The 72,089-nt window shown below is 38.8% G+C and overlaps 1 long non-coding RNA gene across 2 annotated transcripts; it reads left to right on the forward strand.

Annotated features, from left to right (window-relative positions):
- Positions 1 to 399: 399 nt before the first annotated feature.
- On the forward strand, positions 400 to 32,188 carry LOC147654230 (uncharacterized). 2 transcript variants are annotated; one of them, XR_015284739.1, is made up of 4 exons: positions 400 to 655; positions 12,518 to 12,623; positions 22,925 to 26,396; positions 27,660 to 32,188. It is a non-coding gene; the product is annotated as an uncharacterized LOC147654230 (long non-coding RNA). The 2 variants fall into 2 exon arrangements; XR_015284740.1 differs by having other exon boundaries at positions 26,241 to 26,396.
- The last annotated feature ends 39,901 nt before the right edge of the window (positions 32,189 to 72,089 follow it).

Below are 72,089 nucleotides of genomic sequence, written 5' to 3' on the forward strand. Positions count from 1 at the left end.
ACTGTATCACAATTACTCTACTTTTTGCTCAAAATCCACACTTTGAACACTCCATTCCTCCCTATATACTCTGTCATGAATTAAAGGAGTTTTTTTTCAAAATAGTATTGTCCATTTCCATAGCTTTAACAGAAAAATATTTCAGCTTATAAAGCATCGCATTATTCTCTCTTCCCCATCTAAAACTTCACTCTTTTCTTCACTGTCTTCTTCATGTTGATTGTCTCTCTCTCTCTCTGTCTCTCTGGGAGAAAAAGGAGTAATCTGTATATTTTATCCAGGCAGTAAAAGAATTAAAGTCATGGAAAGCTGCAAGTGTTCATGGTGTCAGGTTTCAGTCCAGCAGCAGAAACTACAAACCAAGCCAGGCTGGTCGGTTCCATTTCTCCCCCCCCTCACCCTCTGCGGCCTTGTCCTGCCTGGAGTTGGGGAGGAGGCCAAGACAGAGCCTTGTTACCTTGTCAGAGGCCGGAAACCAAAGAGAACAAGAGAGCCCTGGCTTTACTTCTTAAGTTAGTGTTCACAAGTTGATCTCACTTTTCAATGGTCAAAACTGCTGTCAATTGTTGGAAATGACCGATAATTGGTCAGGAGAAAAGACTTCCATCAGCCACCAGCAGCTTCAACTTCCTTAGCTCCCAAAGCTATCTTAAAGGTAAAGTCACCCCATGACATGTATGTATATTATTATGTAGCAGCTGAGGAATTGACCCCCTGATTCTCACTCCCCTGACTTTTCATGCTGTAGTTCCTGTGTTCACAAGATACTGAATGCACATAAGAGTCCTTTAAGCTATAGTTTATACAACTCATCTGATTAAAAATATTTCTTTTTATACCATTTAAGTCTTAAGCATTACTCCACATCATTTCTTTGGAAGTGCTCTGAAGAGCGGCAGCAAGAAAACAATTGATACATCTTTTTGTTCTGCTGACCCAAATGGAAATTGATTTATGACTCAGATGTACAGCTGAGACACCTCAAAGCTCCCCTGATGTCTACAGTGGACTAAAATCCTGAGCTGCTCATATTCAGCTGGAGGGTTAGGCTGCAGAGCTCATTCAGATCCTCACACTGGAATCCCTCCAAACCCAGTTGACCTCTCTTTTTAGGGCTGGGCTGCAGCTGCAAACAGAATGTGCAAAGTCCTCTCTGAAAATAGTTGTCTTTGTTGTGACTAAGATATTTAGATCTTTTTTCAGTAGCACCCTTATTTGATTGACTGATGGGCCTGAAAATTATTTCTGAATCTGGGTTATTTCTATTTCTGATGTAAGATTCTAGATGCTGTGTAATTGTTAAGATCACTCTTTTATTTGAAAATATATATTTTTAATTAAAAATTGGGACCAAACTGTTCAGCTTTGTAAAGTCCGTATTTGTGTCAGAAATATTGATGGCCACCACCAGACTTAGGGTTTCTTCCTCGTGTATTAAATTACATTGCTTAGAAGCATAACAAGTCAACACCATGCCCTCCTGCACTGCTACTTAGAGATTTTTAGGTCCCTTCTTCTTTTCCTGTTAGAAAAACACATGACTGTTCAGTAACTCCATCTTGGCTCACAAAATGAAGATCTGAATTTGCCTATTCTTACGCATTGATGACTTGATCAGTTTTGCTAAAGTTGGTCAAATATTTTTCATTCTCCTTAGAAATTTCTGACATGTTGGATTCAAGAACAAAATATAAAATTGGCCACAAAGACTTGTAAAAATCATTGTGTGTCACTAATTACATGAAATTTCAACAATAATTCATGGAGATTCCTGAGAAATCCTGAGAAATTTCATAATTAGAGATTAACAGTGTGGGAAAATCAGTGATATTTGCTATCAAAGAGCTCCTGAAGCCACAGAGGACTGTGTATGGACCTGGGTTCATGTGCGTGTGTGCACCCATTCATGAAACTCTGAAATAGCTATAAAGGCAGTTTAAATGAGTCTGCTTTAATTGGAAAAGAAAAGCTGGTAAGATCAAACTCAAAAATTACCCGCAACCACATGAGCTGACTAATCAAAATAATGTGCAGCATGAGCCTGAAAGTTTGAAGAAAAAAACTACACTTCTGGGTTTATATGCACCTTTTTTTGGGCACTCAAAACACATCTCAGAGAAGCTACCTTTCACTCAGATGCAGACACAGGTGCCATGTTAATAATTACTGTGCTTTCATAAAGATCATTTGGAACCAAGAGCAAATCAATTGTTAAAGAGTAGGTGGTGTTCTCCATGTCAGAGCTCATAGTACATGATGGTTTTTATATTCTCTCTATATTCTCACAAGGATTAGCAAACATCCTTCTAAAGTAAAGATAAACACTGGTTTGTGTACACTGGGTTTATATTGGAGTTGTGCTTTTAGCTGTTGCTACAGAAACAGATGCTAAGATGTGGTAAATTTATGCTTTGAAAAATGAGTCTGCCTTCACACACATACAAAGACAGGCTAGAAGAGAGAATTCCATTATCTACAGAAATTAGAAAGATCAGTGTAAGTAGTTTTTTATATCAAATAGACCATTACCTTTCTTGATACCTTTTTTCCCAATAATTTTATGAGGGTAATTCTGGAAGATGTATTAAAGCAAATTTTGAACAGCAGTAGTTATTCCTTTTTATTTTAACTAATGACAGTGCATGAACATTCTTTGTATTAGACTTGCAGTAATGCCCAGCTGTTCCCTTGAGAAGCAGTGTCTTTGTGAGGTGCACTGTTGAAGTTTACTTTAATTTCCTGCTCCAAATATCTTGCAGTACAACAATATTAAAAAAGGACCAGAATATGGAAAGCCATTAGAGCAACAGTAGGCATGTATATAGTTAGTTCCTCTTCTTACCCTCAACAATCAAGCAGAAAACAGCACAAGAGAAAAAATACTTGAATATGCAGAATTTTTTTTGCGTGTTGCAAACAAATAGAAAGCTCTCAGGAATCTTAGACGAGATACTATGTCTTTGCTTAATTTGTGTCTGTTTCTCAAAACCTAGAGTTATATCCACTCTGCCCAGCAAGGTCTCAAACAAAATATGAGTTGACTTATTTCTTTGGGGCAAGGCAGGGAGGTATGAAGCATGCAGTAAATGACTATACAAGGTTTCATTCATGAAACAGCAGCTAACTTTTTAAGCCTAAGGTACTTCTCTTCAATTAAGGAAAGCTAGATTTCTTAATATGAGCTACAAGCTCCGCCACAGTGCATAATAGATCAACATGGCACACAGTAATTAGAACCTTGTCTAAATAATGACAAGAGGTTATAGGATCTATTTCAGTCTCCAGTCCCATATAGGAAATAATTATAAGATATTCTTCTACTCTTATTTTTCTGAAGGCATTTTTTTTTTCCAACAGGATCAGATGTTTATGTTACCATTTTTTTTTTTTCTGGTCTTGCTTCACCAATTTTCATGCCATTTAATGATCAAACAGAAAACTCACTTTTATCAACTTATAAATTTAAACATATCCCAAATAAAATGCAGACAAGCAACACCAGCATCGTAATTATCTTAAAAAAAATAAATTCCTTGCACCCTGCTAGGAACAAAAATAGCTTTCATACAAATCTGTGAGTTAAGTAATAAAATCTGATGGGGTGGGGGTGGGGAGCTTGTTCTGCAGTGAGACAGGCTACTGAATTGGAACATGGTGAAAAACATGCTCATCAAGAGCAGAGAAGATTAGAAGCATCTTTCATATTGACCATGCCTGCCTACATCCAGCCGTAATAAATGTTTCAGTAGCAGAAACTGACCATAATAGTATTTTTGGAGGCTTAATGCCAAACCTGAAACAGGGTTCTGTAGGACTTTGTCCAATTTCTTAATTTAAAAAATTCAGCATTCATTTAAAAATATATTTTTAGCTGTAGCAGAACAGCTTTGTTGCACTGAAGCATTTTTTTTCTAACTTTCCTAAATGCTTGATAAACTTCCAGGTTTATTAAAGTAATTTTACAGAAGCATGAATCAACTGTAAATCTCCCTCCAGCTCCTTGGTAGAGGTTGCTTTAATGTAGGTCTTCTACTTTGTGAAGTTTTACTTCAAGAAGATGTTTGTTGGTTAAAAATGTAATTTTTGCCATGCCATTAATCTTTAAGCACAGCTAACTCTTCTGCTTCAGGGCAAAACAAGGAGAGACCCCAACAGCACAATGGCCCCATAGTATGGATCAACCATTTCCTCCCCACTCCCTCTCCTTGCTTCCACCCTGAGCTTCTTGAGGAGAGGAGAGAATAGGGGAGCTGGGCTTTTTGAGCCTAGAGCAGAGATGGCTTCAGCAGAGCAGAATCTTCCCAGTGTCTACAGAGAGGTTACCAGGGTGATGGAGACAGGTTCTTCCAAATAGTGCATGGTGGGAAGAAGAGACACCATGGATGTGAATTGAAACATGAGAGTTTCAGCTGGAACTTAAGGAGAAAAGTTTTCATCATGAGGAAAGTCAGGCAGAGGCACAGGTTTCCCAGAGAAGTGGTGAAGTGTCCATCCTTACTAGCTGCTACATGAACACTGAAAATTTATCTACCCTTACATAAGGGCTGCTTAAACTGAGTGCTGTGCAAAAGACAGCAAACACTTCTGGACAAGGTGATTTTGGGGAAAAATGCATTCAACACTATGACATCTCCTGAAAGTTATCTCAGGGAGAAAAAAGACAAACATGAAAATAAGAAACACTTATGAGAGAATAAATAAATACCACTATAAAGTGGACTTCCTAGATTTCCCATTACAGGTGAATTTGCATGTGATACTGAACTAGAGAAGCTGTCTCGATGGCACTTCCAATGCCTATCTCTGGCTTGCAAAGCACCAGGCACAGGTACAAAACAGTTTTTCTTCAATCATGCTGTGACAAAAAGAGGAGTAGGCCCATGGCAAGCAGAATACTGTGTACTTCCCTGGTTCTCCATTCTAGAGGGAAATTGGAAAGAACCTGACTGAGAGGCATTCTGTCACCATCTGTATTATATTCACTCTCTTGGTTATTATTTCAGTCTCTGCTTTATACCACAGTACTTGAAAATCCTCACAAACAGGAGATATTTCATGAGCATTGACTTTGAGAGATTTATGATCTTTTCAAGTACTTTCAGCCTATTCAGCTAAGGGAACTTAAAGAAGTCATATTTTTTTTGTTGAGCTTTTTAATGTTGATAATCTGTAGGCTTGTAACAAGCTGAGATATTGTCTTTCATAGGCATTAGATAGGCATCAGATTTACTTTTTTTCTGAATGATTTTTCCTTACAGGTGAAAGAGATGTTACTCAACAGTAAAACATATGTTTTACAATGAGTACACATTTTTCAGTCTTTTAATGTGGCAATATTACATTTTAAAGTGGAAATACATATTTCAAAGGACTCTAAGGACAATTTTTATCCAAGAATAACTAGAGTGGGAGTGGGCATTTTTGACTCATTATGTGGGGTCTTCAGGAAATTCTGAAAAATCTCCATTAGAGAAGGGCTCTGAGAGTTTTACTTGTGGAGCTATTTCCTGTGGCAGCTGCCTTAGGCACTGAGCACACTCTTTTGGCCACATGGAGCATTCAGACTTGTAGTGAGTGCTTCAGCAGGGATCTAAAACTTAAGGACTAGAAAAGTAGTAAACTTTCATTCCTGCAGTGGTTACTGTGATGTCATTATGTACTTTAGAGCATCTGTCTGCTTTGCATCACTGCTAGAATGAATATGAGGATGAGGTTAAGCTTCCTCAGCCAAATCTGGTCAGGAACTGCTAAATACCATGACGTTGAGAAGCCATGACCTGGTCCATACTGACAGAGATGCCACCATGTGAGCAGCCTCTGACACCTGGAATCCATGACAGCACCATTATTAGGAATTTAAGCTGCCATGCAATCATCATTTGCAACCATGGCCCTCAGGCAAAGCAACTGGGACACACAGGTGAACATGGAGACACTGCCATAAGTAGGGAATATACTCTCTTAAGCTGCATTTTCCATGTCTGTTCCTCTCCATAGAAGTCATTCATGCTGAGGCAAATGTTTCACCCATCAACTCCAAAATTCATATGAAAACCTATTAGATCAATAGCTCATACCATCACAGCTTATGGAACTGCTCTGTCCAGGGAAGAAGACACTGGTGACACCCACCAACACCCATACATAGACCCCTGACTTTTCTGAGGATTCCCTGTTCTGGTGGTTTCTGTGACACCATCATTTACAATTCTACGCTGCAAATTGCTTTAAAAAGAACAACTGTTAAGCAGCACCATAACGGAACTGTGACTAGGAATGACCGAACACAATGCCTTTCAAAGAATAAAAAAAATGCCAGTGCTTGCTTTTCCAAGGCACTGAGCCTGTTTATAAGAAACCTGAGGTGGATTTGGAGTAATAAAACCAAGACATAACATGATTCTTAGCCAAGTAATGATGTATGAATAGCTTCCATGGGGGCTTAATGTAAGCTATTTATGAAAGTGCACAGCAAACCCAGTAAGTGGCAGGAGCAGATGAACACTTAGGAAACAAAGATTTCACTCACATCTTGATGTCCCTAACCATGAATGTCCAAAAGAAAACAAAAATACTTCATGTAGGACAATGTCTGAGACCATGAGAGTTTTTTTCACATTTTCTTTAAGGAGTCAGGTTGCCTTCTTCAGTTTTTGCTGTAATAAAAGGTGACCTTTTACATAATTCTGCAGTAGCATCTAAAACTAATTTATTCCATTACCTCAATGTTTGCATGTCCTTACATTTATAAGGAGCTAAAATATTTTTTTAAACCCAGTGAAAAACTATTAAAATGGTACAATTCTCATGACAGAAAAACTGACCCTTTCATGCTTTCCAGCCTCACTGGTGACATGAATCTTACCTTTACATTTAGGTGACTATTGTGCCTATGATCTCTAAATAAAGGACCCTACTTTTATAACCTTCACAAGTTAAGGGTGACCTGCTTTTGCCCATAGTTTTCAGTTCCTTGAGAGTGAACTGAAATGCCTCAAGGGAAGAGCATTTTACCTGAGACAAGTTGAAGTAGGCCAGCAACAGTCAGGAAAACATCAGTAGTCAAGAAACATTAAGTACTGCAGTAGAGTGGAATATGAAGAATAAGAAGAATAAGAATAATTTCTGAGGACTGTTTTATCACCCATCTGTCTGAGCCGAATCTCAGAGATACTCCCCTAAGAGTCTTTTGCAGTACCAGACTCTCCTTTGAGACCAACATTGTCACCTGCTGTCCTGGAGCTTCCACTCTGCATATTACTGTGAGAGCAAAAGTCATGCTGGGTAAAGATTAGGATTAGCTTCAACACTTAAATCATACTTGTGCTCTGGGCTCCCAGTCCTACCCATGCAAAGAAAGACACAGGCCCTTGGAAGCCCACAGAGGGCAAAACTGATTGCAGAATCAAGTGATTAAAGTTAAGTTCATCAGGTAACTGAAATACATATGCTTATGAAACAGTGACATTAGTTGGCCTAAAGACCACCCTGTGTTTCCTACTCAATATTCTGGAAGTGCATTTCACACACTCAATCAGGGTAGAGAGTGGCTTTTTGCACCCTCCTAAATGAGTTTGTGAGTTCATTAACTTTACCAATTGCAATAGGATGAGATTTCCAATGCAGAGAGTATTTCATGGCTCTAGAAAATTGAAATTGCAACAAAATGATGAATAAAACTATATCTTGTGACGAGACAAATATTAGCTGGTATCGTATCTGCACATTAGCATCTAAATGTATTGTTGTTTTCATAAATGTTTCTCAGGTCTCTTGAGAGTTAAAATACTACTTGATATATCAGCATGGAGCTATTAGAGTATGTTTATTTTATGTTTCACACAAATATTATTTTATCTTTAAAAATACTGGAAGGATGCTGTATGTAAACACCAAAATAAAAACCTCTTTATTTTTACTCCAAAATGGATATATTTGCCTTTCCTGAAGGTCTGTGAGAAAAAGGTGACAGAATACATGGCCTTAGTTACTGAAACCAATGATCAGTTATTATTCCTACTGTCATGCTCAGGCTTTTCTCTACGGTGGAGCAAAGCTGAAATGCATCTGACTGAAGACACAAACACAGCCCAAGTGCCTTGCGTACTGGTTCTGTAATTTAGCTTCCTCTCCTGCAAATCCCTTTCCATATATAGGGCTACTTGCAGTGCAGGGATCCAGATGTCCCTGCTCCCTTCAGTGACACTCAGTGTGCAGCTCCCCAGGGAATGGCTATTCATAGCTCTCCATGCTGCTCACTCCAGAGCCCTGGCCATGGTGCATTGATTGCCATGAGGAAAACCGACAGTTTAAAGCACACAGAGACAGACGCTTAGACACATGTGGGTGGCAGTGACATGGACAGAAACAGACTTCTCAGGATTCAAAGTTGGTGACAGACTTCAAAGTCTCTCACTGAATCATCAACACTGCACATACTGAAGCCTTTATTTAGCTGTTTTGGTGAAAGAATTAGCTCTTGCTTGATAACGATCTAAAATGCTAAACCTGTTCTGTGTAGCATTTTTCTATTCTAAAGAAATTTAAGTGTGTTTGTTTGCATGAGTTTCTCTCCAATGTATGTCTTTGGCTGCTGAAGGCTGTCTACAAGTTATTAACTGTGATCTGGAAAGTGTAGCTAGGCGCAGTCCTGAGCAGGCAGCATTGATGAATTGTTCCCACTAAAAGACTATTTCCAAAGGTGGAAATAGTTCTCAGGGATGTTCCCAGAAATGTAGGAAGCATGTGTGTCTCCATCTGCCCAGGGGACCCATTGTAAATTCCCAGATATCGCTGGCAAGGGGAAATCCAGATCTCTCTGGCATGCAGGGAGCAGCTAGGTCCATTTCATGCCCCCTTCTGTGGCTTGGATTACCTCAAAGAACAAGGACAGGATATGTAGCTACGTCCTGCTGCTGCTTGCAAGGCCTTCCTTGGTACTCATATACACTGCAGACAACAGCAACCCTACCAAGCTCTCAAATATGTGCAAATACTTCATTTTTGTCACTGTCACTTCCCATGCAACTATCTTTTTTCTGTATGTGAAACCTTAATGATTTAGAGAGGTTATCTTTATTTGCATGTTTCCTTTGAGAGGTTTTTATCTTCTCTCATTGACCAAGTTAAATGCCGTGCTTCTATTGTGGAAACCTCTCTCTCTCTCTTTCCAGAACCAGCATCCCAGTTTTTACAGCTTCCAAAAACTGCAACCCCCACCACCAATACTTCTTTTCCTCTTGTAATTAAGATGAGTTTTATATTGAACTTGGAATTTAAAGAGGCAAAATATTTTCTTAGGACTTTCTTAGAATAAACGTACTGTGTTCATTTGCTGCTTTATGGCCAATGCCAGCGTGACACATGGTTGTGGAGAGCAGCAGGTGTTGTCTGCACCCATCCCTGCCCTCTCTCAGCCTCAGGGTTTGATAAGCAGGACCTAGATATTGTGTCCTGGTGTGTAGTATTGTGGTGTCACCAGACCAGAGTGAATGTTCACAGCACTGCTGCTTATCACTGACCAAAGTCATAAACCATTGTTGTATCATGACTTAGGAAGCTAAAACGTGAAATCAGAAGTTTGAAAGAGTGTGAATTTCATTATAAATAGATCCTAGTTTTCTTAAAGTTAATTTTCAGCTATGGATATGTAAAAAGTTCTCAGTGTGAATTGTCTGCTGGCTTTTCTGATTGTTCAGAGCAATGAGTCCTATTAACAGCTGAATTTAGAGTAGACAACCCTGAGGAAATTAGATAATTGATAAATAATATAGATAATTGGATAAATAATCTTGAGGTGGAACAACTGAAAATAAATTATAGCATAATCCAGGATCTACAAGATGTATCATATCTTCCTCTTCATTAATTTAAGAGAAGTCAGAATTACAATACATGCCCTTTTGCCAAAATTTTTAGCCCAGGGCTTACAGTCTGAAAATATCCCATGAACTTGCAAAAATTCTTGTTTGGGCAATTTCATTCCATTCTTACACATTCTTTCCCTAACACCACTGCAGAGTTTGGCTACAGTGAAAGAGCACAATCCCATTTGTGCTACAGTGGTTTGCCCATTACTTCCTTTGCCTTTGCACATTCCCATGCAGAATAGCAATCTTCAAAGCATCTGAGTAGGTCCTCTCATCTCATTCCTTCTGACTGCTATGGTTTAGCACTCCCCTTCAGAAGCAGAAGTCAATTAAATGCAGTTTACAACCTTCATTCATAATTTCTAACATTTGGGGGTTTTTTTTAATGCTTTGTTCTTTTCAGTGTTCTTGCTTCTACTTTTCCATTTTGTGTTCATGTATAATCTCACCCACCACTCTGACGACTTCAACCATCTATTCATTACCAATGGGGTCTCAGTTATACACCCTCACATGCCGTATTTTCTACTCTTTCTTTGTTTACCAAGAAAATCTGTGACTCAATCCCTGTTCATGGCTCTTCTACTCAGTCTGGCTTCCATGCTCTTCATGCCTAGCTTCTTGGTGTCACTTTTGACTTGTTAGTTTTCTTCAGAAACACCTATTGCTATCTCTAAATTTACCCCAGTTCTGCTACAAACCTCATTCATGACTATCCTCTAGTCTGTTCTCAGTGTCTTCCAGAAATGCTCTTCTGGATCATTGTCTTTCCTCTTGCTATTGCAGTCAGGGCTTCCTCTACTGACTATCCATCCTTCAAAAACTGCCTTCTCTACCTGCCTAATAGTGTATTTCAAGCTAAACGTGTTTATACGTGTTTATCCTGGGTGGGTTCTCCTGCCTCTAATATAGAGAACTGAATGGCCAGATATTCATTTCATTTTGATCAAAATGTTTCCTGAATCTTGACACAAAAGCAATCTAACACAATTTTGTGCCATTACTTCCTTCTCTCAACAGCCCTTGAGGAGCAGTTTTCCAGTTACAAGAAGAAAACATGCAAAGCATGGTTTATATATACACCCAGGTATACCTAATGCACAGCCTTTGGAAGAGGCAGTCCAAAACTAAATCAGACCACCTCGACAGTTCTTCCCTAGATCTATTGCACAATTAAATTTTTAGGGCTATGACAGATTTTTTATTAAATGCAGTATCAGACACTATAAACAAGAGATGGAAACTGAAGATAAAAAGCTCAGCTTGGAGAACTTGTGCAATCAACTCAGTGGGGAAAAAAAAAAAAAAAGGAGATTTTACATAAGTTCACAAAGTATAAGGAAGAACATTTCCTCAAATTATCAGAAATGTTGAAAGACTTTTCATCAGCAAAGGATGAGAAAAAATAGTGCTTAGTAGTACCTTGAGAGACCACACAGGTAGCTCTGTGTACTAACATACCTCCTCATTAGAAACAATCAGCAATGAAAAAGGAAGCCAATGGCTGTATGCTGAAAATTTTGAATAAATCCCCTACATCAGTGAGAGCAAATGGGAATTTTTGTCTGTGGAGCTATTGTCAAAATATGTAGTCAGAGTAATCATACACTGAGGAAATTCTAACTTTTTCTGGCTATGCACTGTTCTAGCTCTTATCCACTCTTTGACCAAAATTGCTATGCTAATGAAGTGTGACAAATGTTCATGTTTCATGCAGGAAAATGAAAGAAAGTCTTGATCTTTATAGAGGAACATCCCTTGAAGAACTTTTACAAACATTTGGATGGGATTCTGAGCAACCTGTTCTGGTTGAAGATGTCCTTGCTCATTGCAGGCGTTTTGGATTAGATGACCTTAGAAGGTCACTTCCAACCCAGACCATTCTATGATTCTATGAATATTTTCCTGGAAGTGCTAGAAGCACTGAGTAAGTTAGGTTTAATTTTCTGAGTCAAAATTCAGACAGTAAATATTTCACTCTAAATAGTAATTCCATTCTTACACTACTTGTAAAACCGTTGTGGTCCACTGTAACAAACAATAATGTCAAAAGCTGCAAAGTCTCCATGCTTGTTTCCCTCCTCCCCATATTTCCTGATAACCTTTGATCCCATCAGTGTGACCATTGTGAGTCAGATAGATTTTCACATACCTGTACAAAAAGTATACAAGACTTTTGCTAAGTGCTGCTCAATCCAAAGGAGATCTAATAATTATATATGTAATTATATATAAGGTAATTTTTAAAATGCATTCATATTGTATATCTGAAGTTTATGTCCCATTAAATTTAGAGTGTAATATAGACATGAAAAATGCCCACAGTTGGTATATGTCAACTGGTGTTACTACAGAGAAGTATTGATTTCAGTCTTTATTTTAAAAAAATAGGTGATTATTTGAACAATAACACTAAAAATTATGAGTTTTGGTTATCATTATAAAGACACTGTGTCTTTTAACAGTGCTGTGTGAGGTCCACTGTTTGCTGAATGTGCTTTTTATGTGGGTCCACCAGATCAGGTAAAACCAAAAAATTCATTGACAACTTTGTTGTTAGTCAAAAAGACAATGCTGTTGAAGGAATAATTTTGTATATATTTTCTTATATGTGTTTTTCTTATTGTGCATATTTTTTGTATTCATAGGAGGAAGAGAAAGAAAAACCAAAACAAAATTGAAAAATAAATAAGTCTCATATTGCCACAAACAACACTTTGGGAGGCAAAGAGATGTCAACATTTCCAGAGAAAGGTAGGACTAATTCAGCCCACATCTTAGAAGAGTTCAAGAGTTGAGTTGCTGAGAGCTGAAATTAAAGGAAAGGTCAGATATCATTTCTCCTATTGACTTGAGATGGCTGAATTGTGCATCCCCGTATCTGGGAAGGAGGAGCAGATGGGGAGCTTGAGACCAAGGAGAGTAGCAAGACGTCAAGGGAATAAAGAACCCAGTTGTTCACTGAGACAAAAATCTTAAAGACCACAGAGGCTCAGTCTATTGGGATTAACTGTTTCAGGAGGGTAGGCATTTAGCAAGAAAGAGCTTCTCTAGACATGTGGTGGTATGGCTTTAAATTTCAGTCAACATAACTGAAGTATGTGCCTAACTACTTTCCCAAACAGGATTTAAAAAATTATTTTCAAAATAAATGGTAATTTTACTAAATGTACCCACTCCTCTGGAAAACACACTTTACATTTCAATATTTTATCTTGACAAGAAAAATATTTGAGGGGTTTAAAGAAAAGATTGGTCAACATCTGTGTATGTTCACATTGTGTATTAATATGCATCAGTCAGATCAATGTTGCAGTGCTGTGCTAATGTCTGGAATTCACATTAAAGTGGTGTCAGGAAGCCTGGAGTTGGAGCAGTATTGATGGTAAATGGATATAGGTCATTTGGACCAGAAGACTCAGATTTGACACGCTAGAAAAGCTAAAGGAAATCAATAAAGGAACAAACATAAAAAGAACCAAAAACTATCCAACCACCACTAGAAAAATGAAGAGTGTAAACTGAAGTACATATGCTAAAAGTGAACTTCATTTTTCTTACCCCCATTCTGAATTTTTTTCAAGGTTTCACAGAAAGGAAATTATTTACAAACATCTGTTTGGTCTCAGTCTAGCATTTACTACAATGCAATTCAGTCTTGCTAGAAAACAAGTTGCAGAATAAAATTCCCATTCTATCTCAGCACTCATTCCCTTCATCCTCCTGATCATTTCATTCCTTTAGAAATGCCTTCCAATCCATATATCTTTTTTATGAAAACTCTTCCTACAGGATACAGGACACAATACCTATCTAGCTGATATAATACCACTGTACTTATTTTTAAAAAACAGGTACTGGGTAGGGGGTGGGCTGGGCCAGGGTGTAGAGAAGAAACCAGGAAATCAAGAAATATAAGTGTCAAAATATAACATTTTTTATTAAGTAAGATACACTCAGAGCCTGACTTAAGCTGAATCTCATTGCTCACCATTCTTGATCAGTTCTTCACTACTCTTCGTGATTCTTTTACAATACAAAGCATTTTGGTTTATCAGTAACTTTAGTGAAGACCTTATCATAGAACTTTTAGCAGAGTACAATTTTTGCTATGAGAAAGTCTGACAGATGTTTTACTAAAGTCACCACCAAATATAGCTTCACTACCTCATCATTTTGTTTTTATTGGAAAAGGAAAGCATTTAGCTTGACTCATAAAATGTATTTGTTTTGCATCAATTTTGCTCACCATATTTATTGTTGCTCACCTCAAGAGACTGAGTCGAGAGCTTTATGTTACTCTTCAGTTCACTGGAAGGCTTGCCTCATTAGAGGTTATGTATGGAATCATCTAAACTACATTAGCCACCTTAAAGTTAAGGTTTTAGCCTAGACTGGTTGTCTAAACCCACCCAATAGCCAAAGTATAATCCCTTCCATCTACCCTAAATGCTGTCCCAATAACTATATCCTGGAACTGATAGCCCAAAGCATCCCTTGTGTATCTACCTACAGCAGCTTAAACTAAAGATGGCAGTTTTATCAGCTAAACTTAGGTAACAAGTATCACCACTATGAAAAGCCTAAGGTAAGATAATACAGTGTCATTTAATTTGAAATACTTGAAATATTTGAGATATTGTATGTGTGCACAAGACAGGTGTAGTACTCTAGTATTGTTGTAGCATAGCTGTAAGATTTAACTGAAAACAGTATGGACTCTACCAATTTATTAAAACAAAATCCACTCTGTAACAGCACATAGTGAGCATTAGCCTTATCTACAGCAAACTGGAATCCAGGTAACAGAAACAGTCACTGAAATTTCACCAGATTTGGACAATGTCCTCAAGTGCAGTGCCAAGTAACCTGAGTGGAGCCATGCCATGACAGCTGCACTGAGGCCACAGTAGGTGAGGGAGAGACCCAGGGGCTGCTCAAGAAATGCACTCAAAAGAGCAAGAGTTGTTTGTACCTGTGGCTAAAGCCAAATTTGGCATTTTCATATACATATTCCTCTGACTTAATTTCTCTGGCCTTATTGTATGATTCACATTAACTTCTAATAAGTATGAGAGAACCATAATGTCCAAAGCTTTTGGTTAGAAGACTGCAAGGTACGGTCTCTACAGCTCTAACAGTGTTGCTCTGACTGCAAAAGCTTTATCAGAGTTTTTGAGATGGAGGAAGAGACAGATATCTGTAATTAGTAAATAATATCAATTCAAGGGGTGAAAGGGTGCTTGCTTCTGTCATTGCAACTCATAGGCTTTAAGACAGAGATGAAAGATAAATGTATCAGACTAGAAAGATCTTACAGCAAGCAAGCAATGCTGTTAACATAAAAAAGACCTCTGCTATGGCATTCAAAGATCTACCATAATTTTCAAAGTTACTTGAGAAGCTTCAATGCACCACAAACAGTTTATATTATTCATGGGAAGGACAAAATAGCTCAAAACTGGAGGGGTGTCTTAGTTTACACCTAGAAGTCATTTTACATCCAACACAAAAACACACCTGGTCAGCCTTTTGTAGCAATCTTAAGAAAAGTTGCTTTATGATTGAACAAATGCCAAAAGCTGTGTGTCCATTTTTCTGCACATAGCAGCTGATGCAAAGAGAAGAGAACACTTTGCTATGTAAAAGGCAAGACATCACTGGTATTACTGAAGAAAGCATCTGCCAGGCATGAACCAGGACTTTCAGAAACAGACCTCATTCAACATCTCACAACCCAGTATGGATCATATAACAGTCAATATACCATCAAAGATTCTAAAACAAATAAACATACACCTTACCTTCAGAAGATTTTCCTCTGGTTTCATTATCACCTACAACGGAGCCAACATTTCAGGAGCAGAGAAGGATGACTAATTCACACATGTCATGTTCTGCATACTGTCGTAACCTGCCTGTCTTAACTGCAAGCACTTCCTTGAGAATGAAACTAATGTTATTATTTAGTACTAATATTATTAAATCTCTTGGCAGAGGCTTGCACAATCTGCTCTTGTTTCAGTCACTCAACAAAGGCTTGTAAAAAAGATGCAAGAGGAAGTAATTTACCCATTCACAGATTAAAACTGGAAGTGCCAACTTAATGTATTTTGACATTTGCCAGGCAGGAAAGTTTGGTAGAGCATCAGAGAGCCCCTGACTGTACACAGGTTCTTAAGAACAGGGAAAGACACATGTCCCAGCCTACTGCCTTTCTGGAGACCACCCACACTATCACTAACAAGTTTTGCTGGCAGGTTCTAGGGAAAAGGGCACTGTTAATAACAAGATGCACCTTCCCCGAGGTTGGTTCGTCTCTCCCATGAGGAGTAAGAAAGGCTGCGGATTATTTGCCAGAGGACACTGAGACATAATAAAGGTGAGATTCAGGTGGCTAGGGGCAGATGTGAGCTAGCACTTCTCTGCAAATAGGTCTATGATACCCACGCTCAGTTGCAGACCTACCGCAGCCCTCTGGGTGACTGGAGAGGAATCACTTAGTATGGTATTCATCTTATCCAAATTTAGACTCCTGCAGTATAAACATCTACATAGAAGCAAGTCACCCTGTGCTCTTTGTGTAGTCAACAGAGAGAAATAGATACTTCTAGGGTGCAATTAATCTCATCCTAAAGAAGACATCTTGCAGATGATTTATGCCTTAAAAGTACCTGGTTTTCCCTGACTATAAAGGGAGTCTGAGGTGATTTTTGCCATATGGACACCTCAGACACGAACAAATAATATATCTAGCAGAGCCATAAAGCCATTGATATTTCACACAGCCTCCAGTTAGTATAAATGTTTGGTCAATAATAACTTGAGCTGAACTCAGACAGTTGACCTAGAGGTGAATGGCTCTGTATTCCATTACTAAGTCTCTGAATCATCCCAAGTCTCTTTTCTTTTTAAGTAAAGTCTCTCCCTGGGTTTTAGATGTCACTTAATGGAATGTGGATATTAAATGTATGTAAATCCATAACGTTTTTGGATTTTGGAGCTGCATTCCGCTATGTCCCATTATAAACACAACCCCATCCTCCTCTTTGGAGCTGTCAATCTGTCAGGCAGAGGAGCCTGTGGACTCCCAAGGCAAATCCTTGTACTTTCAAAGTGCTGCTGTTGCCAAAATGAAAGTTCCCAATGAAAATGGTTCTTGTGTGGAGACTATCAGAGAGACCCTTTTAAGCCATGTTTTTTATATCCTGAGATGATAGGAATTCCTTTACCAAAAGTAGTGCAGCTTGCTTTTTTTCCCCCCCAGGTTGTTCATTTCCATTTTATTCCTATTCCTGTTCTCAGAATTCTCATTTTATTTCATGGAAGTATTTTGTATCATCTTCACTTTTGCTTGGCATTATTTTTCTGCACATTTTTTTACACTTTTCATTGGAATTTCCACATCATTATAAAATATTATCAGGGTTTTAGTGAAAGAATTCTTATTGTACTTTTGCCTTCAACCTAGAAGTAAACTGCCAGGACAGAATATCATTATTATTGATTTCTGTTTAAAGAGGTTAATGCACCTGAATCTTCACTTAATCTCCAAATTCCAGGCACTGTTACTTTCCGAGTGTCACTTAGCGGAATGTGGATTAAAAAACTGTTAAATTCACAGTACCTGTGTGTTAAACTGCTTTTCACTTTAAACATAATTCTATCACAATACAAAACCTGTGTTTATGTAGCATGATCTAGATAACCAACTCCACCAGTATCCAACAAACAGATCCAGAATTCCATCTGGTCAGAAGGCTCTTTCAGTGACTCACTTCAGATGAAGGATTTTGCCATATTCAACACACTTCTCAGGCCAAAGTTTTTTAAAGGAGTTGCACAGCAGACCTACGTTTTCTGAAGCCTTCTCTACATTTCCACTGGGAAGATTTTGTAGCGTAGACTGTGAATAGAACACAGTGTTTCTCTTCTTCTCAGGGCCAGATGTGATCTGAAACTTTACCCAAAGAAATAATATAATCTCCTGTTTGTACTGTAAATTCCCGTATAAGTTTTAGTCAGAATGATGTTATCAGTGACAGCGATCCTTCAAATGCAGCTAATCCCCATCTTCAGGGTGTTCAGCAATTGCCTGAATTAGACAGAAAACAGTATCTCAAGCAGGTTACTTCAGCAAAACAGGGAAGTGCAATTGAAAAATGGTGCTTGGAAGTTGTCCATCTCCATGCACCTCTCCGAACTGCAGAATTTTCCTAGAGAATTACTTCTGATTATCTTTTATGTACCTGGAGTTATATAAGAACTGACTTCCTGGCTAAAATTCTCAACAGACTAATTCTTATTTTCTTACTAATTCTTAGTTTCTCTCCACTTGTTTCCTACATAGACACAGACACCTTCAGGACTACAGCAAGTTTGAAATTCTCTCCATTTTTCTGATGTTCTGTACTGACATTCATGTAATGAAAATCTTGGGGACTAGAACAAGAATTATTTTTCCTTGCATTTGTATTTTAAGCATATTAAAATCTCTAGACAAGTTACTACAGACACACTCAGATCCTCTTGCTGGACCAAACCTGTCCAAGCTGGAATTCTTGACCATCCTGTTGTGAGACTTGGTGAACTTCTCACCCACCTCTCACACTCTGGCTCCCTTTTTGGGGAGGGATATGGAGCAACTGACTGGTCCATGCTGTGTGTCATCAGGATGTGGGAGTAGGAGGAACATCATGCTGTGTAGCTCAGCCCATAAACACAACCTTTGCACATACAGTAGGATGGCTGCTGTCTCTCTGACATAACAACCCAGGACATCAAGTTGTCTTGGCTCTGTGCTCCCAGAACAACTTGTTTGCTTCAATTTACAGTTGTTTGTTTGCTACAATTTAGAGTTTCTGTAGTTAAATCCAAACACCAAGGCCAATTATTCAGGTAATTATATTCACTATAGTAGCCATAAAAATACAAGTAAAATACACATCTACATCTTTTTAAGACATAAATGACACTTTTGAGACTGCGTAACTTCTCACCACTGGTCCTGGATACAAATGGAAAAATGAACCAATTTCTTTTCCTTGTCTCACATGCCCAAAAAACATGATATGCGTGCCAGATCATTTATTTTATTAGCACACTATAAATCCTGAAGAATAACAGGGATCATGGGCCAGATCCTCACTGCTTTCAGCTGAGATGTGCTAGTTTACCTCAGTGCAGGAGTTTCAAAAACAGTTCACTTCCATTAGCTTGCAAACCAGTGTTTCCTTATGGAAACCTTCTCTATCTTGTATAGTTATATATGATGTGGCTGTAACCCATTTCCTGTTTTCCCCTGAGCACTTCTGGAATGTGGTAACATAATAGTTGACTATATTATCACCTTTTATTTCCCTCCATTTTGTCATTTCCTTGCTGTTTTTCAGAAGACGAACCAGAAACTCTAGAGGTGAAGCCATGCAATGAAAAAGTTGAACACTTTCTACCTTCCATTTTTCCCTGCATTCCTCCTTCCAGTTTTCCTCCCTGATTCCTTTCCTTCTAGATACTCATCCAGGAAGTATATCATAGAAAATCTGTTACTGTACTAAGCTCTGAAGATCTACTAATGTGAGCTCTACTTAAGTACATACATGGGGATACATATGTATTAGTGCATATATATAAAAACAATTGTTCATGCCTAAGAGCGACCAAGGAAATTTTTGCATTTGGCTTTTACAAATAGCTAGGATTAACTTCACTATTTTTGAATGGCCTGCTTTTTTCCTACTCTCATCTCTCCAGTCAAAAACACATCTGTGGACTCCAACAGAGATGCTTCTCTGGATCAAAGTTCTTCAGCATATATGTTAGTTATTCCAAGGGAATATTTGCAAGAAGCACAAAATGAGTCTTTATTGCACTGAAATCTCCCACACTTATTCTCCCAAAATCTAGTCTCTAGATTTCATCACATGGAAGAGATAAAAAATAAAAAGAATACTTTGGATTATTTTTTTAAAAAGAGTTCTTCAAGTTTTATATATTTTCCTCATAGCAGATCAGGTACTGATCCTGAATTACCACATCATAGGTCAGACGTGTCTTCCACTGCTGAATGCAGCTTTTCCCTGTCAGACATGTCCAGAAAGAAATCATGGCCTATGAAAACTGTGACATAAATTCACTCTGGAGACAACACTTCTGTTCATATTTTCAGTTTTTCTCTTCTCAGTGCAGTTTACAAAAGGTGAAATGTTTTTATATACACTCAGAATGAATAATGTCTATCTTCTTGCTGGTGATGTAGAATCAAAACTGAATGGACAGAAGTTTACAAACTAAACTCACAATTATTTCCTTTTTCATTCAGAATAAGAAGTGAGAAATGAAAATATGCTATGCAGGTAAGGACCCTAGCCACCACAGTGTCTTACAGGAGAGTAGGCAGGAGAAGTGTCATTGCTTTAAGTGTCCAGTAATTACTTTATTGAACATTTGTACTTCCAGAAGGCAATTTCTGACTTGCATTGCATATTAGCTAACATACTAGAATTACATTAAATCCTGTGACATGCAACTACTGACTTCTGAAAGGTTCTCCAAATTTATTTATTCTTTTCAGCTGTGATGTTTCTGTAAGTGGGCACTTCCAAAGAAAGACTTTATTAAAACAATTCAAAATATGGTAAGACTTCCAAAAGAGATCATATACTAAATGAGGCACTCTTGAAATTTAGCAATTTTCCTTACAAAATATTTTAGGGAAAGAAAAATTAAACCCATCCAAATTTCACAGATTCAAAACATCTGAAATTAATTTAAATACCTTTGATATTTCTGAGATTTTATTAAAAACTCCAAATCATTAATGTTTCACATTTCTTTGTGATTAAATTATAGACACTCTGTAAGAATTTCATTTTGATTTACTAAACATCAATTAACATCATTGTTAGACAGAAAAGCAGGAAGGCAACTAATTTATGAATGGAAAATGGTGCAATGTGGAGAAAGGTTGACTTTCACTCAGCAGTTTGGGCATGGCACCTTTCTCAATGGATGTCTTGGTAAAAAAAAACAAAACCAAAAAACAAACAAACAAGCAAACAAATAAAAAAACCCAAAACAAAACAAACAACCCCAAACAAAACAAAAACCAAAAAAAACGCCAAACCAAAAAAGAAGAAACAACAACCAAACAAATCCCAAACAAACAAAAAAACTTTATTTCCCTAATTCTGATAACTAATGTCATGTGGGGTTTTTTTCCTTTATATTCTTGAAAATTTGAAGCCTCAAAAAGAGAAATCTGAATATGCATTACTTTAAACCAAATAGAGCTCACCAAATGCTCCAGAGTGATAAAGGTTAATATATAGCCTTATTAAAAGACTGATGCCAGATCTTTTTCAGCCTTACAGGCCATACTTTCTGCTCTTCCTGTTGAATTCTTCCATGTTCTTTCCAACTTACCTAAGACATTCTCAAAATGTCATTGCTCCAGTTTACATTGTCTTGGCTGCTAGGATAGATCCCAAGTACCCACCAAAGCTTCCCTGGGCAGAAAGGCTGAATCTTACATGTTCCTCATAGCAGCCTGATAGTGCTTCCCAGAATAAGATTTTCTGTTTCTGCATCACCTCCACATTTCTGACTCACCCCATATGAGATCCATTCTCCTTTCTGACTGTATGGCTGCTCCATGGCCTTTTTCATTTCATCTCACTGATTTTGGGTCATCCACCTAATTTATTAAGGTCACTTTAAAATCTGATCATGTACTGCAAACTGCTTGTAATGTCTTCAGCAAATGTATCAAATTCTTTTTTAAGCTGAAAGCCAAGACTTTAGCAAGAAATGCTCTCCACCTCCCAGTCCTGTAAGACTACACTTAGAGCCACACCTAACCAGCAAGCTACTTATGCCTTTGAAAGCCTCTGAAGTTTTTGAAAGGAGCATTTCAAACAGCAGTTCAATCAGTTTAGGTTGACAATTCTAGGTTTATTTCCTCAGCTTTTCAGGAGACCTGTCTGGGATAAATCTGTCTAAATCAGAAAACACATCCCATACAGTGTTTTTCTCTTATTCTCTAAATCAAATGCTCTCAGAGAAGGAATTGATTTCACAGTGTATTTTTTGCATCCTTAGGTGGGCCTTTTTAACTCTTTGGTATTCTCATGCAACTTATTTATTGTTTATTTAATAAATTAATTCAGAACATTTCCAGGACCTCCTATAAGGGATTGATTATAGTTTCCTGATTTTTTCAGAAGAACCCTACTTCATTTTTTCATGTTACTGTGAAGACTCCCCAATGGTTCAGAGTTTACACAGGATTGTTTATTGTTCTTGACAGTCTGAATAAATCTATCTACTCTTCAGCATGTTCTCTTCCTTTATTTTACCTGAGCTCCTGTCTCCTCAATGAAGTTAAGCAGAACCAAACATTAAATATTTTAGACCTCTTTACCCAATGTCTGTCTTGCTCTCCTTTCCTGTTACACAGGATCTGTACTGTAAATACTGTGATTTGAACAGAAACACCTAGAAGTTATTACTCCAAGCAGTATCCTAAGAAGATTTGCTAATGGCAAGGGAGTATTTTTCACCTGATTACCCTGTAAATACTCAGGAGAAGTCTTTAGCAAATGTTTCACCTGTGGTACAGCAGCAGCAGCAGAGGAGAAATGTGGCCTTTGGCTGATGCATCATCAGATCTGTGAGGCTCTTTTGAACTGAGGCATTTCTGAACCTGCCACCAAAGTGAGTGATTTGCCACCAGATCAAGGAAGAGCATCTTGGCATTTGACAGCACTCATTAGTTGATGCTTCAGAATGATTTCTCCAGGGATTGTGGAGTTTTGAAGAACACTGAGAAGGGATTTTTCAATTTAACCTCTGCTGTTTACTGCAAGAGATAAGGGGAGACCCAACTGTGCTGAGAGCCTCTGTGATATGTGTGTCCTGTTCCCAAGGTCTACATCAAAATGCCAGCTGTTTAACCAGGATTTTAAACATTTCCAATTAGTAGGAATCTTTAGCTGTTATAATGCCCTTTTTTTCTCAGTTCATTCATCTCTTTTTTTTTCTTCCTTATTTCACAGGCCTAATCAGATCATCAAAAGAAAGGAAGGTGACTCAGTTCCTCTGTGGAAAGAACGAGCCCATATCCACCTTGCCAGGGGAGTCTGCATGTCCCCACAGTGCTGTGTCCATGCTAGTACAGAGATCCTCCCCACATCCCCAGGCACCCTGCTGTATCCCACCCTTCTCTCAGCAGGCAGGCATCCCCACATACACAGACCCAGAGCATTTCCTCCCAAGGTTTACTCTGCCAGCCACCTCCACATCTGCCCCAGGCCCTCCCTCGTTCCCACTGGCAAGCCCTGCCAAACGCTGCCTGGAAAAGGGACCTCCTTCTCCCCTACACAGGCCGGGCATGGCGCTTGGGGCTGGCACATGGCATCCCCACAGGGCTGTGTCCTGCCAGCGAGCAGCTGTGGCCAGGCCCTTTGCCAGCTGTGGGAAGGCACATCACCTTTTTTCTGGGGAGAAATTAAGTACTTTTGGCAGCAGGCTCCCCGTGGCGACCGGCCCCGTGTCCCTCCTGTGTAGGGGCAGATGGTGGTCGTGCAGGCACCCAGCCAGCACCACAAGGCCCCCACGGCCCCAGCCCCATATGCGCCCCTCAGCTGCTGTCACCCCTTGTCAGACTGGGAGTCATTTTTCAAGTACTGCTAACATGGGTGGAGCAAATGCACCAAAGGGCAAACTGTGTTTTTCAGCATTAGTAGCTACGAGACTAGAAGCTCCTAAAGTGCAGGAGGTGGGTGAATCTGACTCACTGGCAGAACTAAGCAGCAGCACTGATGGTGTCATGGCTTTCTGCACAGAAAATGGTGCAGTAGAGATATACTAGGAGAAAGGGATTTTCTTTAAGCGTAGATCACCTTAACAATAAGTTTTCCTACTAATCTTCAGAGTTCAAACACTTTAGACTGTAACCTTGAGCTAAAATGTGAGAAGAAGCGGCTTTGCCAGTTAACACAGCTCAACACCTGCGCCCTCACTGCTGCTGCTGCCGAGGCCTGGAGTTACACGGTGCTGAGGTCTGGCATGGGAAAAGGACTCTTGGATAGTACCGTGGTAATTCACACTTGAGGAGGTATTCAAAAGAAGATAAAGTGGGCATGTAAATCTCTACCCACTTACAATCTAAAGCCAAAATAAAGACAGTGAGGCAAAGACCACCTGGAAGGCTGCTGCATCCCCACAACAACACCAGTGCTATGCTGGACTCCTGGGGGCTGGGTTGGCAACCCAAGCAAACAGCTTGCCTTTTTTGTCCTTCATGTTAGCAGGAAAGCGAACACCGCACTGTATGGCCTCATCTTGTGGGACTGATCACAGGTAACCTCTCAAGCAGAGAGAGGCACCGCTGGGGAAGTGTCTTTGTCTTGCTCATGGTGTATCTGCTAGGATGGAGCAAAGCCATCACTACTGCCTGGGCGTGTGCAAGGTCTGAACACAAGCTGGAGCAGGTCAGGGGTGAGCAGCAAGCAGAGGAGATAAGGGCATGACAAGACTGGCAGATTTGGATCATCTGGGCTACAGAGTGCAAGGGTGTGTGCAGAGGTTGGAGCTACAGTTGGAGCTATTGTTCTAGAGTTGTTTAGAAAAGGTGTATTTTGGGACTCCTGAAAACTGAGTAAAAAGTTGAAAAGGTGTTTCTTTATCCTTTTAAGTAATTGAACATGATTATGCTTGGAGAAAGCTATCCTGGCGATGAAAAAGATTTTTCAGGAGCCATGCCATGACCAGTTCTGACAGCCTGACCTAGAAAAAGGTAGCCATAGAAAGAGGTCAGATGTTTTCATGGGACACTTAAATTGACTCGGATGCGGTTTTTTCAGTGATAAGAGCAAAGGCTTCTGTAACACTGCTCAGGCATAACCTTCCCTCTTAAGCCTAAATGACCCTTGTCAAAATGAGACCACATTGGTCATCAGTACTCAGGATCATATAAAATAATCCCATAAAAGGGAGCTATGATTTTTTGCACACATTCATTACACCATTTTTTAGCACCAAAAACATGGATACAAAAATCATCTTTTTTTTGCCTTAGTCAATTATCCAGCTTTTATGGTCTAGGGTTTCCTAAAACTTGTGCATAAGGGTTTTATTTTCACCTGATTGTGCTAGTTACATTTAATCTAATTTTACTGTAGACAGGTTAATAGAGTTTTGATAATCCAAATCTTCTTGAAAAAGGACTAATTTTAAGATTCCAGAAAACTGTTGACATGCTGTGATCATAAATTAGCTCAGTTTGTTGGAGAATGGCACTAGTAATGCCAAGGTCATGGACTTGATCCCTGTACAGCCCATTCCCTGAGGAGAGGATCCTTCCAACTCAGTCTACTCTGTGATTTTCTTTCAAGGCTATAGTACAAAGCAAGGTGCATTAGCTAAGTGTAATCTTAGGTTTAGAAGTCACTCCTCAAGCCTTCAAGAGACATGAATCCGTGAGTTTTCTTTTCTAACTGTGAAAAATGGTTTTCACAGATCGTTGGCTTTACAGAAAAGATTTAAGCTGCAAGGCAGATGGACAGGATATTTGACAGTACATTTGACCTCCCTTATTCCCTTCCAAATTCGACTGGACTCTGTTAGGGTGCTGCATGTGGGCTGGTGCTGCCTGTTAGACACTGATACCATTCCCAGAGGGGCTCTTGCTTGGCATGTCAAACAAGATAATGTGATTACATGTTTCTTTGACTGAGTGAAGGTGGTTTTCTAGTCAAAGGGGAAGAAAGCTGTAGATTTTCAAAGTCAAGGCCATGTGTCCTATATTCCATCTACTGTGTAAGTTAGCTGGTAACCTCAGCATATATTTATGAAAAAATATATAGATTATTACCTATTGCTCTTAAAATGCCTCTGAAAGTGTTCTGAAACTTCATGGCTGATATCTTTTCTGCTGAGGCATATCAGATGCCTTTTCTATATATACACATTCATTCTACAGTAAGATAGAAGGGAAAATCTATTTGTAGTTCAAAGAATATTCTATGTTCTCTCATGTAGCTACTGAGTCTCTTCTGAGCTCTTTTTTTTTGGTTATTTGGAAAAACCAAAACAGCAGTTATTTTAAACTGAGCCACTTTGATGGAAATTTATGGTTTAGGTCTGACAAAATATAACATCCACAAAACCAGATTTGAGTCTCCTGAACAAAAATCCTGCTTTACAGGTTTGTGCAAACTCATTCATCCCAGCAATCTGGAAGATGAAAGACTTTATTCCCTAGTAACACTGGGATGCAAAGGCATTGCACCAAATAAATATTTTCAAGCAGAACAATATCATGAAGACTCTAAAAAGCAGATTAAATAGTTATATTTTTTTATCTCTCAGTGTTCATTTAGCAATTTCATGTGCTCATGAATAACTCACAAAGAAGGAACAAAAAGATTATTCCTGCCCATGAAGCTTGAAGTGTGCAGTCAGGAAACAGAAAGACCACGCCATTAAGCTGGCCAACCATGTGGCACAAGCAGTAATCAATACATGGTGAGTATTCAGACAATCCATTTTCCCATTAGCCCACAGGCCAAAAACAAATGCTACTGTGGTATCTAAAGATTTGGAAAAGTCAGTTACTTTACAGACAATTTACAAACAGGAAAAAAGAGCGTGATGTCTAAATTCATCAACTAAATTGTTACCTTCAAAGAATGTCACCTAGCCATTTGTTCATGCTGTCATGCCTTTGAAGCACAGACTATTGGTACTGTGCCCCTTCCCAGGTCTGAGGACACCTGAGACCACAAAATAGCCACTGTTCTGTCTGTCTGTAAGTGGCAGGATCTGTTACTGCTCAGAGTCCTCTTGGATTCCTGCCTCATCAAAGAAGCTTGAAACCAAACAATGCCCCTTAGATTTGGAGAACTTAATCCTCGAGCGCATGGTGCGGTGCGGAACGCACCCGTGCAGCAGCCCCTGTCAGCACCCACCCCCGTCACACAGCCAATAGTGCTCCTCTGGCTTAAGAATACTTGTGTGAGTTTTACAAAGGCTTGAGAACACTGGATGGAAGAGGCTGTGCAAGCATAATAGACCATCTTTCAAATTGTTACTTGTGGGTGTCATTATAATGCTGAATTCATCACTACAGGAATAAATTTTTATCTGCAAATCCTGGAATACGAGAGAATCAGTTTGATTAAAATGAAGGTGCGTGACTGATGCTTGACTGGGGTATCAATAGAGTAAATTCTGTTTAATGGAGATGTATTTGACCTTTTATAATTTGTAAAGTGACATTTAGATATTAAAATAAAGGTGACATTTTAAACTTCAGTGAATAAAAAGGGATTTCACTAATTAAAGGTTTAAAGCTATGAATGTCATTTTAATTTAAAAACTTTTTATGCTGAATTTAGATACATTGAAAGATTTGGTATGTTTTTAATAACACATCCTTTTTGATCAGAAATTCCTAGAGAATTTAAGATGGTTGTCTGTTTACTTGGATGTCAGATGTAAGGCTGAGTCTTCTAAACAATTAGGTATGTGCTTAACTTGACACCAGCAAGACCACCCCTGTGCATAAAGCTAACCATGTGCAAAGATACTTGTAGGACTGGCATCTAGAAGTCTCTTGTAAACTCCAGTCTTATCCTTTAGAAAAGTTTTCAGTTCAAGTGAGAAAAAGGAGTTGAAGGTGGAGAGCACTGTTGTGAAAGAACGGCATAATGTTACTCTTGCATAATTTGAAGAGAACACAAATAACAGAACACTTTCTATTTTTTTTTTTTTTCTTTATGTCTACAGGGTAGGTATCAACTGTAATTCTGAGGGCTGGTTTGGGATCATCTCATGACCTTGGCCCATTGGCACAGATTTTGGTGCTGATCTGAAGCCACTGAGGATTTGAGTAATCTTTCCAAACTAGCTAAGGAATGATTCTCACTGAATTTAACAGCATTTAAGAAGAACAGATAGCCAGCCCAGGAAAAAAAATTATATCCACCCATCCCAGATTAAAGGCTTGTGGCCACCTCTAGGCAGAAGTTAAATAAGGGACAGAGCAGTGATGTGCCACATGGAAGGCTCAGTAGCTCTTGCAAATTGAAATCTACCTTGGAGAGAATGAACTGGCAAGGTTTTTAATAACTTTTCCCTGAAGGGTGGCATGTTAAAAAGTTCTTCATTACAGGCTTATTGCTCATCTGAGAGCACTTCACCACTCTGAAGTGAAATTACTCTTAGTCATTTCATGTATTTCCCTCATGGAAGATCCTCTTAACACAGTAATTCCTAATCCAGTAATTTCCCCTTTATCACTCCTTTTAAGTTTCAGTTTCTCCATTTATCATTCTGTTGGCATGTTCCCATTCTCCCCAGTTTCTCTGTCAAAGATGTCAGCTTTTGGACAGCTTCATTTCTCTTCCAAACATTCTGTGTCCTCCAGGCTGTTCCCTGCACACACACAGCAACTTCCTAATCTTGGTACCTCAGAAAGTAAGACCTTCCTGCTCAGCACAGAAAGCTGTCTCTCATCACCTCCACTAAATGCAGGATAAACCTAACAACTTGCACAGCTACTCTCATCTATATTTAGATGTACAGTGTCATCCCAGTTCTTCTAAAACCTAGATTTCCATTTTACAGCAGTACATGTATCATCATCAAACACAAGAACGACAATCACAAAGTAAAGCCAAATACATTCATACATACACATATTCACAGAGCAGACATACAGAGTAAATTTTAAGCAAATTATTTCAATTATGTACCACCGGCACTCTTCACCTCCTCTGAATTTTTGGATTTTTCCAAAGGTGTACATTGTCACTAGTCAAAGGTCAAAGTACTGGCACTGGCAAGGGAGGAGCATGTCTTTGCAATGTTCGGAGTGTGCAGACCACATATGTGTACCAGAAAAACCACTTCCCATTCCATCCTCAATTTTACCCTTTCATATGCATGGTCTTGCACAGAAACCCACAATGCATTCATAAACACTGGTCATACCTGAGTGACCTCAGATTTTCACAGCAATGGTCTCCTGTTCCCATCTCTCCTGTTCTTGGACTACTAATCCTAAACTCCAGCAGGTACCATCTGGACAATTTTTCCCAGGACACTTATGAGTTCTAGCTGTTATGATTAATATGTTACACTCCTGGACTTCTCAGGGTACAGGAAATCTGCTACATGAAGGTAGAGTGGTTATCAGAATACCATTTATCATTTCTTTAGTTTCATAACTTCATTTAGGGTATATATGGGAGAGTTCTGTCATATCATTCCCAGTCAGAGATAATGGAGCACTATTTATTACACCTGGCATTTGTACGAGCCACATTTTAGACAGAGCCAGTTACCTCTCACTTTTTTTCCAAAAAAAATTAAAAGACAAGGAGATATTGAGGCTGTAAAAGAAAAAAGAAAAAAATTGAGGCTATGAAAGAAAAAATATGAGAGACTTGGAAAACCTCTGTGGTTCATAAAGACAGAAGAGATGAAGCAGAAAAATATGAGGAAAACTTTCAGAGAAACAGTGATCATGATATGGAAGAAAAATTTTGGAAAATTTTGACCAAAATCTGAAGTGATAAAATATTGAAAGTGACAGAGAAACTGAGACCGAATGTATATAGTCCTTTTTGTTTTTTCACCTAGCTATAAATATTTGATACTCGAATTTGATGTGACTTACAAAACTCTGCAAAGCCTGCATGTTTGTTTATTCATTGGTACACCTCTGGAAAGATGATCAGGTGCCCAACTGATCGTCTGCTCTGGGGAAGAGTATTTTTATTTAGGATATTTTGATAACTCAATTACCTGTAGAAAAAATATAAGTGATTGACAGTAGATAGATTCATTTGAGTCTGTTTTGGAAATTACATTCCCAAATGGTTTGCAGATACACTGGATTTAGGTACCTAATAATCTTGTTGTGTTTCTTGGGACTAGGTTACCTTTGAGCATATTGTTTTCTTAGGAGTCAGGTAAGAAAACCTTCTTTATAATTTAGACATGGCTTAAAATACAAAATGGAATGCTGAATAAGAATTTTGCTTTGTCAATAATGGTTGCTGGTTTCTTGTATTTGCATTTGTCAAACACTGCTGTTAGCAGCAAAATTAAGCACTTGACCTCTATCACAATGTTTGGTTTATGCTGAGTTTAAATAATTTACTTCAGACACCTGGAACTCATAGGTAGCAATTTGTAAGCCTTATGAGTCACTGTTGATATTTTGATGGTGTGTGGGTTTTGTTGGTTTATTCACTCTGTTCCCTTTGCCACGTACAGTGTATTTTCTTGTTCAGTTTTCAGAAAAAGCAAATCCTTGGAAACTAAATGCTTTTGATTTTTCAGCACCACTTAAAGAATACAGCAGTTAATGTCATTTCAAAACCACCAGAAAATAAAGTTCAAAATAATTACAAAGACTATTCATACTAGAGAAGGCAGTATTAACCTAGTCCCAGAGGAATGCCCCTCCTTCAGGCTTCACAGATCTAGATCCAAACTGGAAACCACACCAGCTGAATTTGTGAGGCAACTACTGCATACAGGTAATGAGAGTCACCACATGACAGAAAAGAAACAGCTTAGAAAACTGCAGCACTGGGGCATTAACACAATCCTCAGCTGTACAGCCAAATTTTCACTTGATGTCTACTGAAAATGTTACTAAGCTGACTTATCCTCGCTGAAGATCTCTTGCTTTAGAGCTTTGGTCTACCCTGGTGACTTACAGCAACATGTGTATACATATAAGAGGATTTGTTCTACACAAGTTATTGGCTGATATTTCATTAACATATGAAAGAAAGGTATGTTGTTGTGTTGGATGTAGCCTCTAAAATCTGGCTCAGGGTGGTTACTGGAATTCCTGGGGTTTTTTGTGCTTCATGTCTGTTCTACTTAAGAGCTGCTGTTCTTGCAGAGGAAAAGAGCTCAGACTCGCCATAATATTGCCTTCCTTAGCACAGAGCAAGGAGACTTTGGACTCCTCCAGAACCTCTTGCCAGAGTTGCTGTATACAGTAATACTTTTCAAGAACTGTTTTCTTACATCTGAAAGTGAATCACACTGCTCATGTCCTGACTGTTCAGACTATCTTGGCACACAAATATTTGAGTGGGAGTCTCATGGGTATAATTGCTCAGGAAAATTCACTTGAGTAACTGGAAGATGAGTTCTGCTCCAGAGATGTACAGATGCATGTCAGACTTCCAAACTTGCGAAATGTTAACAACTCATGTCCTAAATGCTTTCAAAAAGGAAGACATGGTTTTTTTTCAGGTTGCCTTTTCAATTTCTATTAAAAGGAAAAGTTTTTTTCAGCAGCTGCATCCCTGACAAAGGACCTGGCAAACCTCAAGGAATATCTCTGCCTACTTGAGCCCAGGGCCTGACAGAAAACCAGAAGATACCGCTTCCACCACTGGGACATCATGCTTCCCTCTCCACACTGATGATGTCCAGATGAATTTGAGGCATTGGTGGCCTGGAGATGGCACATGTGATGAGGATCCTCTCTGCTTTCAGATGTATCTATTAATCTAAGAGGGAACTTCTGAGGATAAATATCCGTGACCAAAACAACAGAGATTTTTTTAATTCACTACAAAGTGTTTTCTGTCCCTCTAGACCAAGTGCATGTCAGACCATTCAGACATTCTCACTGGCCCATCCAAAGCTTTCAGCCACACTGATTGCTGCAGTTGGCCATCAGCTGGTGCATTAGAGCTATTACCTCCTGGAGCCTTTCTATCATTTGTACTGCATCAGCACCATCCTTCAGGGACCTTTCCTTCAGGGACCATGGCTAGAACCTCTCTGGTTCTGGGAGGTACTGTGGTATTCTAGACACAGTCCACTTAGAGCCAGCCTTAGCAGCTAGAAGGAGGAGCAAAAGAATACTCTCCAAGTCTTTATTGATTACGATGTCATTAATGTCTGTTAGTACAGCTCCAAGAGTGTTCAAAAAAGTGCTAAAATAGTAATATTCATTCCTGAAGAGGTAGCAACAACCCCTTGTTCCTGAAACTCCCTCCCTGGAACAGCTATTCCTGTCATCCATATCCCTTGAGTGTGTATCTTTCAATTATCTACATTTCCATAGATTAGCAGAAGAAGACTTCTTTTTCTCTACAAAGTCTGATGAAAGGACTATAGCAAGAACTGGGACTGTTTTAACCACCAAAGTTTTTTTGTCTCTATGTTGTCATGTGAACAAGGGAATGGTTGGGTAGCTGGGGGAAAAAGGGCTTCTGGAGGTTTTATTCTGGTTTCTTATTCTTGTAGTTTTTCTTAATAAACTTTCTTTGTTCTTGTAAGTTTTAAGCCTGTTTTGCTCTTGTTCTAATCCATATCTCACAGCAAGTAATAAGTAAGTTTTCTAGTGATTTTTTAGTTACTGCTTTAAAACCACGACAATTTGCTATAGATTTCCTTGATATGACTTGGTATTTGCAGGCTGAACTTCTGAAAAGAATGTTTTCGTCAGGAAAACACGCAGGACATCTTTACTGTAGTTCAGCCATTTGTCAAGGAACAGAGTTCTAGACCATGTGTTATAAATATTTGATAAGGTACACTCCACAGCAAAGTAGTACATCAGTAGATCTCAAAACTTGTCTTTTCAGGCAGCATTTACCCCAGTGGACTACCCAAGGATATAGAATAATGATCTTGCCTTGAACTCACCTACCGAGTCCAGATGCCCAGCTGGGACAGCCCACTTGTCCTGACCACCCCAGTTCTCCAAGGCTTGACTGATTGTTTATCTTGGAGGGAAGTGCAATCTGGATTGTGTAAGGCATTTTAAAAGCTCCACCTGATCATTTTTTTATCAGTTTTATTTTCTGATAGAAAGTTGTGTTTTGGACTGGCAACTCCCACAAGCCAGAGCCAGGAGGAGCACATGCAATTTTCCCTCTGTCTCTGCCCACATCTATGGGTGACATGGCCTCCCATTACACTGCCTGGGTGACACCACCTATCTGATACATCTATCTACTAAGTGCAGAAAACAAGGCTATTTCATGTATCTTAATACCAATAGTAAATTCAAATGGGTGAAGGGGCAGCTGAAACTGTTTAAAGTTTGTGGCTGTTCAGAAGTGGTTTTATGCTAATTCATCCAGACTGGGATCTTCCTCTGAGTCCAGCTGGTGGTACACTCAGGTGCAAGAGGAGCCTGTAGCCCTATGCCTGTGTCCTGCAACTCCCCAAGTGCATCACAGTATTGTGAAATTTCAGGCCAAGCAGACTGCCTCCCTCATTTATCTGAGATTAGCAGATCTCTTGGGAATGAAGGGAATCTGGAATATCCCAGTAGCACCTTCTATGGTATAAACGTGAGAATGCCTTCTTGCATTTGAAAGCTGAGGTATTTGTGAGGATACATTATTATGCCTAGCTATGTCAGAGAAAAATGCTTTGATCAAAACAGTTCCTTCTTTATTTTTTTCTGCCATTTAAAATAGCAGAGTGTATAAAAAAAGGTAAAAATATCTGCTGGATCTGGTCTTTGTGTTAAACTTTAGATCTAGAACTATTGTGGGTTAGGGAAAAGTATGTAAGTAGAGATGGCTCACTGGTACTAACAGTGTAAAAGGCAGATAAAAAATGCAGAGATAATTGCTTTCAGTCTCCTTTTCTGGAACGTTTCAACCTTTCCAGGGCTGGGCAGAATACAGCTGTACAGCACTGAGGATTTTAGCTTCAATTAGTTTTAATCTTTGACGACATCAGTTCATCAGACAGCAGTGCCACACGAGGACTGCCCATACATGTAATTTCAAAAAATGCACACATTCTGTGCTTCCTGGAAAAAGGTGTAATGAAGAAGGTGCCCTTGGCTGGGACTCAGCAGAAGGAGAACTTCAAGCAGTCAGAGATGTTTTGCCTGATTTAAGACTAAACACTTCATAATCATCAACTCTTATTTACCCATATAATTAATGGTGGACACCAAAAGCTTCCTCAACCATGGGTACTGCCAGAGTAATTTTGTTTTTACTTTTGATCCACTCAGAGATTTATAGTGATGGGACCATATAAGAACAGAGAGAACAGCTGGGCTAGACATATGCTACAGCATGTGATTCAAAACTGTCTCTATGTAAAGATTCAAAACCACAAAAACAGCTTCCAAGACAGTGCAAATAGGAGTTCCACGTCCTTCAAGGAAAACCCAAACACTGTGAAAAATAGAGATGGTTCTAGTTCCAAGGCTGTGAATTTATTATTCTTCAGAACTCATTTAAGATATATATGTAATTCAAATATTTTTGAGATAATTATGTCTTTTCCTTCCCACTTCCTTAAGGTGACAAATTAAACAATTCCCGTTATTACTGGATGAGATTTATTTTCCTGCCTGTCTTCATGATACTGCAACTTCTTCCACTCCAAAGAAGGATAAAAAATGTAAAATAAAAATATTACCCATTTCTGTAAGTCTTCTTCATGATGGTCTTGGACACACTGTAAAGAACTTATTATCCACACTATGAAATTCATGCTAACACTTTCTTATGCAAACTCTGGCACTTATTCTCAGTGCATACCGTGCCATTTACTTTTCATGCCCCATGTGATATCTTTGATATTTGAAAATTGAAACTGTGTTTTCTTTTGTGATTTTCAGGTATCTGTGACCTTACAGCAGGTAAAAGCCAAAAATATGCCCATTTATTATTCAAAAAAGTTAGAATTGAAATTTAGGATAATCTTGAAACTTCAGCATGTAGGTATGGATGAGAACCTCTGCATGTGCCTTGCTCATGAGGCAGTTCATGAGCAAAACTGCAATATTGGCAGGGCTCAAAAGGCATAGTATATGCCAATATGACATAATATTTGTCCTACAGTACTCTTTAGTAGTGACTGTAAGAGCCTTATGACTCTCAATGGAACCAAAGAATCATGAAGCGTTTAACAGTTTAAACAGTTGAATGTATTCCTTGAGAGGCTTTAACATATCTACATTGCACTACAAGAAAACAGCAAAGAAACAACAGTAGCAAAACAAAAAAAAGTGGAAAAAAACATCAAAAGTCACTCTATTATGACATAGATTCACATTTGTCATCATTACAACAACATCCCTTCACTCTGTTGAAAAATCATATCCTGGGATAAAATTGACCTACCTTCAATGACTTTACATATAGTGAAAGATAACACACTGTGGTTACTTCTTGGCTTTCCCTAAAAGAGCACATACATTTCCCACTTTGGCAAGTAGTTTCCACGAAGAAAAAGAAAGCAAAGAAGTCAGGGAATAAACCTGTCTTGAATATAAGGGAATGTGTTATAATCACATCTACTTTCAGTCTAATTCATTACAAATGAATCACTGTCTAAAACAGCACAACACCGTCACATAGCAGGTATAGCAGGTGCTTCCAGAAGGACAAGATTGGATGTAACATGAAAAGGTGGCTAAAGCAACTTCTATTTCAGTTTCAGGAGTATCCACTTAGCTATAATTAGAGGTGCCAACTGCTGACAAAACCCATCCTAGCACAAATTTCTCCATGGATACGAAGAAGCACTGCAAAGAGGGTGTCAAAAAATTGAGAGATTTTCTTGAGCTTGGGAACAATAATTAGCTTTATAGGAACTTTTCCTTACAGAGGTAAAAACATAAGATATTAAAGCCAGCTTTGATGGCCAAACAGGCAACAACGGGATGTGAACACTGCTCTTACCACAGAAGTTTGCATTTCTGAGTCCTTATTTCTGTCGACAATATAGATGTCACTGAACGGAGAAGGGCTTCATAGGGAATTATTATTTTCCAAATCTGGAGAAAATAGGGAAGAATGGTCTCTCTCATTTTGTTGGGTTTTTTTTCCCTGCCTTCTGATGATCTAAAAGGAAACATGTGAAACTGGGAAATTTTGCTCCTGGCGAGGCTTGGATGTCCAAGGGCAGGAGCTTGTCTCAGTGCCTGAGTCACCAACATTTAACAGAGACAAAACACTGTTTTTCCTATCCCTTTTCCTTAGTTGCAATTTTTTAACCTTTTTCTCCTTCTCTGAATTATTTCTTTCCTCCATTGCTGGCCTTTTATTACCCTATCTTTAGCTTCATCCTATAAAAGTTATGGGAAGTTGCATGATAAGCATTTATCACACAGATGTTTTATTATTTGAGTTGGGACACCACAATTTTACACAGAAAATCTGGAGGTATAGACTGTGCCTGCATATTTTCCCTGCCACACACAATGTGCAGGTGTCTGAACATGACTTTGTTTCAGAGATTACCTTCCCTTTCAAATCTTGATGAAAAAGAAAAATTCCCAGAAAAAAACCTAGCATGTCACCTGGAAGCAAAGAGGTTGTGTTGAGCTGATGCTACCTGAAACTTGGGCATCACTTGATTTTGGGAAAAGTGAAGCAGGATTTTCAACCCTGGCTTGTGTCCATGTGTACTCTCCCTCAGAAGTGAATGCTTGCTTTGCAGAAACTAATATGACAACTTATTAACACTTCAGTTTTTGATGAAAGCTCACACTATGAGTTTCTGAGACAGCCATTCTTTACGAGTTTAACAGCATCTTTATTTTTAAGACTGGTAGTTTCATGCTTTTCACAGCCCCTCCACACCAGTATATCAATCTGGTTAAATTCCACTTCACTCCTCCTGGCACACTGGTCACAGCAGTTTATTAGAATGCTTGAGGCTGAAGGGTTTTCTTTGACAGGGAATCAAACCAGGTCAAGCCTAATAACACTAAATCCTGGCCCACAGACCATTGTATTGGTCTATTTCTAATAGCAAATCTACTAATAAGCAGATGCAATTACTAGATGTACTGAGAAGAAAGCAAAGGGTATAAATCTCCCTGATGAAACAGTAGGCTTACAATAGGTGCTACATGCTTTGATCAAATTAAAAATTTTATTACACTTTAATTAAGACCAGCAATTTACGACTGGCATGCAAAACTGTTGATGTTTCCTTTTTGTTTCAATCCACACTAGTAGTACAACCTGTACTTTTAAGTCTTTTGTCATTTGTTCACGGAGTACCAATCATTCAGCAAATCTCATGATTATGCTTTCCTGGAAGGAGATAAAACTAGGTGCATTTAGACTTATTTTAAAACCGTAAATGTCAGACTCCATGACCCAGGACAATGGACTGAATGTGTTAAAAAGGTTTTTGTCAGATCCTACCATCACCCCAACATTCTTCTGTGCCTTCCATTTCTCAGAGCAAAGAAATTACCTATTCCATGAGGTAAATAAATTCCGTGTAACTCATACAACTGGAAACATGCCAGAAAATAAATAATATATTTAGCCAATGTTGAGAAGTTATTTCAAGTGGTTTATGTGTTTCTGAAAAAAAAAAAACCTCAAAAAAGGCAGTTTTAAGAAACCATTAACTGGAGTGAACTAATTAGAAACAGATCACATGATGATAAATGAGGTAGTTTGATCTGTTGATTGGACTGCTAGCCTGTAAGTATGCAGAGTGACCCTGCAGATAATTGTATCAGTACCTGTGCTAATAGGGGTTTATAGAGATCAAAGCTGTGCAGTATTCCCAGACCCTTAAGCCCCTGCATTGTACTAAGATTAAGTTAGTAAATACATATCAGCTAATTTAAAGCAGTGTTATTACAATGTTGCAGTTATGAAATAAGGAGGTTTTGAAAGCTTTGAAATTTGGCAGCCAACCTTAACTCTGACCTGGTCCTGCTCCTCTCATTCCACTGAATATGATGGACAGCAAGAGAAGAGGGAAGGGATATTCTAGCACTTATAAGTTTTGATGCTGCTGTCTGTAAGTGACCTTACAAACTTTTCACAAAGCTCCTCCAGACTACTTCAGAAATCATGCCATAATGACGTATATGAATGGCCTTGCAAAGAAGCTAAAATGTAGAAAATCCAGTGTTCACTCCTGTTAACTCTCTTCCTGTCTCTTTGATAGCAGCCCCACTCCACTTTTCTAAAAGCAAAGGTTTTCAGGTTGAACTTCTCAGATCTACAGGACACCTCTCAAATCTGCACTTATTTTCAGTGTCTTTTTCTCTGGTGGGAGTTTTGTAGTTTTGTAGTACTTAAACCACGATTCTGGCAATTTTTTATGCCATTCACCTGGGTAAAATAATGTCATGAAGATGCTTAGCAGGAACCACTACATCTTATGATTGTTAGTGGCATGAATAGCTTCTCCTTAAGTCACTTATAGTGGAATGTAACACCTGCAGTTCTGTGAGACCCTCTGATATGACATTTTTCCTAGGCATTTCTGGAGCTAGATCAAATGTGGTGGCTACATGAAGGATATTTCATTTTGCAGAGATTAGTTGTGCTGAACACTGATGCAGATTTTCTTCTCAGAAAATTTTTGAAAACTGGTGATTTGAAAAATTTTCTCCCTTGCTCTTAAGAAAATAATTTGCTTGAAGGTTAAAAAGTGCATATAATGCATCTAAGCAGATTCCAGTTCTCAAAGTGATCTCGACAGCTACAGCAGACATCACTGGAAAAAATAACCTTACACAGAGTTACCTTAAGATTTAGTTAATAGTAACAATGTAACAGGAAAACAAGACACAACAATCCAACAAAGCACCCATTCTAAAAGGTGAAAAGATTTATTTCCAGCATTCCCAGCCTCCAGCATAAGCCTGTCCACATCTCCAAGATAATCCAAGAGCTCATAATGAAGGAATTCTAACAGAGGACGAAAAAATTATTTTTACTTTTATCACAGAATCATTCTCTGTGTCAACTGGCACTGCGGCATGAAGTGTCCCTGTGCCAATGACTGCATCACATCTCTCAGTGCCAGTTTCAGATGTCAAATCTCCTCCTGTTAAAAACTGCACTCAGTTTACAACTGTAATGCTTTTCCACCTTTAGCACCCAGCCAATGAGTCTTGGCAGGAGAAGGACAATTTTTTTTTAAAAAGGCTTCAGCAATTTAGAATACTACATTCTAAATCAGGTGTGCTTGTTGTCATGGGCTGAGTCACTGCCTCAGAGACCACAAAAGTAAGTGGCTATACATTGCAAGGATTGACTATTCAAAGGGAGAATTATGTTAACCTTTGGGTCACCCTGCATTTTGAGAAATTATTGTCCATGTAAGTAGAAAGTGGACATGGAGACTAAACCACAACAAAGTCCTGAAACCTGCCCTCCAGGCACCATATTAATTTGTCCATGATGGGGCTGAAGGCTAACCTTTATACCCACTGTCTCTGTGGGAGGCACAGCCCTGCTCTGAGCTCTGGTGACCACATTCTTTACAGATATAATAATGGTTTTTAACACATCTGTTATAATGTTGGTATATAAATATTCACAATAGGCAGTTGTTATACTGATGCACTAAAAGAGGGTAAAATATTTGTTTCCTCTGCTCCCTATTCTACCAGCACAAGAGCAGGTATTGACAGCCAGGATGTTCTCAGAATACAAGTATTCTCACTTTCTGCATGTTGGTGTCACCTATAGTCCCTCTGTGCTGACTGATATCTGGAATCTTTAGATTTATCTTCTCCTTTAGAGGCTCAGACTGAGTTTACATCATATGCTTAATCCTGGGTGGGGATTGTACCCAGCACATCAAAGAACAGAATCAAGCCAATAATGCCTTCCACAGGACAGCCCTGCAGTTGGAAATCCTGCTAGCCACAGGAAGGCTGGAGCTGCACACAGGCTCAAAACAGCTTTTCATAACACCATGAAGCAATTAACTGCTTGAACATCTCCCGTTTTCCTCTTCTCAGAGCACATCTTGCATAAACTGGAGAGTACAAATAAAGTCTACTTTATGATTAAAGAGAGGATTAAAATAAAAGTTCTTTATGAAAGCAGATATTCTATTTATCCATGCATATTAAATATGACATTTCCAAAGAAAACAACCAGAGCACTAGAAGAAGAAGAATACCATACCAGATAACACCTGCACCAGAGAGTTTAAAATCAGGTCATATGCCACTATAGTGAACATAGTTTGTTTCCCATTATTGCTTAAATATGATGATAACCAATTTAGGGATTGACATAAACCCCATATTGTACTATTCTGAAGCTTTGTTAAGAGCAAAGAATGTGTGACCAAATCAAAGGCTTCTCTAAAGCTAATAAACACAGCTTCAGTCATATATGTGGCCTTTATCCACAGCTTGATTAATACAACATTTAACCTAGAATAAGGCTGAGGTTATGGAGAGCTTTAAACAGAAACCAGATTTGAAATAGGGAAGGGTGAGGGGAGTAATACATTTAGATTAATAAAGCCATTGATCTTTCCACACACCAAACATTTGGAAATGTTAGTTAATGGCATTAAAGCAGTTGAAAACCTGTGATTACATAAATCCAAGAAAACACCACCTTTCTGGTACACAAAAAGTCTTCCAAATTGTTCAGAGTTTCAGCAAGAACTGAGACATGTTGAAGGAATCATGAAAGAAAATGATTGCAGATTTGAACTGTAAAAAGGGGATTTTATCCACCCGTCTCTTCAAAGGGTAATTAATTGTTTTCAGTACTTTATTTAAATGTGTCATTTCAAAAGAGGAAAAGTTGATTATTGATTTTTTAAAAAAAAACAAACTACAACAAATTAGATTAACTTGACTTCTCCAAGGTCAGAAGGTTTCTAAATCTGTTAACAGGCCAGGTGATGATTATTTAATGCCCTAACTATTTGTTATGTCTGTTACAATTTAACCCAAATCTTTAATTCATTAAAATGAGTTGTTCTAGCTCTGCTAAAAAGTCCTTTCATTCCTTTCCAAATGCTCTCAGATTCCTCAGCCCTTTTTAACATGTTAATCTAAATAAAACAGGTTTTTTTCTTTTCTCAACTCATCTTCATTTCCATTTCAAAGTTGAGTATATTACCTGGATCAGCAACATATCTGTTATGCCTCTTATTTTTGCAGTTTATTTTCTCCCTACTGAGGTACTTCAACCTGTCAGAGGTCATTCGAGGATAACAGTTCCCTGCTTTAAACTAACTTGTTCCTTAAAATCCGAACTGGCTGAGGATGATCATCATCCAGAAGTTAAGTAGTTGCCTCCGTGGTGAGTAGCTATTAGTGTCCCAGCCAGGGTAGGGTTGTAGAGTGGCCTTGTGATAGTCAAGCAAAGATTTTCCCACAAAAACAGCAGCTCCCCAAAATTGCCATAAGAAAAGTTGCTTCTGATAGGAAATTCCTGTACTTCAGGTACAGGCGAAGTTAGAAGGAGGCTTTTAAGTAAGTCAATCAAAGAAATTTGTAACAGATAACCAGGGGTGGGTTGACATTTGTCAAAAAGTTTGAATATGGTGTTTCAGGACCAGTAAGGAATAATGAACTATTGGGCCAAAGGCAACCCTCAGAATGCACAGGTAAGGCAGGAAGAGCCTAGCAGGAGTAGGGCAACAATGGCTTTTGTAAGGCCAAACAGGGATATTTATCCTCAGGTGCCCTCTTCATTTGCAGGTACCTGAAGACACCCAAGAAGGGATAAGCTTGCTTGTGTGTGCAATGCAAATACTGCAACCAGTCACCCACATGCTTTTGCATGAACTGAATGGCATTTTAAAGACAGGCATTTGTAAAGCCCACTGACTAGATTTATGAAAAGATGTTGAAAATCATAATTCAGATACCATTGAATGGGTAATAACAGTGAAAGCATTCAGTTAAGTGGGTCTTAAATATATATTAATTATAACATCCATTCAAATTCGGTTACCTGGCTGGAGGTGTATTTTGGGGGAGTATTTTTTTTCTGGGGTCCTTCTGCCACTAAACTCATCTGTTTTGTACACAAGAAGAGAGTAACTGAAGAAAGGCAAAATCTATGCTTTCAGTCAAATTCAAATCTCACTGGACAGATTTCATTGCTAATGGGAGCCAGCATACATAGTGCTCCGATAAAATATTAAAAAATTATTAAAAGCATCTCTTCAGAGTTGAAAGCAGAAAATACTTAATCAATCCTGACAATCAAATGATGATCTAGTGGAAACTTACACACTATTCATTCCAGCAAAGCAAAGATGGGTGGGTAAGTCCTCTTAACTTGCACTGATTTATTTCATATGTTTTTCTATGTGTACAACTTCATTTGGGTTTCTTATTGTACCTGTTGACACACTTGAATACAGATCATCCCAAATTATTTTCTTTATTCTCCTCTTCAAGAGGTTCTAATAAAAAGGCAAACCCAGGAAATTCAAACAAAGAGGCCAGTATTTCACACACACTTGCATCCCAGATTTGGATTAAAAAATAAATAGCACAGCTTTGGGGGAGTGGGAAGGGGAAAGAAAATAAACAGTTAAAGTAGGTATGAAAATGATGGAATATTCAATTAGAACATTTCAATGTAAATGACTCTGCCTCAGTCATGTCCCAGACATGACATTCACGCATCCCATATCATCCTGCGCTTCGTATGTTTATACACAGGAGGTTACAGTACATTCAAAGTACTACAGAAGCCAGGTGCAAGTTTGTCCAAGCCTTTGCCAGACATCTGAAAAGTCCTCTGATCATCTAACACTTTACTCAGTACCAGGTAGTGTCCACATATTTTCTTTCAGGTTTTCTTCTCCTAGGAGTCTTTTCTTCCTATTGTTTCCTGATCAGCTTTCCCTATCTTTCCCATTCTTAGTCTTCCCAAAGCATCCTGTTCACCACCCGAAGAGGTGAGCCTATAGCCACCCCATGAACTTCATGTTTGGAAGGACAAAATAAATGGCAGTGATGGACTGACCTGGGTCTACAGGACATGGCAGAGACTCCCACCAATTCTTTCCTTACTGTGCACTTGCAGAGTTGGTCAAGGCAGCTCTGATCACATCAGTTCCCACTGCCATTTCTGTTCCAGCCATCCCACACAAAGACTGGCAGCTTAAAGATTTTCTCCTAGGCCTTCAGTTCACCCGTGGTCCATCAAACACTGTCATCCTCAAGTCCCCTTGTGGGAACACAGCTCATCAAGAAACCCTACTGAGATGAACTGTATGATGTAGATATATTCATATACTGCAGCATTAGCCTGGCTGCTGCTGAACTGTACCTTTCTGTAGTACAGCCAGGAGCCTGTTCCATCCATGACTTTTATTCCCAAAGGTGTTAAAATCATTTTCATTTCCATTTATGTTAAAATATTAAAGTACTGATAACTCATATCATAAACCCAAAATCACTATTTAAAAATATGTAATGGATATGATTTTCAAGGGATCTGGAAAATTTACAGTGCAATCTCCTTGACTTTTAGAGACAGTTTGGTTCCTGAGAATATAAATCCAAATCATTAACCTCAACTACATAAGTTCTATGAACTTCAACAGGATTAAGTCTTAAATCAAAATCAAAAATCCTATTTTACATGTTGCTTATAAAGAGATGTATATAATTTAGTCTGAGAAAGAGCTTTAAGGTACAGCTATAAAAATGTTGGGGGTGTGTGAATGCTTGTATATCTCTAAATAAGAAAAAAATTAAATTACTTATATATTCAGAAGGAAAAATAAACATGTAATGATGAAAAGCACTACAAAATCCTGCATGTGGGAATAATTATGATGACAGGGAAAGTAGGAGGGTATATTCTTTGAGAAATAGTATGCTATTTGTAATTAAAGTCCCATTGAAGAGATGATGCATCAAATAGTACACTAAAGGTTTATGTTCAATCACCATACCTCAACTTCATTATTCCCTGGTTTATGAATGACTAAATAGGCAAGCTTAATACCTTATAGACTGCTCTAATGCAGTTTTCAAAGGGTACTTATAATAGATTTGGCACTGTCATGCAACAATCTAATGTTGTGTGCTAGCCTGTTTACAGAGATGTTTTCTGTATGACTACAATGGCCTAACTCACCAAGCATCAGCCTGGATAAAGCCCTAATACTTACAAATCTTTAAGAGGTTTAGCCAGAATTGATAGCTTTGATGATGGTTCCATCTCTGGCTCTGTCTGAGAGCAATCAAGGACCCACAGCCATCCAAGGACAGAAGAACAAAGGATGCTAGCAAACGTTTCATAAGAGTGCTTCCAGAGAGAGTGAGCTGTTGCTTGGGAGAAACAACGGAGGAGCAGAAAATCTTTGGCACATCTCGGTTTCAGCCTGCTAACCTAACAAGCATGGTGAGACTGAAGGGCTCAAGGTAAGTCAGGTGGAAAATCCACTGTTTAATTTTAATTTCCTTTTTCTACTACCTTTGTTTCTACTACTAAACAGCTAATAGTGAAGCTTGCCTTAAACAGGTTCTGTGTCACAAAGTCCTGTTGCAGGATGGCAACCTGCTCCACCATCCCACATTGCCACAGCAGCAGGTTGGGCTCACAGGTATAGGAATGATGTATCTAAGATAAGAGTGAATGAAATTACATTGTAAAAGCAAAGAGTCACATAAACCCTGAGTGGGTTGTAAAGTTGCTGCTGTATATTTTATTTTCTCCTGCTTCTGACCCAGACTCTCTCGTCTTACTGAAATAAAGCTGTGCAATGGGATGCACTTGTAAAAGAGCAAGTTCTACTCAGAAAATCTGTGTTTGCACTTCATTGCTGAAACTTGAGCATGTTTGCCTCTCTGACTACCTCGTCGGGAATATAAATCACAGAATAGAAGTGGCATATGTTGAGGTTCACACGTATAACTCATTCCATGGCCACAAATATGTGGGCATATATTTGGCAGGTGCAAATTGCCTGACTCTAAAAGCTGTGGGCACTTTTATCTATCAGTTTCCATGCTGTGCATGGACTACATGGGAGCTGGCTCCTGCCCAGCCCACTTGCAGATCAGCTGAGCTATGTCACATCTTTTGTCTCCCCTCCCGTGCAGAAGGCACAGGATTGCAACACCTCAAGGGAGAGCTGGAGCTGACCATTTTTCCAAAAACAGACCTCCCAGACACAGTCCTGTTTTCAGAAAATGTCATCTTTCTTTTCCTCCTCTTCACACAGACAGCTATAGGTAAGTAATGAAAGAGCCTTGGCAGGACACACAGATAATTAAATATTTCATCATTCTTCTGATTTCAAAGCTCGAAACAAGAAGAGGTTACAGAGGGTTTTATGTAAAATATTTCAGATGGAGTCTAGCTGTATAAGAAAATACTGGGAAGGATCCAGGTACAGATGTGCTATCTACCCAGAAACTATTTGGCAAGTCAGTGAACTGTGGTATTGTAAGAAAGTCTGGGCTTCAGTACAAGATTTCAGAAGAGTGCCTGTTGGCTGAGCTATCATAGTAAAGCTGTTTATTGGCAGAGAAATTATATGGGAAGCTGAAACGAAGACCCTGCTTCTTTTCCCACTGTGATTTTTTTTTTTCTCACCACAATTAATTTATTATAGGTGGTTCAGTCCAGACCTTCTTCATAGTGGTTGAGGGACAAAGTCTAGACATAATTTATTGGCCAGTGCCTGGTGAAAACAGATTTGCAGAATGCACATTTTCCCTCTCATTCTCTTTTTTCTTCTGCCAGACACATCAAGTATGCTGTATTCTAATTATCTGGTATGTGAGACCAAAAGGACCGAGGGAGGTTTTCCTTTGCTAGAGCTGTGCTCTATCATATCATGATATTTTTCCATCATGCTAAACAGTAAATATCAAACTAAACAATAACAGCAATAAAACTTTGTTTACTTGGCATGTTTTCATCTGCCTTTCACATGAGCCCATAAAAAACAAGCAGAAGTTTTCATCAGGTCCCTCCATTTCACATTTCCTGTTAGCTGGCTAGATGCTTTTTATAACCACTATAACCACATTGACAAAGTCCAGAGCAGTTATATCTATGATCACAAGATATCAATGGCAAATTCAAAAACAGAAACCCAAAAATCTACCTCTGTTATACAGGGGAAAATGTGACATTGCAGAGGAACATCAGAGTAGTAAAACACATGTGGTACGGAAACAAGTCAGGAACAGCAGAAACTTCTCAGGTGGAAGGTCCATTTCCCATCTTCAGAATGCTTCACAAATACTGATTTCTCAATTTGCTTAACAATCTTTGAAAGAAGGCCTTGTACAGGTTTGTGCTGAGTGGGAAGGAGTTGTTGGGATGGAGAGTCTGCTCCAGATGTGCTCCGGATGCGCCGGTCAAATCATCAGCAGATGAAATTAGAGCAAGGCTTTACTGCATCCCAGGGATGTATCGCAGCAGATGAGATGGTTCTGCTTGCTGTGGGGACAGGAAGACCCTCTGGGCCTGTGAAGCCTCGTCTCCCCAGCTGCCACCAACACAGAGGTCCATGCAAGGTCCTCATTCACTCTGGGCTCTGGGGATATGGCAGAGATCAAGGGGAAAGATCACATAGCCTGACTCCCATATGGAAGTGAATTCAAATGCATGCCCTGGAATGCATCTGTCTGGTTGGTCTGCAGGCAATACAGCTCTGAGTCAGAGCAGTGATATCTGTTGCTTTTACTCCTTGCCCATCAGGCACTGGGGCTCTCACTGCAAGTATGCAGGAAGCTCAGGGGTTACTCTGATGTTCCACCAAACCTCAACCTCACCAGTGGTGATGGTACTTGAGGGAGGAAGGGCCACATTTGACCTCCAGGATGTGGTGTGTTTGCATGGCTGCCAGTCAGGAAAAGCCTGACCTGTTCCTTTGTGAAATGGCTGTGTGTGGTGTACAACCTCTGCAAAGTGTTAGAGATTGCTGTGATCAGGCTGGTTCATGGTATGGGCAAACAATTTCCCTTTAAATAAGAGTAAGAAGCACCCATGCTGGTCTCACTTCATGACAAGAACGCTTTCAAAGGCCCCCATAAAACCCTGCTGCTCTCAGCTCAGTCTGCCCCCAGGACTGACATTGGCACATTGTCCTTTTCTCCCACCCACCTGCTGTACCTGCTCCAAGCTTCTCTCACCTGTTCAACCACTCTGACAGTGGGTCCAAGCTCCTACTGCATACCTCCTGCCCAGCCACTTCTCTGCTTTTTAGGTCCTTATTCTCATCTCAAGTGGAACACTGCACTGGGGAAAAAAAAAAATACTATAGGGCCAATTTCAGCTGTTCCTAATTCTCTCCCATGCAGAAACTCAGCATTAATTTGGTGTAAGAATCACTTGAGAAATAACTTGTGTGGCAATAATCTTGGTTTTTTCATGTTGCTCTTTGACAAATCTGATGCTGAGATGGCATGTTTGTGAATAAAAATCAGGTGAATTTTTTTTAAAGGCTATCTCTCTGGGAGCAGAATAAGAAAGACCTTTATAAAAATATGCACTCAGACCTGAATGGTGATACTGAAAACAGTAGAAGTAGCAATTCCAAAAAAGACAAAAAACATACAAAGAATTTCTCCTAGCAAACTTCCATTAAGGATTTATAATACCAACATATAGTGGATGACCTGAAGGGAACAGGAGTGAAGAATTGTAAATCTATAGCATAGATGATATTCCTCAAATACTCAAGATCTCATTTAGAATATTAACATTTTTGCAGCTCCTTGATCACCTCAAACCTAACTCTTTCATGCAGGATTCAGAGAAAGGAAAGTGGGCTGCAAAAACCATGAGAAAGAAAAGCCCTAGCACTAATGTGATCCAGAAGTAGATAAGCAGACAATTTATGAGAAAAGCTCATGGAGTTTTCTAAATTATTCAGAATTATTTTCTGGATAATTGGAAAAAATATCTGACTCAACAAGTAACAAATGGCAGGTGAAATTTAGTAGAAAATACTAAGTGAAGCATATCTAAAAAGTATTACAATGAAATAAAAGGGTATTTGGATTATCATACATGGTTCATGAAAACATCAAATCAGTTCTCATTACCAGTCAAAAGCACTCCAAGTTTTAGAAAAGAAAAACCAAAACAGACAACATCATTATGCCATCCAAAGCCAGGAATGATGTATGACCTGTCTGTATCCTAGGCCTCCTAGCTGATTTCATGCTAATCAACTCAGCCTCACAGTACAATCCTGTGTAATTTGGAGGACCAGAATTATCTAAATTGTGTCCAGTTTCCTCAAAGTTTAATTAACCCATGCTTCTTCAACAAATGTTTGTTTTCTATTTCAAAGACAAATCTCTGAAAGCTGAAAAGGATTTAGATCTTTGGGCAGGATTTCCGACCTGTTTATTTTTTCACTCTATCCACCATAGCCATATGTACTTCACAGTTACACTGAAGAAATTAAGTATCATTTTTAGGAGTAGCTTTTTTTTACCATTGTTATTGTTATATCTGTTGTCAGGAAACTTAAAGTTATTTGCAATTTTCCATTTCTAGCTTTCATATCTTCATCACTGCTACCAAACAGCACAAACTGACTTATAATTAACAAGCAGACATGGTAATATTTCCTAGTCACTCACATTTTCTGTTGGGTGATGAAACCTTTTGCGATTTCAGACTTCTGTGTTCCGTGAGAAACATCTGCCCAGTCACCAGGCTCAGATGGTTCATGAAATGTTATCCTTATCACTTGATTTCAAGTGATCTAGCACAAAACCAAGCACTTTCACACTGATCATTGGAAATAACAGAGACATACTTAACAGGAGATTCTCTTGAGAAGTTCCATCTTGAGCCTTTATAATCAGGAAAGCCTGGTCTTGCCCAACCTTAGGGAAACCTAAGAGATGCATTCTTAGGTTTCCAGTCCTTCTGAGAGCTCTCCAGAATACCCAAATGGACCTTCTGTAAGCCAAACTCATAATCATCTGATTGTGATGAACAATCTTAACTAAGGTATCATGAGAAATTTTTCCAAAGACTTTTGGAAAAACAGAGGCTTTGGCAATTTGCCACACACATAGTAAAGGGACTTCATTACATGATTTTATAATTAAGGAGAAAACATCAAAACATATTGTCACATCCAAGTAAAAAACAATGGCTTGTATTGAAAAGCATCTGTTTCAATTTAACTGCAGATGTGAACTCTTAATACAAACCATGAATATTATCGTTGATGTTTTTGTTTTAGCTCACTTTGTATCACAGAAAACTTAAATGATTCAGGCATCTTTTAATTAAGTTGATCCTAATCCAATTAGGCAGAAAAATTCTGATTTATTAAAGAAATGGTTATATTTTATAGCAGTTTCAAGTACAAAATTTCTTAATTTCTCTTGAAACACAGACATTTTATCTGTCCAGTATATAAGCTTTATGACTGTTGTTGACATTTTGATTCAGCTCTTGCAAACACTCATTCTGTATCTCTCTTACTTCTGGAGTTATTTCACATGCAAACCAGCATCAAAACTGTAGCAGAGCCTTTGATATTCCCCCATCAGCAATGTGCAAGAAAACAAGGAAAAGCGCTCTACACCTTCACTAATGCCAAAGTCCACAGTTAATGGGAAAGAGGAGAGAAAATTCATGCAAGAAAGACAGTATCAGTCACAAATGAGAAACATGAGGGCACAGAGAATGTAGCAAAAGGACAAAATGCAGTTGACCGGGTGCTTTTACTGGCCTGTGACAAATCTGCAAAGTAGCTTGAGAAAATTTAAGGAGAAAATATGTTTTATTGGATCAATAGGACTTCATACAGCAGTGCCTGTGCATGGAAAGGTGTGTATCTGGGGCACTGCTTTTTCTCCTGTGTGATGTTTCTAAAACAGGACTATTTTTACATACTCCAAAGTCCCAGAAAAATGTTCTCAGAAGAATAAAAGCACATTAAAGCATATTGAACTGCAAAGATGCATCGCCTATTTGCAAGGTAGGTTTTCTCTTGATGAACTTCTTGTGAATATGTTAGATAAAACCAAACAGACTGGGTATGGATCTGAAAAATCTTTCAGTTCGTTCTCAAAATTAGGTGAATGGGATATTCTAAGGAAACAATACATTTTTAATTCATGTTATTTATTAGCATTTAGCCAAAGAAAGTTGTTCAAAATTTGTTTTTCCTAATTCAAATAGAATTCAAGTGTGTTTTATTCTTTCCTTCTAACAGATTCATAGAGCAGTATTCATATTTTTGAAATGAGTTAATGTTCTTAAAGTAGTATTTATAAGGCGGTGTGTTTTGCTTGTAGGTATTTCTATGTTATTTCTCTTCTGCTGAAGGCAGCATAGAAAATGATAGACAAAAGATAACTTAATTACTTGTGTGACAACCACTGTGCATTAACACAGCTATTAACTCAAACATTTTTAACACTTGGTAAACAGCAATTTCCTACTAATTTTTTTCCAGGTTGAGGTATTAGCTTGTAAAATGCTGAAACATAGGCAAGATCTGACAAACCTATAACACTTTGCACATTGGAAGGTGGATTGCTTGGTTCATCACTGACAGAGCAGAAATTGTTTCCCTCTATCCTTTCAATGTCAGGGCTAGGATGCAAACAAAAACATCATTGATCTGAGGCTTCCAAAAGCTTACTGTGAGAACTTCTCTAGGTGAAATACACAGTGAAATAATTTCTGCTGATCTCTGCATTTTTAAAGTTCATCTCATCACATCACTTGTCTGCAGCCAATATAAAAATCCCAGATATAATGAGATGTGTTTCTCAAAGACTGTGTTAAAAATTCACATTTTTTGAGAAAAAAAAAGGTTTTTTCCACATATGAAAATGCTTAAACAAAAATTTAATGACTGGATCCAGAAAGTTCCCTTTAGGCCACAGAAAATTACTTTAATCTGTGAATGTGATTTTCATCCATCAGAAGACAAAACTCCTCAGTCAACAGTATAGTTAGCTTAAAATGTGGCTTTATATTTGTTCAGCTTTAAAGGTGCTTGTCTCTGTCCTGAAAGGCAAAATTATAGCCTCTCTTTCTGCTTAAAGAGGTGGTGGCTGAACAAAGGTGTTTATTGGTGGAACATTCATTCCTTTAACAACACATTCAACCAGCCACACCACATCCTTGTGGAAAAGCAAGTCTGCAAATAATACCAAAAGCACACATTTACCAATATGATCTGAAATGCTTCACAGAGATAATTGCAGGAAACGAAGTGCAGATTCAAAAAGTTTAAAAATCAAGGTACTGTTTAACAGTACCGAAGAGTGTGAAAAGTTCCCATGATGAGTGCAAGGCAATTGAGGCCAGATGGCTTTCAGGGATGTAGTGATAAGTACTTATCTCAGTCAGCTTGAAGCTCCAGGATGGGTGGTCAGGAATGAAGAAACCCAAGGTATTCAGTTGCCCTGGGTGTCTAAAACTATGCCACATTCTTAAGAATTTCAGAATCTGGTGCAAATAACATCATTAATTCAAAAATACGGTTTTAATATGTTTAAAATAAATAAAATGCATTGTTGTTAAAAATATGCACTGACCAGGCAGAATGAGCTCTTTAACTTACCAGATTTGTTCTGAACACTTCTTTCATTCACTTTTATGCCAGTATGCTAACAAATACATGTTTAGGTAGCACTGCAGCTTTGAAAATTCCTACTGTCACATAATAAGATTACAAGTTTCTTGATTTCATAAACACCACAAGAAAAAAAAAATCAAAAAAGACCACAACAAGGAAATTATGACTGTTCCTGCCCTTTTCATTAACATGTGGAATTTCCACCCTCCTCAGCCCCTCAGCCGTGCCAAATGCTGAAATATCTGTGTTGGTGAGGAAGAGGCTAGGGAGGAAAATGTGGCTTTGAAGGAGAAGTAATCTCTTGGAGTGGAGATGAAGTAGATTTTGACCACAGCTGTTCCCACAGAGAGGTCTCTGTCTCACAGTGAAATACAAGGACTGGATGGCAACAACGTGTAGGGTTAAATCCTGAGATGTTCGTTCGTCAGAAGAAATATAAGGATAAAAGAAGTAAAAACAATTTCCTTGAACCCTCTGTTCTTTTCATGCCAATAATCACTTTAAATCAAGGTTTTTATGCACAATGATTACATTAAACAAGCAGCATTCAGCTTTGTATTGTCCATGAAACAGAGTTTATGATACAAGAAAAACCTGCCACCAACAGAGAGTCCTTCATGCAGATAAAACTTGATGGTAGTGAATTGCTTTTTAATTGGTCCTACTGAGTAAATACGTGTATCTGTGATCCTAGTTAAGCACATAATGAAGTACCTTCCCAAACTAAGATGGAAATACCCAGTACAGATTTTGAGTGTTGTATTTGTACTTTTTTATACCTACTCATTACAGCCATTTTTGTTACAACGACGATGACAAAGGAGCTTCGAAGCAGTGATGTGAACACTTTAAAGATCACACACGCTAAATAAAGTACATCACGTGGAATGCTTGACACTAAAATCCTACCTAAGGTCACTTTCTGCTCACAGTTAATGAAAAGTGGTCTTACATGATAAGATAAACCAGAAAACTCCTAAGTCTTCACACATGTAAAACCTCTTAGTCTCTCTATGCACTACTCCAGAGAAGCTTTACTTCAGCAAAGACAGCAGCATTGAGCCTAACACCTTGGTCAGAATCTACAAAGGAAAAGGAAAGCTTTTTCAACTTACAGTTTCCATCAGCTGCACTGGCAATAAATTCCTCATCATGAAGGGGATCCATTAATCCTACATAATAAATCTTTTTACAGAGTTTAATCCCCATCGTGAAAACCATTCATATGCAAGGACTGACCTTCTGCCAGTCTTTAAAGAAGTTAAGTGCTGTAAAATGAAGCTACCTCAAGCTAATACTAGCAATAATTCTCTAGTTTTTATCTTTTTCTTCTGAAAGCACATGATTATTGTGTGATGGGTTCTTTTGGCATTGTCAAATTAGCTTTCCTGTTCCTCTAGGGGTCCTTACAGTGAATTAGAGCACAACAACATGTTGAAGCAGTTTGTTTTTCAGTGGTTTGACTATTTCTTAGTAATTGCATACTTAGTTCATTTGCAGCATAGCTCTAATGATGAAAACACAAGGGTTTCCTAATGCAGAAATGACAGATTCCCATGTTAAAATGGTTAAGGAGCTAAAACATGCTGTTCTTCTGGCATCACGCATAGGTTGTTAGCAGTGAAAAAGCTCTCAGTCTGATATATGGCTTCTCTAAAGCAAGTGTCACGTAGTTTAAAAAACAACAAAAGCTGGAAATATAGCAAATCCTTTTCCTTTTTCTTATTCATTAAAAGATTGCAGAAGGAGTTGAAACCCTTATGTCCTCCAAAGTGCCTCCTCCACGGAATGCCATGAAGGAAAACCATTGAAACGCATGAATCCATTTTCTTCTTTTAATTTGTTCTTCCAAATACGATCATTTGATGTGTGTTATGATCTTCAAAGTACAATCTTCCCAATAAAGGACTGAGAGCCATTTCATACTACCAGCATTACAATGTGCAGGAGGAAATCATTGGTAGGCATTTTACCTCATTAAATCTTTCCATGGTCCCTCTACATACATCTTAATTCCTTTTTGATAACACAGTATTGCTCCAAGGAAGCCAAATACCTTGTATGAGTGTTAGCTCCAAACTAATGCTGTGTATGAGCCAGCAGTGCCCTGGCAGCCAGGAGGGCCAACCCTGTCCTGGGGGGCAACAGGCACAGCATCACAGCCGGGCAAGGGAGGGGATTGTCCTGCTCTGCTCTGGGCTGGGGCGGCCTCACCTCAGTGCTGGGGGCAGTTCTGGGTGCCACAGTATAAAAAAGACATTAAACTATTGGAGAGTGTCCAAAGGAGGGCAACAAAGATGAAGGGGCTGGAGGGGAAACCGTATGAGGGGTGGCTGAGGGCACTTGGTCTGTTCAGCCTGGAGACTGAGGGGAGACCTCACAGCAGTTACAACATTCCCACAAAGGGAAGCAGAGGGGGAGACAATGAGTTCTTCACTCTAATAACCCATGACAGCACCCGAGAAAATGGCCTGAGGCAGAGTTAGGGGTGGTTTAGGTTGGATATTAGGAAAAGGGGTGGTAGGACACTGGAACAGCTTCCAGAGTGAGGTGGTCAGAGCACCAAGGCTGACAGAATTCAAGAAGCATTTGGGTAATGCTCTCAGGCACTTGGTGTGATTCTTGTGATGGTCCTGTGTTGGGCCAGGAGTTGGAGTTAGTGATCCTTGTGAATTCCTTCCTGCTCATCATATTCTATGATTCTATGAAAAATTTCATCATCATACTGATTCTCTCTTCCAGGTTAGGCCCATTCTCCTACCAGTGAAGCCTCTTAATAACTGGTGATTATTTAATGCCTCCATAAATATTAAGTATAAAAAATAAAAAAATAATTTTTAAAAAAATAAAATAGCACTAGATACTTCTAAGTTCTCATCACTTCCTTGTCACACTCTGTTTCCTATAGTCTTCACATTAAAACATGCTTGAAAGGTGTCAGCTTTGAGACCTCAGTGTTTTGAGTGTGCTTCTAAGCACACTCTGCATTAAACACATCATCTCCACTGAACCAACAGCTCAGGTGGATCTGTGATCAAAAAGCAACTTGTGAACAGCATCTGTTAGCCTGGAGTGGGAATATTTGTACTGGTTTTCACACTGGGGTTTTTCTAGTATTAGTACTACAAGGCAATTTACTGTGCAATGCAAACATCTGGTAGTCTGTTACTCCAGGATTGATGCTTACAGCATCACCGGACACTCCTGATGGGAGAATTCAGAGTACAACAGCGTACAGAAAGAAGGAAAGATAGGATCAATGTGGTCAAGTCTACTTTAAAAGGAAGTATGATGAGAGTGTTCAGAAGAGGTCACAGCAATTGATAGACAGTTGACTTGTGAATTTGAATTTGAGCATTTCCACATTTCCTGGCAGCTGGGATGTGTGTCACTTAGTGCAAGCTCAGAGTTACTGGACTGGGGAAATTTACCCTGTGAGAAGAGAGCAGAACATAAGCAGAATTCTCTCAACAAATGTAGCCATCACTGATTAAGGTAAAAGTTACTAGGGAACTATAATAAGATGATATTAAATAGTCATTGACTCATTTCCCAAAGAAGGATGAAAATTGAAAGGATTACCATATGCCATTAATTTTAACGATATCAGAGGGACCTCATAAGAATGAAAAATTACTACTGTGGGAAATTTCTAAAAATATTAAGTCAGATTAATTCTGAATCTTGAGATTCAAACAAGAGACCAAAATAATGTAGATTAAAATGTTATTTTCTTGGATTGAATTCTGAGAGCAGAGGAGACAAAATTTGTTGTCACCCCAGAAAGGTAACTACCTGATTGAGATCATTAATATCAAAATGACAATAATTAGGGGAACCAAGATCGACTTTGATTTACATATATGTAGACCAGCTTCTTGGCTGGCAGAATAATTAACATATCTCTGTCCAAGTCAGTGCTATCAAGCTGTATTGATTTATGGCCACTGGAGACTGATGACGTAGGCAATAGCTATTTTTGGAAGACATTATTTTGAAAAAACTGTTATGATGAGGCCAAATTCTGCACCCCTTACTCAGATGCAAAGTCACAGTGGGACTGAAAGGAGTAAGAAAAGAAAAGACGCATCTTCTGGAGGTTATGTCTGAGAGCTGAACATAAATTCTGATGCAGCTTAATAATAATCACATTGAGCTGCATAGGTACACATTTAAAATGCTGCGGGAGAGTCAATTTTAAAATCAGTGGAACCTGAAACACAAGTATGCCTGAGCTGAAAAGATAAGAAACCAATCCAAGGCATAGATGCTAGCATTGTTCACCCTCTCTTACTCGACAGCTGCTTGTCGGAGGATCTGTCATATGGAAAATATGTGAATAGGATGAAACATCTGCTAATGTATCACTGCTCCCACCCGGCTTCTTAAAAGCAAAAACTGTGGGCTTGTTACTATTTTCAGTAGTGCCCAGACATTTGTTCTGGTCATTGTAGCACAGGGATGATGATGTCTCAGCACTGCCTGCCTGCCTGGGGCCAGAGTGGCAGTGCATTGTGGTCATCTCAGGCACGCGGGGTAGCACAAAGACAAGGTCCTAAAGTAGCATGTAATCCTAAAAAGTGCCATTCCAGAGGAATTCCAGTCAGCAATACTTAGCATGAGGAGACCTAATTGCACCAGCAGCTAGTTTAGTTTGCAGCGTGCTCTAGTTAGATAGATAATTACTAACCCAGCTGCTTCTGTTCCTTCTTTTCATCTTACTAGGCAGTCAGTGCCCTGATCTCTTGCATATTGACAACATGGCATTCATACCTGCTGGAGACACTGAGTAACTATTCCTGACATTTCTAAATTAGATTACTTTGTTTCTTTATTGGAAAAACTGGGAGTGTCAGCAAAATAGATACAATTAAGAAAAAACAAGAACCCTTCTTTTTCAGAGAGAAAAGGGGAATTCAAAAGACCAAGCGACTGGGTTTTTTGGCTTTGGAAATAGTCAGACAGTTTCATAAACTCACTAACATGTTCTCCCTTCTCCTTAATGCCTATAAAATATATATTCCTGTTCAGAAACAGCTATCTTGCACCAAACTGAGAATGCCATGAGAAAGGTGTGTCAGTTCAATTGAGCATTATTCTTCTATTGACAGGAAAGGTACTTTCTGTAATTTCAAAACCCAGTACTCAGTATATTCTCATTTGTCTGTTTGGTTTTTTTCCCCCTTAATTTTCATCCTGAAGATGAAAAGATCCTGTCTCAGATGCTTCCATGAGCTGCTATCTCAAGCTGACATGTTTATTCTTGGCCTTTTACACCATGGTTGAAAATGCCATGGAGAAGCTGAGTTATAAATGTTAGTTTTGATTGAATATGACACTGCCATCAAACATGCCCATTCACTCTGTAAGTTTTTCATCCTTTTTCATCCTCTCAACTCTCCACCTGATAACCCTTGGCACCTGCTGCCAGCAAGTCCAGTGAATAGAATGGGCATCAGACAGGCATGTATGAAAATGGCCCACGAATACCATCTAATAAGAAGACAATTCAAAAATCATAACTTCATTTAAAAACAAATAAAACAAACAAACAACTCTGGAAAAAAAAAAAAAGAGCAGTTGATGTTCACTGCAAAATTCTATATTCTATATCTTTCTTTAAAGAAGAGACCACATAGTAACTAGAAGAGAGAATCACACTAGATCTTCATGATCATCATCGTCATATTGGCCAGTGACAGATCCCTTTTAAAGAGCAGTATTCATTGTGTTACTCCCATAGTAAAATGGGTGTAGAGGCAAACCTCATACAATGACGAAGGTGGAAAAAACACAGTAGATCTGCATTTCAGTGCCTTTTGTTTTTACTGCTTTGGATGTTGCCTTTTGCAGAGCTATAAAAGAATGGAAAAACCTACCAAACAAGCCAATACTCTTCTTTAACCCTTTGGCAGTGGTCAAGGAGTGTCTGTAAATCTTGAATTTTAGCATCAAGGCTATCAAAGCAAAACAAACAAAAAAAAATCTCACAGCTCTCAAAGTCTGGCAAGAGAAGTGGAGAACATAAAAGCTGTGAAAATGAGGCTAGCTAGGCAAAAATACAGAAAAGGATTGGCACTAGAAAATATTAATTCACTGACTGATTTTTGAGCAAATACAAAGTTGTTGGGTTTTTTTTAAAAAGGAGGCAATATTTCTTCTTTGAAAAGTGGCATTTAAAGCAGAAACTGAATAATTAATATGATTACTAGGTAAATAGCATAGCAATAAGCTAGTCTTCATCAGCTATTTTATAATTGTCATGTTCCCCAATTCTAGTCAAAGGGTTCCAAATAAAGTGATGTCAAAAAGGTTTTTGAATATTATAAGGCCACTTTCCCAAGTTTGAAAATCCAGGATTCAAATAGCTTAACCCCATGTTTTCAGAAAAAGAAGAGATAAAAGTAATCTGTATTTTGACACTAAGTTATGAATATACAGAAAATCAGCTGTTGAACTCCTTTTGGCTGTGACATACAATCACAAAAATGGTCCAATTATTCAAATGGAATCAATATAAATATGTTAAATAAAATTAGCAGACATTTTAGTGTGCTACTGTCTATATTTACATATTCATAATATCACTAAATATAGGCACAAACTTTTACACGTGCATGGGTGTATGTGCACACTCATGTATAGATCAATCTCATGATTTTACCTAGGTATTTTGCATGCTTTGTGTTGCCACAGAATCTTAAAATGGTTTGGATCAGAAGGAACCTTAGAGATCATCTAGCTCCAGCATCCTTTCCTTGGGCTGAGACACCATTCACTAGACTAGATGCTCAAAGTCCAAGTACAAGCCTGGCCTTGTACACTTCCAGGGATCCAAAACTTCATGCAAAACTTCTCTTGTCCATTCCCTGTGATTCCCATTCTAGGAATTTTTCTCCTCATCTCCCTTAGGTTGATGGGGGTTAATTCAAGATTATCAGAGCTGCTGGACACACAGCATTCAAAACATTCAAAACATTCTTACCATTCACTCAGCGCTTGAGCAGTTTGCCTTGCACTTCCAAGCTTGGCTGAGTCCCTAACAGGAGAAGTCTGGCTGTGCGTATGGTACTTTGGGAGCCCCAGTGCTCCAGCAAGCACCTCTGCCCTCTTCCCTTCATTTGGAGTACTCCAGTACAGAATGCAGTGAAAGGGGTTGCCTTTGCTAAACAAGTAACTGCCCAGAAGGAAGCTGCTTGCTGTAAAAAACAGATTGAAGCTTAGGTCAGGCACCCCACTGCTGCACTGCTGCCCTCATTTCTGAGCTAGCACACGCCTTGTGCTAGCCTTGTCCTCTGTCCACAGCTTCTCCAGCTGTCACCCTGGGTGAAAGGGGACACAACTGCTGCCCTTCAAATCAGCCTCATCCCTTTCTGAGTGCCTCTGGTGAGCCCAGAAAGGCCCCATGGGAGGCAGTCCCTGGGCAGATGGCTGTGTTCAGGACCTCTCAGTCTATCCCTGCACTGCTGGTGGACACAGTGGACAGTGAAGGGAGCAAGTGACGGCACCCACAGGTCCTATGGAGGAGCTTTGTGGAGCAGAGGGCATTGGGTCACTACCAAAGGTAATCAGGCTGGTGAGCTTTTCCCAGTCAAGATGTCTAAATCCACCTTCAGCATAAAATTAAGAAGTTCACAATAATGACTTCAGTTCTGTTTGTGAAATGAGGATAGCAAGTGCACAATTACTTGAAAGGGCTGCTGTGAGAATTAACACATGAAAATTTGAGAGGAGGTCAGATATGAGGACAGAAATCCTCAAATAGGTACTATTTTCCTAAGAATGCTGAAGTAAAATTTCTAATGCTCATGGCAATTATGATCTTCCAGATCATTCTTCTTTCAATGCTTTTTCTGTCTAGTGGGGAAAAAAGTTTGACCATACTTCCAGATGCAGAGTTTCTTCCTTTTTCTCAGACATAAGAGTAAGAATCTTTAGTTCTGTGTTTTATGTATGTGTTACTAAAAACAGAAGAAAATAGGTTACAGAAATTGTGAGTAGAAGATCTGCAGGTGTGTGTCCCACGATCAGAGGCAGAGCAGATGAGAGATCAGGAAATTGCTGGTTTCAAATTTGAAGAGGCTGTATAATGAATCCAAGCTAAAATTAAATCATCTCTCCACCTGAAAAAAACAAAATCAAAAGAATTTGTTAAACCTGCAAATCAACTGATTGTATATTTTACCTAGATTGATTTTGAGCTATGTGTTTCCTCCTTTACATTAAAAAGTATACAGTTACTATGTATTTTTTTTATTCTTTTACCTTTCTGTCTTTATGACTACTGCACTTGCTGTGGATACTGAAAGACTAAATAAGAGGCACAATGCTCTTTAAAGAAGCTGTACAAATTCAGATATAACTGTCATAAAAATATTTCCAATCCAGCAGGTAAACCAAGAGCTCAATGGTGTCAGGACAGCTAAATCTTGAGACTTCTATTGGATGACAAGAGGATTTTCAGAAAACATGGTTTGATGATTGCAGCATGTAGTGATTACTGGGTTGTACTCAACCTGGAGGCCAGCAGAGGTGAAGTAATGCAGGGAACAAACCCAGAATCTGTACTGTTTAACTGCTTCATCAATAACCTGGAGGAGGCATCATGAGCATCATGTTTACAGCCCAGCCAAGTGCATGGACATGAGCACTGAGCCCTCCCTTTAAACAGGATGATAGATATTTTCAAGGCACTTGATCTAGAAAGAGCGGTCCTTCTTGTTTCAAGCTCTTTGTCCTATGCCTCATATTGCCATCTTCCTGGCCTGCTCCAACCCTTATCCTCTTCTCAACGTGTCCCACTTTTCCCTGTCCCCAGGTCATCTGCTTTCGTGGTTTTTTCCCCTGGTTCCAACTCACTTCTTGTCACTGTTCCTCAACCAATTCCTTTCCTCCCTGCTTCTCCCCTCCCAGCCAGGCTGTCCCTGAAACATCCATATTTTCTCCTTGCTAAGTTTTGAAGCAACAGTCAGGAGAGTGTTGAGAGGACAAGACAGGGCAGGTTCTGGATTTACCCTGTTGTCCCCTGGAAGGCACAATAGGTTGTCCCAGGGGCAGCCTCACACAGATGCTTCACTTTCAGCCTGACCCACACTTAATGTGAACAGAACCTTCAGAGATGTTTGTGCTGACCACAGAAATGGGGTTTCTGGGAGACTCTAAAAAATTAAGGTTTTGTTGGTTTTCTAAAGGATAGCAGTAGTCAGCCATTTTTAATCTCACTTTCAAAGCTTCACAGATAAAACAATTTGGCCAAAACTTAGATCAAAACTTAATGAAAAGATTGTATAATATTTTATCTTCACTAGGCAAACACTAAGACATCCCTGAAATCACTTTTTTGAGCAACTTTACCTTGAAGCAGAAAAATAAGCTTAAAGTAACAGCCAAGGTGGAAAGAAATCTCTTTGATCAGTTTACAGACAAAGGCAACTGAAGAGTATGGTGACAGTGGAAAGCAAACTTGACTCTAGTTTTCATTTCCACTTCTTACTAAGCCAAAGATACAACCTTTGGTTGTCTTTGTGTTGAACCTTTGGTTCAGCCACCTCTGTACAAAATGTTCCTGTTACAGAAAGCAGATTTGGACAGAAAGCACACCTCCTCTTCCCTAATACAGGATAACACAGAGTGGTGCAATAGTGCAGCACAAAGACAATTGATAATTCTTAAAAGAAAATTGAGCGGGTGATCTTAAAGATCAGTGGCACAGTCAAATTATCTCCAGGAACTAGAAAGCAATATGTTCTTTCTCTACCTATTAAATGAAAAAGTAATGGGAAAAGGGCTGTACTCTCAAATCTAGATATATTTTGTACACCCATCCATCCTAATCCAAGAACCAGTTATGCTTATTAAGGATATCCAGTGCTTTTACCATATTCTACCAGCTTTCAAGGGAGCCTTTTGAGATAATTCCTAGAAAAATATATCATTTTTATCAAGATCTGAGATTTGTGATTTGTTCATTTAGTACCAATGAAGTGTGAAATCTATCCGCTGCCAAACCTGACAGCCTAGGCAGATTTCCAGATTATTCTGCTTTAGTACTCTTTCTCTTTAGTGGTAATATGAAATAAAAATAACATTGGGGATTTCATTTTGTTTTGCTTATTTTTCCCTAGCATATGCTTTGTTTATAATGTTCTTTCTTAGTATCACACTCTCCAGAAGATCCAGAAGTAACACAGCCAAAGACAGCTGAAATTATCCAATACAGAGTATGCAAGAAAACACTTCTACTTTCTATATTTTGCACTGATATTCAAGCTCATGTGCAAATAACGACACTTAGAACCCTATTACTTGTTTGTGCCTTTAATTCAGGAAGTAAGATAAATAAGTGGTATCAGCTGGGCCAGCAATTAACTATGCATTGAATTGCAGTTTCAAAAATAGAACTGAATTGACTCTATTAAAAAGGCTGCTCCCAGAATATCACTATACCATGTGCATTCCTAAATGTATTGTTGAAATACATTCAGATAATGAACATTTTATAATATGCACAGGATATTATTATGGAGTGGACACATTCTGGTCGTTATGGAAGAGCATTCAAAAAGGCAGGAGGGGGCTCAAGGGCTTGCAACATGGGTGGCTAACCAACATCTTCAGTCCCTGGTCATGTCTGCATGGCAGCCTGTGGTGCTGTGCATAAACACACAGGCTTGCAGAGCACCAAAATGTTTTTCTACTGTCAAACTGGTGTAGAAAGACCACAACCCACTCCAGTTCCAGAGAGGAAAATACATCCAAATATATATTTTAGTTGACCCTGCTCTGAGCAAATGGTTTGGACTAGATGATCTCCGGAGGTGTCCTCATACCTCGGGTATTCTATGATAGCTGACATGGGGCAAATGTCAATGTTATCCATATCCATCTCCTCATTAAAATTCCAAGACATCAGTACTTCAAGAAACCTCAGCCTGAGTAAATGGAAGAGGAGCTGGGGAGAGGGTAGATGCAAGTGGAATGTCTGAATAAAGAGATCAACAAGACAAAACAAAACAAAAAAAGAAAGAAATTTGTAATAGAAGAGCTGGATAGCGGCACAAGCAGCTGGTCTAGAAGAAAGCTAAACCCTTTTTTAGCAGTCACGCTTTCTCTGAGAGAACTGGAAAAAAACAGTCATTGTGAATAAAGTATCTGAAGGCATCTGCTGTTTTTTTCTGTCAGTGAATCACTGGCAAGTGTCTACTTAATTGTGAGAATTTGCCATATTTAATTGTCAAGTAATTTCTGCAAATCTATTTTCATCATGCACACAGAATACCAGCTATTAGTTATTTATAAGTAATAGTCAGCTAGCTCTAGGTCACGGCTAAAACTGTTAAAGCAGCAGAAAACAAACAATTTAGGAATAATAAGCAGTAGATATTATTTCTTTCCATATGGTACAATACCTGTTTCTATGTGAATACATAATGAAGTTGTCATTTGCTGAATAGATAAAATCAAAAATTTTTTAAAAAATATTTGGTAATATCAAATAGTAAAGGTTTCCATGTGGCAAAGAAGAATTATAGCATATGCCAGGACAGACATTCTAGACTGGAGTAAAATCAACATCATTCTAGTGATGGGGTCACTGAAGTTTCATTGATTTATACCAGACACAAGTCTGGACTTTACTTCTTCTTTGTTGTTTTCTTCACATTGTTCAACTTGCTTCATTGCAGAACATGATTAGAAAGAAAGACTTAGGAAGAACACAGCAGCAGGCACTTAGATGAGATCCAAATTGATTAAGTCATGAACAGGTATTTGCAGAGATGCAGAGGAAAGAGAAGTCAGGTTCTTGCAATGTTTCTGTGATTGTGACATGAAGTTAGAGATGATGGAGATGAAGAGCAGAAAAGAACATCTGGAGTCAGGAACATCACCATTCTGCGGTAATTTCATACTAATCTTCTATAGCTGAAAAAAAAAAAAAAATATCTTAATAAACAATGAAGGAAAAAGTTAGAGAAACAGACTCATCAAAATATTTTACCCAGAGCAGATTTACAACAAGTTTTCTTCACCAGATTTACTCTGGTGTTGATTTTGGCTAATATTTTTTATTATTAATTTGATCATGAATTAGGACCATGACTGGCTTTTACCCATTTCCTGGCTTTATTACCACAAAAATAAAAACAAATATTTTTCTAGAAGTATTGGATGGCTGGGACATGTGAAACCCGTTCCTGGATTTTCCCAGTTCTGAGGAACCGTACAATGAGAAGCAGCAAACTTACCTGAATGTGGAAAAAAAAAGGTTACTGTCTACTTTTATGTAGTCAGTGTATGTCAGTGACAGACCCAAAGGATCACAACACTTGCTTCACCCACCATCTCTGCCATAACCCTGCCCATGACCAGGCATGCACCAGCACATTCATACTTACACACGTTTTTTTCTCCACCACTCGAGAAATCTGAAACAAGGAAAGGATAGGTTTGATTTGTAAAATTATTTAAACCACGAAGGTACAGAAAACACATGGTAAAGAAGAAAAGCAGAAATTTCAGAAAAATAAGCACTTCAAACCCAGTTGCTTATGTAAAAAAAAAAAAACACCAAAAAGCCATGCTCAGGAACCTACTGTTTAATAAATTTATACTAGACATATATACAAGTTTACTGTCTGAACTAAATTCAACATACAGCAATGCTAGTGAGAAGTAATTTACATTGACAGCTTTTCAAAACAGGTAGTTTCCCTGATCCAATAGAAAATTTTCAAGAATACACCACAGCTGTTTTTAAATCTACATTGGAAGTCCTCAAAGGGGGAAAAAGAAATAGGAACAGACAAAAAATGTAGAAAGGGAAAGGCCTGGTCACATTCAGTCTTTTTACTTCTGTTTCTCCCTGTGACTTTATACACCACAGCAAAGGAATGAGGCATGACACAAGCCTGAAATCTGGTTCCACACATCAGGAGAACTTCTGGAGCTTGTGCATGGTCTGATCTTTGCTGGACAGTAAAAATAAACACAGAGCATGAGAAAATCTGGATAGAGCAAGCAAAACAGTCAGAAAAAAAAACAGTAGACAATACAGCATGGAACAGAGAAGAAATATGAAAAATTTTCCCTTTGCATGGCCCAAAGGGGCAAAACTGGGACATACTTTAAGTAAACCAGGCAGAAATACATCCCTGATGTAGCCAGATAGGAACAGGTCTGCTCACAGGAGCAGCAAGATCTTGATCTCCTCTCACTGCGTTCTCCCAGTTCCTCATGACTTAGTGCCGGTTCAATTCCACGATAAACCTCCCTGCTAAGATACAGGGCTAAAGGCCAGCTAAGGCCCATGGAGGAGTGTGTCACTCCTGCCCTAATTAATCCAGGCAGAAGGAATGCGATCAAAGAAGTGCTGACATTCAATCAAAAGTGAGACAATATGTTCATGAGTAATAAACACCGTCACATTGTCAGGATGTGCCAAGACTTCCACTGAAGTACATACTGGAAAAGGGGGAGGAAGGCCAGAAAGGCAATTGCAAAACATATGTGACAGAGGCTCAACAAAAATAAATAGCTCCCCAGCCAAAAAATAACCCTCCCTGACTCCCCTATGCACTTCAGACAAAGCACCAGGCACACTAAAGCTGTTTCACCTCATAGAGCAGCTGAGTGCAGGCAACTCAGCTGGTTGCAAAACCTGTAGGTACCATACTGTCACTCACAGGCTGCATGGCAAAAACCTTGCCCAGCACAGATGAAAACAACTCAGTATGAGAGTTAAACACACCAGAAGTCTAAAGGATAAGGAAAAGGCTGGCAAAGGATTGGCCCTTTTGGAAAACAAATACACAAAAGCACAAGTCATCTTTCCTATCTGCCAGTCCAAACCACTGGAAAACTGTCTTACCTCATTGGGGTGGAGCAGAGACATGTCTCCAGGTCTCCACCATCCCATGCTTGTCCTGCTTTTTAGGTAGCAAGGTCAAAAATCTTCGCTGACAACAGGATTGCAAAACTTTCTCCTTGATGTTCTCCCCAAAAAGCTGTAGCACCCAAGCTCACATACAAACACAGAGCTAAGGTTTCTAAGGGAAATCATCAAGCCCTGAACATGTCCAGCCCTGCTCAAATCTGCTCACTGTTAGTGCCAAACAATGCATGTGCCATGTATCACCAATAAAAGTATTAAGTATTTCATTATTTCTCTTAATTGTGTAGGTTCCTCAAGCAAAAGCCTTACCATCTCTTATAAATGCCTGTCCTCATCAGTTAAATGGCTCTTACTTTAGCCATTTCTTCCAATAATCTAATTTTCCTCATCAGCTGGATATCTTTCATGACAGTACATAGTATTGTTGCCACTACATGGTAAATACTAAAAATCATACCATTACCTTTCTCCTATATCTTTTTATAAAACAGAATTTAAAAATTCTTCCAGAATACATCACATTTTTTGAAGGCCAGTCTTCATAGACCTTTAAAGAGGTGATGCTATTTGCATTTAAAGTATTCTCCCATGAAGATATCTCTGGTCATGAGAACCTCAGTCAAACAGAAAATGCCATAAAGAAACACAATTTATAAAAGTTAAAACATTTTTACTAGAAATCAAGTGCACAATAGTCAACATTATTATTATAATGTGCCTGGGGTTGCAACAGTCACCCATTTTACATCTATTAAGTAAAACCTCTGGCTTATACAGTAGCTGCATGTAGTTGACCCAGAAATGGATTCCATGGCCTGAGATGACCCAGAGAGTGTATCTCCCGGTCCAAAAGCTTTTTGAACCATGTGGGGTACTGTGAGTGGAAAGGCTATCTTAAAGGGCAAATATATTATGAGCTTGCTCACTGAAAAAATACCTGGAATATCCCCTCCAAGCCTGTGCACACCATTTAAATCTTTTTGTTGGAGACAATTGCTGTTGCCTAGCTCTGCCTAATGAATTAGAAGCACAACTAATGAAGAATTTTGGTGCCACCAGTTCTCTACCACAGTGACAAGATCAAGGAGAGAAGGAGTTACCAGAGAAAATGCACTAAAAAAGGAGCCTGGCATGGAATGTCTGCGAGCTCCTACCTCATCTCTAGACAAGGAAAGCATGTGGCTTTTTTTTTTTTATAAAGTGCATTCAGATAAGAATAGGAGTTTTTATTAGTGCAAATCCTTATTATAAGCTTTTCCATTTCTCTATCTGGCAAAATAATCAAGAAAATGTTGTGCTTTCAGCACCTGCAGCTCCAAGTACAACTCAAAGTATAAGTCATTGCTTGCAATGTTTTATAATCCTCTATTATTTTACCACTTTCATATGCCAGCTACATCATGCAGCACACACAACTTGTTTTCCACAGGTTCAATGAAATGTATTTCTATTCAAGCTTTTAAGCTGATGTCAACAGCTAAGGTCATGTCCACCATACCAAAGTAATTTGGATATGCGATGGACATAAAAGATCAACATTTTCACATATTCAAACATTTTTGAAAATGGTGAAATCATGTTCTATTGAAGTTCTATTCATGTCTTTGACACAGACTAACAGGACCTGTGGACACTCAACAAGTCTTAAAATAAAGTAAGCTAAAGTTAATGTTGTCTTTTCACAAATACACCTGCAGGTATGTGCAAGCAAATTATGGATTCTGGCATTTTAGCAAATAGAGAAGTAAAAATAAAATGTGTTTTAAACAGACACATCAAATGTGAAGTGCTTGAGTTTTGTTATGGGAACTTCTTAATATTTTGAAAACATTATTCAATGGAAGGAAAGAATCTTTGGTCAGATATCCATTCATTCAAATGAAAAATCAAAATATTTGGGGTAGTATTCATCTCATTTAGCTCTGGAAATTTCCATTTACATATCTAAGCCTGATTAAGTCACTGTAGGCTCCTCTGAAGCCAATAGTGAGAAAGAAATTACTCCTGAGGTGATAGTATCTTTTGTCCTTTTTTTTTTTTTGTGGTTGTTGTTACTCTTATTTTTCCTTTAAAATAAGATGAGTGTATTTTGAAAGTACTTAGTTGTCTGGAGCAACACAATGCAAGAGCCCTATGCTGTAACTATACCATGGGAAGGAGAGGAGATTCATTCCTTGGCAGTCCGAGGACTGAGGTGGGAAGGCATCCCTGGAGATCCCCTAGTCCAACCTCTTCTCACAACAGAGTCACTTCCTAGGTCCAGGAGGTTGCTCTAATAAATCTATGAACCTTTTGGGATGCTGATACAAGCCAGGTGTCAGGAAGGGAGACCAGTGTCTTACCAGCACTGTTGTGTTTCACACATGACAAGAGAGCAACAGCAGCAGCAAGGTATCAGGAAATTTCAAGTGGCAGAATAGCTCCCTTGACCAGATATTCAAAAACAATGAAAAAGACATAAAAACATAAAAAGGGGTGGGGTGGGTAGGGAGGAGACAGGAAAGGACTCAAAAAAGTCATGTCATCCTATGTAATGACTTGGTAGGAAAATGTTTTCACACTTCAGCCCACTGAAACTAGACTGACGCTCCACCCTGTAATGTCTGTATTTTAACCATAGATAATTGAAATGGAACACCCCAGCCTTTACTTACCCTGCCTAATGAATGTTATCATGTGGAAAAGGTAAATCAATAACAGCTGAGATCAAACATACCAATCTCCTTTCCAGTGCACAATGCTCTCATTTATATAAATCTTTACAACCTGACTGCCCTTCTCGTTCAAACACAGTGAGTGAAACATTGCCCAGTACAAAAAACCTTCTCTCTCAAGAATTCTCCATGCTGTTGGAAAGGGTAGCCCAAATGAATTGCTGGAATGGCCATTGAAAGGGCTACTCGTTAGCTATGACTGTCCTTGGGAATTAGCCAGGCGTGAGGTAACAAGACCAGTAAGCGCTGTTGGTGTTGGCAGCAAAGGCAAGGTTCATCATAGTACCTCTTGTCTAGACTGGGGATGTAAAAGGAAATAGAAAACAATTCTTCGACTATATGCACTTTATGGTCCGTCCCTTTTTTCTATAGAAAAAAACTGTAAGACATTTGGAATTTTTCATTTTTATTTGGGAAAGAAGAATTTGGAAACCATAGTGACTCATGCTGGAAAGTGTCTGACTGGCATGGGATAGCCAGCTAGCTCCAGAAAGTTAAGGCTGTAGGAAGAGTTTGAGCAAGGCATGTGAATTCAGATTTTAATGTGGTTTAACTCCTAGTATGCCTATAATTAATTTTGCTTCATTCACTATGAAAATATCAGGGAAGTCCCTAGCCTGAACAAACCTGATATACAGCAAGAGGTTCACATGCCACTAGAATAAGAATCTCAGCTTTAGGAATGTGTACAGGTCCATTCCCGATGCATTGCAGAAGTCTCCTTTCAGATAATTCTGCAGTACATGTATCCTGGAGAAAAAGTTCAGATCAGATCCCTATTTCTGTCTCATTTGGGTGGTTATAAAATAAATGCTTTAATCTGAAGAGCATCCTGGGGCTGTGGTATCCCTGTCTGAATCAAGAATCACACGCCCTTTACACACAATTGCTTCTCATTTCCAACAGCTGCACGTTGTTCCCTGGCCAGCTCAGGTTCCATCACAGAGCAGCTGGCTAACCCAAAGCTATAGCCTGAAGGAAAATTTACAGTCTTTTCTCAGGACTTTCCCCAGAAGCTGAATCACACCTCTTTGGGGAATATTTTTCTGTCCAGTGGCAGCTACTGTGAGCTTAACAACAGCTCTCACACTTCTTTGCCTCCTTTCCTTCATCAGGGTGCTGACATCCTCTGCTTGCAGCCACCCTAATTTCTTTTGGAAAGGGTAGGTACTGAGTTTCCTCAGTCACCACATCTCTCCTACCTCTCAGCTATCGACATTGACACACTGACTCCTTTCCTAATAATAAATCAAAATGAAAAATTCAACATCTACTCCTTAGTTTTTAGTGTCCCTGCTTATTCAGAGGGTAAGGGAGCATCACAATTTCCCCTTCTTTATCACCTTCTTACAGATACCTCGTCCTCTGCTTCCAAGAGTAGGTCTTGTTCCTCGCTTTCTCTTACAGTGTGTGATTTCCATGTGTTCTTCACTGCATTGACAAGGGAAAAAGCAGATCTTTCCTAATCTGTTTGTCATTCCAAATAGAATGTTATGTCCTTGCAGACAGGAGTAGTTTTAGCAGCACGACGATAGGACTCCAGCACTTTCACCTAAACCTACCTGTCATTGCACTCCAGATGATATGGAACCGGCAATTTTGGTGCATGACAGTGCAATTTTGACTCCACATACACACAGCTCTAAAAGGCATTTTTGGGTTTTTTATCATTCTCACATTCCCCTGTTTCAGTGCCCAAGTACCATTCAGGCATGGAGGCTAGGCTTTCTATGCTGAACACCTGCAGTGTTGGACTAACCAAAGCAGGATGGTGTGCTGCCTTCTGCCTGATTCTTGGACCTCTCTGCTTTTCTAATCTTTGATTGCCACCTTCTAAGTGAAGTGGAATTTTTATGTCATGTCAATGCCAGGGCCACAAAGCTGAGGCAATGTTTCACATTTGTAGATATATGGAGCAGACACATAAACTCCAAGGAGTACCAGATACCAAGCATTCTTTCATGGAGAAACACCACATAGATGGGGACACAATGGGCATCTACAATCACTCTTTGTCTCCATCTCACTCATCAATTAGTATCTGAGCAGATAAGGCATAATCAAGGGCTTAATCAAGGGCTCTTCCTCTCCAAGTTCACCCTGCTCTGCCAGCTTGATTGCTAAGCAGCTCTCCAGTCACAATACTTCTCTCAACTCAGTGGCCTTCCATGTCCTGTTTCAAACTTCTCTTTATCATCTCTTTCCCAGCTTCCAGATTTTCTTGTCATGTAAGTAGTGATCTCATGAGGTACTCTACAAGACTGCCCATCATTAAATTGCTTCCCCAGATTCAAATGGACCACAATGAGCTCTTTGCATATAGGCAAATTAAACTACCCAAATATAAAAATGTCTTGAAAGACTCATTGCAATTTGAATCTGACATAAAGATTAAAAATAGAAGAGAAAGTGCACACAAAGTCTGGTGTTTGACAAGGATATGTACATGTTTCCTATGTGAAGCTGAATAGACAAGTCATCAAAATCATCACAGAACCTTGAAAAGCAGGAGTCCTCCTTCACATGGCTGTTTTTGAAAAGGGATGGCAGAACAGACAGGGAATACTTTCGGAAATGACAGGACAAGAGCTGGAATAAAGGCAAGAACAGAGAAACAGAGGAACAACTTGTGTATCTGCAACAAAGAAATCCTATTCTGGCTCCCAACTTACATGTTAACAACTGCAGTGTCAGACATATTAATGCTTCCCGATTGTTTGTTTTTCACTTAGGGCTTTGCACATGATTGAATCATTGAGAGACAGTGTCATGGCCTTATATTTCCAAGATACATTGCATTCCTTTTATATATATATTACACATCCTACTCAGGGCTTGGTGTTATATTCAATATGCAATCTACATTTAGGAAGCATTCCTTTAGATTCACCAAGAAAAATGCTATCCCCATCTGGTGTCCTGATCATCCATACATGGAAAATTCATCTGTCTTTTGATCGCCTCTGAAACCAGTCTTCATCTGATACTTTGGAGGGTTCAGGACATTACTCTCTCTTGTGTGTCTGATTTCTGATTCTTTATGGACCAGAGACAGAAGTCTTACAGGAAAGCATCTCTACATGAGAATAAAAGCCCAGTTTAAAAGGTTGGAATAATCTGGGTCAAGTATATGATCTAAAGCCAAAGCCTCTGCCCAGCAGCCTATCTACATTTGATCACATGTCAATACCATAAGTCCAATCTGCGTTACTAATTTTCATTCTCTTGATTACCTATAGAAATTGCAGTAACTTAGCTCCCTCATCCAAGATTGCTCACAACTGGTTGTTGTCAGGTCAGATGAGGACAAAAAAAATGTATAGCTTGCTGATATTTTACGAAGTTTTCCATTCACTTCTCTTTTCTGTTTAATCAGGTTACCACGTGGAATGCAAGAAAGGTAAAATAAAAACATTTAGGGAAAAGGTAAAGATCTTTACAAAAAGGTAAAGATAAAAACAACTGCTCACATCCTGAACCCTGTAGTGCTATGCTCTGTGTGCAAATACAAACAGCACGTTCTTTCTAAAATAATGTGTACTTGTGTTTTTTTAGTTTACTATCACAAACCAGGGTCTGGATTTCAGTGAAAGCAAAGTTTACCAAACATATTCTCACCTGCTAAAATGAGATGAGAAACAAATTGCTGTGGAAAAACAAATTTTGACATTTAAGATTAAGAAAATCTTGTTTTGCAGTGATCAGCCAACTCCTGCAAGAGAGCTGGTCTGCACTTCTCTTTACCAAATATTATTTCAGTTTTCTAGCTAATCACAGGAGTTCACCCAGAATTGAAACAAGAGTAGGCATACACTATATCTTGTGTAAATGACATAATCATTATTATTATTATTAAAGGATGCTTTTGTAAACTGATATAGATAGAAATGAACTTAGAATAGCTCTATTGAGTATAGGTTATTTGCAACAAGTCTTTAATTTTTGCATTCAGTGAGTGCCTTCTCCATCTTAATTCCATTCTAACTAATCTGTGTAATGCTGTGTAACAATCACAGAATTATACATCACAACATAATTTAGATTGAAAGACACACCCAGAGGATATCTGATCCAAGTCCTTTCTCTAAATAGGGCTAAATAGATCTGATTGCAGAGCTGTCCAGTTGAGTCGTGAACATTGTCAAAAACAAGAAGGTTCACAGCCAGGGCAATATGTGTGACCACCACCATAGTGATATTTTCCAACAGGAATTTCTCTGTGTTTTAACTCATGTCTGTTGTGCCTCATTTTCTCACTGCAACTCCAAGAAAACCCCAGCCACACGTCTACATGTAATT

Source organism: Cyanistes caeruleus, chromosome 3 (assembly GCF_971803275.1).
Source record: "Cyanistes caeruleus chromosome 3, bCyaCae1.hap1.1, whole genome shotgun sequence".
Taxonomy (NCBI): Eukaryota; Metazoa; Chordata; class Aves; order Passeriformes; family Paridae; genus Cyanistes; species Cyanistes caeruleus.